This window comes from Humulus lupulus, chromosome 8, assembly GCF_963169125.1.
Source record: "Humulus lupulus chromosome 8, drHumLupu1.1, whole genome shotgun sequence".
Classification (NCBI taxonomy): domain Eukaryota; kingdom Viridiplantae; phylum Streptophyta; class Magnoliopsida; order Rosales; family Cannabaceae; genus Humulus; species Humulus lupulus.
In genome coordinates, this window is record NC_084800.1 from 118,510,023 (window position 1) to 118,582,111 (window position 72,089).

At 40.1% G+C, this 72,089-nt stretch overlaps 2 protein-coding genes across 2 annotated transcripts; one reads left to right on the forward strand and one right to left on the reverse strand.

Moving 5' to 3' along the window:
• Window positions 1-23,798: 23,798 nt before the first annotated feature.
• Window positions 23,799-26,309, forward strand: LOC133795991 (homogentisate phytyltransferase 1, chloroplastic-like; the record flags this gene model as incomplete). Its single annotated transcript, XM_062233474.1, has 9 exons — window positions 23,799-24,098; window positions 24,232-24,314; window positions 24,398-24,473; window positions 24,696-24,779; window positions 24,888-24,977; window positions 25,136-25,232; window positions 25,651-25,751; window positions 25,875-25,946; window positions 26,259-26,309. Coding segments are annotated over 9 exons (954 nt in total), but the record flags the coding sequence as incomplete, so codon positions are not given.
• Window positions 26,310-42,227: 15,918 nt separating this feature from the next.
• On the reverse strand, window positions 42,228-45,189 carry LOC133798375 (wall-associated receptor kinase-like 20). Its single transcript, XM_062236636.1, has 3 exons — window positions 44,354-45,189; window positions 44,210-44,269; window positions 42,228-43,434 (listed from the first exon to the last, which is right to left on the reverse strand). Exons 1-3 carry the CDS (start codon window positions 45,144-45,146, stop codon window positions 42,380-42,382), a joined length of 1,908 nt encoding a protein of 635 aa, XP_062092620.1. The 5' UTR covers window positions 45,147-45,189; the 3' UTR covers window positions 42,228-42,379.
• Between the last annotated feature and the right edge of the window lie 26,900 nt (window positions 45,190-72,089).

Sequence of the window (72,089 nt, forward strand, 5' to 3'; positions counted from 1 at the left end):
AGATTTAAGGGGTGCCTTCAGGGCCGGAGGGTCCAGAGCTGGTCCCCGTTGTAAAAAGGCCCAGGTGGCGAAGAAGACCACCCCTGAGATGGGGGTTACCACAAAGTCCCCTCCTAAGGATAAAGGTGCAAGCACTGCTCGGGAGCAGCCACCAAGAGAGCTACCCCTAGCTCTGGTAACAACTGTCACTTCCCAGCAAGCTCCTCCTCGACACATGCCTTCCTCACATCCTCAAATGATTCAAATAGATGCCCCCATCCAAAGTAAGACTCCCTTCATCTGGATACCGTTTGAGCCACACGATCTGGACAAGATCCCTGAGGCTTTTTGGGGTATCGTGTATGAGATGATGAGTCACATGGTGGGCCATGCATACAAAGTTAGTGCAAGGGATATGAGGGCCATAGAAGAGCGCAACTCAGAAGACGTCCTCAAATCTTCCATGGGGATGAACCTCGCTGTGAGTCCTTTTCCCACTTCTAACCTTTCCTCTTTTTTTTTATTATGTTTTTTTTTTTTACTTGCTTCATTATTCAGAAGTCTGTCTTGGCTCAATACCGTAGCATAGCTCGTGTTAAAGCCAGGAATGAGGAACTCCGAGCTACCTTAACTGCTGCCCAAGAGAATGAGCATTCTGCCAAAGCTTCTCTTATTTCTTCTTAAGAGGGCGAGCATTCTGCGAAGGCTGCCCTGTCCACTTCTTAGGCTCAAGTAGTGGAGACGAGTTGTCGTGCTGATCAACTTCAGGCCAAGAATGACAAACTTAAAAGCAAAGTTGATCAAGGTCGAGGCTAAGGCCAAGCAGGAAGATGCAATCTCCTCGTCGCAACTAGAGAAAATGCTTTACCGTTGCTGTGTTTTTAACCAGGACGGGAACTTCTCTTTCATGCAGCCTGAGCTGTGGGACCCATATCTTGCTAGTTTCAAGTTTTGGTTTTCGCAGGAACCCTCGGAGACTGACAAGGCTTCCGAAGCTACAGAGGGAGATGGTGAGGAGGTCACCTAGGTAGAGCGTGCTGACGGAGCTCAATGACGTTTTTATTATTTTTATTATATTTTATGTTCTTGTGACAATCCCTCGGGATCAAAACAATTGCCTCCGGGCTTAGTTCGAGATTTTTTCTCCTCGAGATGACAATATATTTTTTATTTGAATATACACCTAACTTGTGATCTATTTTTCTTTCCCTTATTATTTTCTCATGTTTATGAATCCTTAGACTCTTGTACATTCGATATCCTAGGGATGAACTTTTAGATCTAGATATATTTTATTAAAATCTTGGTTGTATCCAAGATTTTTTTCGCTTATTTGCATCATACCTGTTAAGAATCAGGCCTTGGACCTAGTTATATTCAGGGTTTTTAATAAACTTAATAGTATTATACCTGTTAGGAATCAGGCCTCAGACCTGGTTATACCCATGGTTTTTAATGAACTTAATAGTATTATACATGTTAGGAATCAGGCCTCGGACCTGGTTATACCCAGGGTTTTTAATGATTTTAGACTTAATTCATGCTAGGTTTATTGAAAACTCGAGCTTTTAAAAAGCCACTAAATAATAAATTTCTCCAAGCTTCTAAGTTTTTAATTTTTATCCGAGTAAGCTTAATTTTCTCAAAAAAATACCCTCGGTTATATGCCCCCCAAGTAACCAGAACGCATAAACATTCCTGGTTGCTTTTACAATGTGAGAACACGAGCTCATTATAATAAAACTAAGAAATGGTTATTTAACAATCCATCAGTTATTTAATTGGAAAGACATTTATAAATAAGCCTTACATTGATGGTAATACTATTGATAATACTTTTTCAAATGGAGAGCATTCCAGGTCCATGGGACTATTTCCCCATTTAGTTGGGCTAGCTTAAAAGTTCCTTTGCGTAAGACCTCTACGATCTGGTACGTTCGTTCCCAGTTCAAGCCTAACACACCATCCTTGGGATCTTTATTCGCCAAAAAGACCCTTCGAAGAACCAGATCGCCTAATCTGAGCCTGCGTCCCTTAACCTTTGAATTGAAATAACGAGTGATCTTTTGTTGATAATGGGCGAGCTATAACTGCGATGCATCTCTTTTTTCTTCGATAAAATCGAGGGATCCTCTAAGAAGCTCGTTGTTATGATCTTGATAAACTGTCCTCTACCTGTGAGTAGTCACCATTGCCTCTATCGGAAGCATGGCCTCGCTTTTGAAGGTTAGGGAAAAGGGAGTATGTCGTGTGGAGGTTCTATGAGAAGTTCAGTAGGCCTAAAGTACTTGTGGGGTTTGCTCGGGAAATAATCCTTTGGCTTCATCCAACCTTTTCTTCAGGCTCGCCTTGAGGGTCTTATTTACAGCCTCAACATGCCCATTGGCTTGTGGGTATGCTACCGATGAGAAACTCTTCATTATGTCGTATCTTTCACAAAAATCCTTGAAGAGATCACTATCGAACTGCGTCGCATTGTTTGATACAATCTTTTTATGGAGTCCAAACCGACATACGAAAGTCTTCACCACGAAATCCAAGACTCTCTTTGAGGTGATGGTTGCCAGAGGTTCGGCCTTTACCCACTTCATGAAGTAATCAATCGCCACTACCGCATATCGAACTCCTCCTTTTCCCATATGTAGGGAACCTATCAAGTCAATTCCCCATGCTGAAAATGGCCAAGGGGATGAAATCATTGTTAGCTCGACTGGCGCAGCTCGGGCAACTATGATGAAACACTGGCATTTTTCGCACTTCTGAACATACGAGATTGAATCTTTCTTTAAAGTGGGCCAGAAATGGCCCTGTCTCAATAGCTTCAGCGCTAGGTTTTGCCCCCCAGAGTGATCTCCACAAAACCCTTCGTGTATTTCTTGTAAGATGGTTTGGCTTCCTTGGGCAGAACACATCGTAGGAGGGGCAACGAATGACCTCACCGATATAGCATTCCATCAACTATTACATACTGTGGAGCTTGATAAAGTAGTTTTCTCGTGCCTTTTCTGTCACCAGGTAACTTTCCAGTCTCGAGATATTCCATTATAGGAGTCATCCATGTCGATCTTATGTCAATCATTCTGATCTCCATCATTTCTCACGTTACACTTGGGCTTTATGAGAATTCCACTAGTACTACATTCAATGTGTCAACCTCTATGGTGGTAGCAAGTCATGCTAAAGCATCGGTGTGAGAGTTTTGCTCGTGGGGGTGTAACGACCCAAATTCAGTGTTAAGGCTTAAGGGCCTGGAGCAGTATGCCTGGAGGGCATGATGGGATTTATGTGTGAATTTAATAAGTTTAATGCATGATTATGATTGATTGCACGTTATATGACTATTTGATTAATTGAGATGCATGACTATGTGAATTAGTATGCATGTAGACCTGATTGTCTTATAATGAGCATGATTGTAATCTAGCCATGTTAGGGCATATCTGTGATAATTGTACTATGTGAATTGTGCCATGCGAGTGTGGTGTTATTATCAGGATGCACGCATCGAGACGGTCCTAGTGAGCCAATTAGTCTAAAAGTCACAACGAGATGTTGTACCCGGCTCGGGAGGAGCCTAGGGGTACTTCGGGAATCTTATAAGTTGAGTTGAGAATGAGTGGTTAGTTATTGGTAATTGGGTAACCTGGGTAACCGTTTGTAACTGCTGTGGGTAACAAGTTTTAAGATAGAAAGTGGTAGAAATGAAATGAAAGTGTAAAGACTTAAGTGCCCTTGAAGGTTTAGCTAAGAAGGATTAGTAGGAAGGGGTAATTTGGTCTTTTGGCAAGGGGATTATGAAATTCTCAGCTGGGATATAGGGGGTACGGTTTGGGCATTTGGGTTCACTTAAGGCTTTGATAGAAATTGAAGAGAAAGAGAAAGAAGAGCTAGGGCAAGCAAAAAGAAGAAGAAGAGAAGGAGAAGTGGGAATCTAGGAGGGGATCAAGGAAACTTTGTGTGGATTCTCCATTTGAGGTAAGGGTTGTATACATATTTAAGTGTGGGTTTTGTTTTGAATTGAGTAATTTAAATGCCTAAGCCAAGCATTGTTAAGTTTTGGGTTAGTTGCTGAAATTTGAGATCAAAGGTGTGGATCTTGGGTGTGTTGATGTTTTGATCTTATTTCTAGTGTCTATAGGTTGTTAGATTGTTCATATGAGGTTTGGAATTGAGTTTTGGGGCTGAGATATGTGTTTGGGTTGGTTTGGAGGTATTTTGGATGAAGGAATAGAAGGAGGAAACCCAGAAATTCTGGGTTCGCGATGGGGCGCCGCGGCCCTGTTCTTGGGCGCCGCGGCGCGAGGCTGTGTCCAGGCGAGGGTGGTTTCTGATTCACTGGGCGGCGCGGCTATAGGGCAGCGCCGCGGCGCTAGGCCACTTTCAGGACACCAAAATTTTCATTTTTGAGCTTTTGCTCCAGGGGTTCGGGGGATGTTTCCAATGACTTATTTTAGGATTTTGGGAGTCCCGAGAGTGCGGGATTGGTCCCGGGAAGTGGTTTTGGGTTTGGTTAGTATTAAAAGTGTTTTATGTGTGTTGTGACTAGGATTTCGGAGAGGCTCGTTCTAGAGGACCGTGCTCGTGACCGTGGTGCATCGGAAGCACGGAATACAGGTAAGAAAACTGTAACACCCGAGAATAGGGCATAGGCCCAGTGTGTGATTGCAGGGCACGGCCCTAGATTGTATTGTGTGCGAATGCGTAATCTTAGATAAATTATTGTATGTTTGAATGGTTATTTCTGAATGTATTATATGTGTGATTGTAATGGAATGAACGGCTAAGGCCGAGAGCGGCGTAGGCCGGGTACGGCAGCGGGGCCGGAAGTAACGCTCAGCACATGGGATGCTATAGCCAGGGTGGGACCCAAGGGATACATGGGTTATCCTACGGTAATGACCGAGACCCCAAGCTTTGGTAAGGCCTCTGGGGCGGCATGGCCGTGCTTGTTTAATTGATGATTTCCTATTTATCAGTGAATTATGCCAGTGATATTATTTGCATATGTTATGTGCTATTTGGGTTTTCTTGCTGGGCTTCGGCTCATGGGTGCTCCGTGTGGCAGGTAAATGCAAGGAGTCAGTCAACCGGCCATGAGTATGGAGAGCATGGGAGCGGCGCGTACATGTTCGGCCTGCCCGACTGCTTTGGTTGGGGGCATTTTGTAAATGGCTGTATTAATCCATTCTTTTGATAGTTAGCCTGGTGTAAAAATCTATTTTTGAGTTGTAAACATTTTGTAAACCTTATTTTGGGATCCCAGATGTTTTATATTTAACGTTTTCAATGAAGTTAAACATTTTAAAAGAATACAGCCTTAAACTCTAGTTTAATCACACTTTTGGTTTTAGAAACCTCTTTGAGTCAATTAAATGCACAATTTCTGTTTTAAACTCACTTAGTAACGGCTCTAAGGTAGTAGGGCGTTACAAGGGGTATCTGTTCAACAAAGCTAAACTTAAATTTAGACAATACCCTCTTTACCTTAGCCAGGTACGCTGCCATCTTGATGCCTCGATCTTGATATTCTCCCAATATCTGATGTAGATGCTCAAAATTCCCTGCTAGTAAAAAAACCCAAAGTACGTGATTAGGTCCCATGTCCCTAGGAGTGTACTGGGAAATCTTGACAAATGAAGCCCCGGCAACTGCGCCACCAGGGCCTCGCGAGGGATGGCCTCGCCTGGCCACAGTCGTGCCACCAGGGCCTCATGAGGGATGGCCTCGCGTGCCTCGTTTAACCACAGTCGTGCCACCAGGGCCTCGTGAGGGACAGCCTCGCCTCGTCTCGACATAGTTGCGGCTAAGAGGTGCGCCTCACACCTAAGAGCTGCCCCGCGCCATGGGACTCGCATCAATGGTGCCTAGGAGCTACCCCGCGCAATGGGCCTTGCATCAACGGCACCTTGCGCCCTGGAGATGCGCATCGAACCTAGGAGGTGCACCTCATGCCTAGGAGTTGGCCAGCGCAATGGGCCTCGCATCAACGGCGCCTCACGCCCAGGAGGTGCGCCTCGTGCCTAGGAGATGTACCACGCCATGGGCCATGCATCAATGGTGCCTCGCGCCTAGGAGTTGCCCCGTGCGAGGGGCCTCACATCTAGGAGCTGCCCCCGAATTCTCCGATGTGGTTTAATGGCGGGATTAGTAGGCCGGGAGGGCCATACTTGTTTAAATATGCCATTAAATGAAAATATGCATGTATATGTGAATTATATTATAATATGATGTTAAATGTATGCATGTGAGTCCACATTTTAATTACAGGGATGTGATGGTAATCTGTCCCGTTGAGGGTATAATTGTATAATTGTATGCATGTCGATGATATGTTGTTGAGACCACATTATAATGTGCGTTTGTTCGAGCTTTTCGGCATGAGACGATCATGGATTATTGATTAGCGGTCTAGTCATAATAGGTTTAAGTGCGGGGCTCGGGATGAGTCTCAGGGAGATTTTAATGATTAGAGCGTTATCGGGAATTAAAGGATAACGGGATATGAATTATTGGTGTTTGGATTATCGAGAATAGTGGGAATTGGAGAGCATTAATTATGATTAACGAGATAGGTGGAGAATACCAATTTTTCCCTTGGGAGCCTTTAGAAACCTTAAATTGACCTAGGGGTATAATGGTCATTTCACCCCTAGGATAGATATAAGCCATTTTAGGCTGTGAATGATGAGAAAAACAGAGTAGGTTCTTGAAGCTTTCCCGTATCTTCTTTCTTCAGTTTTTCTTTGGGATTTTTGAATCATTCTTGAGGATTTAAGCTTGGGAAGTAAGCCTTGGGAGTTTGGGAGTGTGTTTCTCCATTGAAGAGCATCATAAGCTGAGCTTTGGGTAAGTTTCTAACCATTGAAACCCCTGGTTTGCCCTGTTCTAGTTTTGTTTTACAGTTGTGATTTCTAGGTTGAGGTCTTGGTTTTGTTGGGAGTTTTGGCTAGGGTTCTTATGGTTGTGATGTTTGGGGTTTGTTAGGATGGTTTTTGGGTTCATTTGGCACAAAAAATGGGACTTGGAAGCATTGGAAACAGGTTAGAATCGAAGGAGATGAAGAAGGAGGTTTCAGGGGGGGTTCCTAGTCTGGAGGTAGCGCTATAGCGCCCACCTTAGGGCGCTACAACGCTACTCAGGGGGCATTTGGGCGTGTTGGGGGTTCTGAGAATAGCGCTGGGGCACTAGGGGTCAACACTATAGCGCTACTATGTTCCTTCAAAGTCCTGTTTTGAGTATTTTTAAAGGTTTTTGACTTGGGGTTTCAATCCTTAAGGCCCGGGATCGAATCTACTCACCGTGTGGGTATGTTTCGAGGTCCCGAGAGTGATGCTCAGGTTAAGGCCCTATCCATGTTAATTTTCATTAATGGAGGTTATAATTGGTTGTGATTAGGTAACCGCTAAGGAATCAAAGGTCGATCGTTCTCAGGAGTCGTTCTTGTTATTATTTCTCGCTCGAACCAGAGGTAAGAAAACTGCACCCCATATGTGACATGCATTGTTATTCTTGAGGCATGTTGATAGTGTAAATGTGGAAATGGATTGATTATTGAATGCTTAGCAAATCTTGCTCACTTGTGCATGGTACTGACTCATTAGTCATAATTGGCAAAGGTGTCAGTATCAACTGTGAAGCTGTGACTCATTAGTCAAGTTCGGCAGTGGTACTGGGCACTGGTCACATAGAGCTGACTCATTAGTCAGGACGGCTTTAGCATGTTCAACGCAAGCCAGTAAAGATTAGATCTAATCGACATCTGCATTGGATGACTCAAAGAGCATTAATGCCGAAACGACCTCAAGTTCGATGAATATTATAAGCGCTTGTGTGGCTTACCCATCAGTCACTCATCTGGTAAGTTAGAGACTTACCTATCAGTCTCTCATCTGTTTAAGGCTAGTGGCTTACCTAGCACCCACTCTTCTGTTTAAATTAGTGACTTGCTTGTCAGTCACTCAGTATGGTTTTCTAGAACCTCAAGTGATATTCACTCATCTATTTAAGAGCTATAAGCTCTGTGTGATTATAATGATAATCATTTGATAATGTTTATACCCAATACTGTGTTTTCTTGCTGGGCTTCAACTCATGGGTGCTATGTGGTGCAGGTAAAGGGAAAGAAAAGCTCACCCAGCCTTGAGTGGAGAGCTTAGGTGGTGATGTGTACATATGCGGCTGCTTGACCACCACGGCCAAGGAGTTCTCAGAGGAACTAGGGGGTTTACCCTATTTTTGCCGCTTAGGTCGGCGGGTTTGTAATTTTGAAACAGTAATGACCTTTTTGAGTTGTAAATAACTTGTAAATGATCTTGTGGGCCCATGAACAGTTTTATGTATTAAATAAAACATATCCTTTCCTTTTTATTGATTTTCCCCCTTAGCCTGTTAATAACACTTAGAACACGTTTTTAACCAAAGGACTCGGGTAACTGGTCAAATTTCCGGTTCACCATTCACCGTAACGGTTCTGGGGTAACCAGGGCGTTACAACTTGGTATCAGAGCGTGCCAAGGTTAAGGTTCCTGTAGACTGGCTGGGCATGTACACACATCACTGAAGTCAAGCTCAACTCATGGTTGGGTAACTATTTATGTAGTTATATGCATAACTGCTTAAATATAGTATATGTGCTTTACCTGTATGCATTAGACACCTTGTTAAACCTGTGCCCTGAAATATGATATCCTCAGCAACTGTGTGCTAATTAGTACTGAAACTACTGGAACATACTTATAAGTATGGTTGTTTATGAATTATTATGTGATACATGCTGAGTGTTAAATGCTAGAAACATGTATCTGCCTGTATAATTGAATGACTGTGGAATGTGATAATTGTCTGCTTGTTCTTGGACCGTGAGGCGGCAAGAGGTTTATTTATTACTACCTGACTGGCCGTATTGATCAATGTTTCAGCAAGGTATCAGAAATAAGAATGAATCCAGGGCAGATAGATACTTCAGCTGGCCAAAGTGATCAAGGCCAGAATAATAATAATAGTCAGGGTCAAGAAAATGACCAGTCTTAGATTCCACAGCCAGCTCCTGCAAACTGGCAGCAGTTGTTTAATGATTTGTAGGCAACAGTGTTGAAACAGGGAGAGGAGCTTCGTCTCCTGAGACAGCAGCAAGTGCCTACAGTGGTTAGTGTATCATAGGCACCTCCTATGTCGGTGCCAGCAGCAGAGCAGCTGCCTGAGGTTAGAAGTAAATGGGAACCTCTTTATGAAAGGTTCAGGAAGCAACAACCTCCAGTTTTTTAGGGCAGTGTAGATCCTGCCAAGGCAGAGTAATGGATGAGCATGATTACCACTATCCTTGACTTTATGAGGGTAGTTGGTAATGAGAGGGTGGCCTGTGCCACCTATATGTTTCAGGAGGATGCCCGGATTTGGTGGGAGGTGATTACCCAGACCAAGAATGTAAATGCCCTAGGTTGGGAAGAGTTTCAAACTCTGTTTAATGAAAAGTATTACAATGATGCCATCAGGGCAGCTAAAGCTGAGGAATTCATTAGGCTACTTCAGGGAAGTTTGTCAGTCACTGAGTATGCCTTAAAGTTTGATCAGTTGGCAAAGTTTGCCGTGGAGCTGGTGCCCACTGATGGGACCAGGAGAGAGAGATTCTTGCAGGGGCTACAGCCTAGATTAGAGTACTAAGAGGAGTTAGAGTACAGATACAAGGCCCACGCCAGACAAGTAGTGGTCGTACGAGTGAGCTACCTGTTGTGGTCCTCACCAGTCAATCTCTGACACTCGTACTAGGCCATTAGTGGAGGCACGATCAAGTACTAAAGTGGAGGTGCTCCCACAAACTCTGACTATGTACTAGAGCCAACCACCACTCTCCCAACACCACTACACCTAATAACACTTTCCTAAAAGTGTACTTATGTACAATCTGGTCCCGTGGACCACACTATATCAAGGGCCACTAAAGCCTACTATAAAGGGAACCCTTCTTCAACATTGGTGGGGGGGGGGGGGGGAATACAAGTTCTTTTCACCATTTTCTTTCTGCAACTATTCTTTAAGTTTCTTATTAGATCTTTGAAGTTTTTCATTGATAAGCTCCAATTTCTATTTATCTAACTTAACTTCGTTGACGAGTTCTCACCGTCAACATCTGATTTACCACGAGTTGGGAATCACTATAGCATTAGATGGCTTTTGCCTTCATCTCCTTTTCCACCCTTAGCCCTGCCAATAAGGTCTCATACTCTACTTCATTGTAGGATGCTTCAAATTTGAATCTAAGAGTTGTATGGAACCAATGTCCTTCATGCAAGATTAAGATTACCCAGTTCACGATCCATTTTCGTTTAACGATCCATCAACGAAGATTTTCCATAATTCCTACACTGGCTCCCTCATGAGCTCATCCTGAAAACTAGTGCACTCAGCCATAAAATCAGCAAGGTCTTGACTCTTGATTGCAGTTCGTGGCATGTATAATATCTCGAACTGGCTAAGTTCGATGGCCCATTTTAAGAGATGTCTCAATGTTTCAGATTTTTGCAATACCTGCCTTTAAGGTGGGTTGGTTAAGATGTTGATAGAATGGGACTGGAAATATGGCCAAAGCTTTCTGGAAGCCAAAATTAAAAAGAATGTCAGCTTCTCTATTAGTGGGTACTGTGATTTAGCTCCGAGAAGCCTCTTGCTTACATAATATACTGGTTTCTGCATACGGTCTTCTTCTCGAACTACACGGCACTGACTGCATTTTCTGTCATGGCCAAGTAAAGAAACAGAGACTCTCCAGACATCAGTTTGGATAGTACAGGGGATTCAGCTAGATGCGTTCTTAGATCATGGAATGTATGTTCGCATTCTTCGGTCCACACAAAGTTCTTGTTTCCTCTGAGCAAGTTGTAGAATGGCAGACACTTGTCAGTGGATTTTCAAATGAAGCGATTTAAAGCCGCCACCCTTCCAGTTAGGCTTTGAACTTCATTACGCGACCTGGGTGAAGGTATGTCTAACAACGATCTGATTTTTTCAAGATTCACCTCTATACCCCTTGTGTTCACTATGAACCCCAGAAATTTCCCAAATGCCACCCCAAAAGTTCATTTCTGGGGATTGAGTTTCATGTCATATTTCCTCAAGATTTCAAAACATTCTTCCAGGTCGGACACATGGTTATTGGCAGTCTTTGACTTGATGAGCATGTTAGCGACATACACTTCCATGTTTCTCCCGATTATGTTAGCGAACATTTTGTTGACCAAGCATTGCTATGTAGCCCCGACATTTTTTAATCTGAATGGCATAACTTTGTAGCAAAATATATTATGCTCGGTCATGAAAATGGTATGCTCTTGGTCTGCAAGGTTCATATCGATCTGGTTATATCCAAAGTACGTGTCTGTTACACCCAGATTTTGAGATAAGAAGTTATGACCCCGAAAACTGGGCTCGTCAGGTGTGAGCTCGAAACATATACGGTCGTCATATGATTCTACCGTCAAACCTCTTTGAAGTAAACAACAGCCTCGAGGATGTGTGGCCTCGAGTGTGCTCTGAGCTCGCAATGGTTATGGTATGATACATGAATATACCTTTCCATGATTGCTTCAGGCGAGATGGATCGAGCTTGGGAAGTACAAGCTCGGATGTGACAGCATCGTCATCATCTACTTGTTCTGAACATAGCGCGAAGCTAGGTGACGAGGTCTTGGTTGACTCATGGTCTCGGCAAGTCCAATGCCAATTGCTGATCTCAAAGATTTGATGAATCATTTGGGATAATCAGTTATGTGTGAACATGATTATTGTTGTACAATCCCCAAGGGATATCATTTAATCTGTTATCCGTTCCCGATCTTCATGGGACATTTCTGTGTATAAAGGAAATAATTCATTAAATAGCATTATTTTAATTGATTTACATAATATCTTCTCGAAATATGTGGGAATGAATTCTGCAACCTTCTCTATAAATAGAGAAGGAAACACCATTTGTAAGGGATGGATTTCTGATTTCTTGAGAGAAAAATCTGGGCAACTCTTCTCTAAAAAGTTTCCAGAAAACTCCAGAGTCTTAATAACATAGACTCGTGGACTAGGCAGAGCTAACTATTGAACCACGTAAAAATCCTCTAGTTTTTCCTCTTTATTCATTTGCACCAATATTTTATTATTTAATTTCTCTACTATTTAAGTTGATGAAAAACGACGTCAACAGTTTGGTGCTTTCATTGAGGGCCATTAAACAGTACGAGCGTGAGTCTGCTCAGTCAGAGAGCCTCCCAAATCAACACTGGCAGCAAATGATCCCAATGTTCCTGAGGAGGAAATTTTAGATGAAGTTGACTACCCCCGACAGCCTGGAAAGTATCCTATGGTGAATTTGAGCCATGATGAGAGGAGTGGTTCATTCGACTCTCAGGGACCACCAGCCCCTAGGGACGACGAGGACATGTACTACAATCCTGAATGATATGTCCCGATAGTGGAGCTCGAAAATCGTCAATAGTGAAAGCTGTTGGAAGAGGCCAAGAAATGCAATGAAGAGCTAGCCAAACTAGCTGCTGAAACGCAGGCGGCTCAGGCCCCACCTCCGCCAGATGCCCAGGCTCCACCTCCGCGGGACGTTCATGTTCCACCACGAAGGCCTCGAGGACAGCCGTGCAAAAATGTTGTCACCCGAAGAGCGGAGCAGCCTCCGCCACCAGAAGAGCAATCTGCTCCGCTGAGGCCTCAGAGAAGTAACCGAGCTGGAGGTCCTACCAACCCAACTACAGAGGCACCAGCCAGAGTAGGGAATAATCGAGCCCCCTCAGAGGCTCGGACCCAAAATCCTGGTACCGCACAGAACGTTGCAGAACCTGATCAAGCGAACTCAGGACCTTCTAGGCCCTGAAATGGATGGCAGCCACCATCACCAATAAGGCACCCACCATCGCCAATAAGGCATCCCACACCAACTCGAAGGAACACACAACCGACCCATGGTGATAAGGAAAGGCAAGCTGGGCGAAGGCGTGGAAATGGGGAGACTGCTAGGGAGCATAGGGGTCCCCAACCCACGAGAAGCCAAATGTTTTTGTCTCACACTATTGAGATGAGGCAACCAGCAAGAAACCTGTGTCGAAACAACCATGCAATGAGCCATGTCAGTGAAGGCTCAGGTGACACTAGATCGGTTAGTATATATGACCAGGAACATAGAAACATTGGGAATCGAAGAAATCACCCAGATTTATGGGAACATCTGAACCATAATCGGGGAATGATAATCCATCGAATCCAGATTTGAGGGGCATCTCAATGGGTGTAAGAACCCTGCGCCGAGGCACGAAACTGGAGTTGCAATCAATGATAACCAGTTTCCGCTGCTTCAAGTCAGACCCTCTATAGATCCAGTCCAAGAAAGGGTTGAACAATTGGAAAGAGCATTCAGGCTTTTACAAAATGAACGAAGTCGAGAACGGGATGAAGAGTTCGATGAAGAACTCAAGCCCTTCACCCCGCATATTTCTAGCACCCCGTTTCCTCAAGGATTTAGAATTCCACATGTCCCACCATTTGATGGGAATTCATATCCGTACAATCATTTAAGTACGTTCAACACAATCATGCGAGCCAGTAATGTAGGGTACGAGCTCAGATGCATGTTGTTCCCAGCCTCGCTCACTGGACCAGCGAAGAACTAGTTTGAGAAGTATAAGAGACATTTGATTGCTTCTTGGGATCAATTATCAAGAGATTTCAAGAAGCAATTCAAGGCCATGATCGGCATTAGGCCCGAAGTGTCTACCTTGACCAATGTTCGACAGCAGCCGAATGAAGCACTGAAATGTTACCTCACGAGGTTTAATTTGGAAGTCACCCGAGCTCATGACGTCGACAACAGTGGCCATTTAATGGCTGTCCGAGCCGCAGTAATGCCTGGAAGTCCTCTCTGGGAGGATATGCAAAGGAAGCTCGTAAGGTCCTTAACTGAGCTTAATCAACGAGCTCAGAGCTTTGTTAATGTGGAAGAGGGGAGGTCAGCATTGAATATGACCTCTCAGCCCATAACTACAACAACAAACACAAACTATGCCTCGACCTCGACGGATCCTACGACCTCAAAACCCCCTGGGGACAACTCTTCTAAAAGGAAGAATAATGAAGGGAATAATCCTGAAGCAGAAGGGGGAAAGAAGAAGAAAGGGAAAAGATATTTCTCCATATATAAAGTGTATACCGATCTCAATGAGTCTCGGGAAACCAGGTCCCTTTCATCCGGCCTGATCCCATAAGAAACCAAAAGGCGAAAAGAGACTCCAACAAGTACTACAGATTCCATAAAGATATCGTACATACAACCGATGAATGTGGGCAATTAAAATATGAGATCGAAGGCTTGATCTTGAGAGGATATTTCAGGCAATATGTTAGGCATCAAAACCCCAATCAGGCTTCCACCAGCCAGAGGGCAGCAGCAACAGGACCTGCCCAGAATAACTACTCCCGAGCAAGGGAGGACGAACGACCCCCTCCGATTGATGGAGAAGATGTCATAACCATCTTGGGGGGACCACATATTGCAGGATCGGGCAGGAACGCCCAAAAACGATATGTGAATGAGCTGAAAACTAGTGACGGGTCTCCTTACAAACCCGAACCCAGAGTTCCAAAAGAACAAAGGGTTGAATCTCAACCCATAAATTTTACTGAGGATGATGCGTCTCATGTACAATTCCCTCACAACGACCCACTGGTCATCACCCCTCAGCTCACGAATAAGAGGGTACACCGGGTCCTAATTGACAATGGGAGCTCGGTGAATATCCTCTATAAGGCCACTTTAGAAAAGATGGGACTCGTGCTTCACGACCTAAAGGCCTATGCAACAACGTTGTATGGCTTTTCAGGAGAAGGGATTGCCTGTATGGGATTCATCGAACTCCCCGTAACCTTGGGAGACTTCCCAGTCTCGACAACCAAGATGATGGAGTTCATAGTGGTGGATCTTCCATTGGCCTACAATGTACTGCTCGGGAGACCCGCCCTGGTAGGGCTGGGGGCAGTTTCATCCATTAGGCACCTGCCCATCAATTTCCTGACTTCTAGCGGCATCGGGACGTTGAAAGGAGACCAGCTCTCTTGAAGGGAATGTTATAGCATTTTCGTGAGAGGGAAGAAGCAGACAAGTGCACAAACGCTTGTAGTAATTCAGAGTAAAGATCGGGCGATCTTCGAGATAGACGAAGAGATCATTCCAAGAATAGAAGAAAGGGCTTACCTCAAGCCTTTAGAAGAGCTCAAAGAAGTCAAGCTTGAAGAGGTTGACCCCCCAAAAACTGTGAAGGTGGGGAAAAACCTTTCAGAAGAAACAAAGTAGCAGTTAATCTTCTTCCTGAGGAAGAACCAGGATGTCTTCGCATAGTCACATTCATACATGGTGGGGATAAGCCCAGATGTGATAAGCCATGCCCTTAACATTGACAAGAGCTTCCCCCCGAAGCAACAAAAATGAAGACTCCTGGACGATGACAGGAAGAAAGCCCTGAAGGAAGAGGTCGATAGGTTAAAGGTGAATTGATTCATACGAGACGCCTTCTACCCTGATTGGGTTGCCAACCCGGTGCTAGTTCCAAAATCTAACGGAACATGGCGAACTTGTATCGATTACTCTGACCTCAATAAAGCATGTCCTAAGGACTGCTTTCCCCTACCTCGGATCGACCAGCTCATAGATGCCACAGCCAGGCATGGACTTATGTCATTCATGGACGCTTATTCTAGATATAACCAGATTTCCATGTATGCCCTGGAGCAAGAGCATACGAGTTTTGTGATAGATAAAGGAGTGCACTGCTACAATATCATGCCGTTTGGGCTCAAGAATGCTGGAGCCACTTACCAACGGCTCGTAAACATAATGTTCTCCGAGCAGATAGGTAATAACATGGAAGTGTATGTTGATGAAATGTTGGTCAAATCTAAACATAACAATAACCATGTGGACGACCTTGAATAATGCTTCATCATGCTACGAAATTACAACATGAAACTCAATCCCCAGAAATGCTCCTTTGGAGTATCGTCGGGGAAGTTCCTAGGTTTCATTGTGAATGCACGGGGAATAGAGGTTAATCTTGACAAGATCCAGGCGTTGATTGACATGCCCTCACCTCGAAAGCATAAAGATGTCCAGAGTTTGACTGGACGGATTGCGGCATTGAGTGGGTTTATCTCGAAATCTACAGACCACTGCCTTCCATTTTTTAACCTTTTGAGAGGGGGCAAAAAATTCGAGTGGACAGAGGAATGTGAGCTAGCATTTCAGGAGCTCAAAAAGCACCTCGCGGAGCCTCCTATCTTGTCAAAACCTATCATAGGAGAAATTTTGTACCTATATCTCACTACAACCGAGCACGCCATCAGCGTTGTGCTCGTCCGAGAAGACCAGAAGGTACAAAAGCCAGTATACTATGTCAGCAAAAGGTTACTGGGGGTAGAATTGAGATACCCCTTAATGGAGAAATTGGCTCTCAGTTTAATTCACTCATCTCGAAAGCTCCGGCCTTACTTTCAAGCACACTCCATCCATGTGCTGACTGACCAACCACTACGACAAGTCTTGTTGAAGCCAGAAGCCTCGGGCTGATTATTAAAATGGGTTGTTAAGCTCGAGCAATTCGAGATCACTTATCATCCGAGGACAACCATAAGAAGACAGGCCTTGGCTGACTTCATAGTAGAATGTACTGGAATGACTGACGATAGAATTATAACCCCAGCCCGCGAGCTGTGGAAACTTTATGTCGATGGGTCTTCCAACAAAAATGGATCGGGGGCAGGAATCATATTGATCACTCCAACTGGAAGCCGATTTCACTCCGCCTTAAGATTTGACATCTAAGCATCTAACAACAAGGCTGAACATGAAGCTCTACTGGCAGGACTTCGAATAGCCAAGGAACTCAAGGCTAAGGCGATACATTGCTATAGTGACTCTCAGTTGGTGGTCAACCAAATTTTAGGGGAATAACAGGTTCGTATAACAAAAATGGCTGCTTATTTAGAAAAAGCAAAAATAGCACTCGAACATTTCAAGTTCTACACAATAGAGCAAGTTCCCCAAGAACAAAATTAGAATGCAAACGCCCTAGTCAGGCTCGCTACATCCACCGAGGTCGACGAGCTGAATGTTGTGCCAATCGAGCATCTGTTGACACCCAGTATAAGCGAGCCTGAACAGGGAGATGTCTACATGATTAACTCCGAGCCAACTTGGATGACCCCAATAGTTGATTACCTTGAAACCGACATTCTCCCAGCAGAACGGAACAAGGCTCGGAAACTGATGTATCATATTCCTAGATATACAATTGTGGAAGGAAGGCTATATCGGAGAGGATACTCTATGCCACTACTCCGATGTGTAACTCCATCCGAAGCCAAGAAAATCCTAGAAGAGATACATGAAGGATTTTGTGGGGGCCACACTGGGGTGCACAGCCTATCAAAGAAAATTATACGCCAAGGATACTTCTGGCCCACTATCAAAGCAGACTCATTTGATTACGTCAAGAGATGCGATAAGTGTCAACGGTTCGCTGCAATCCCATGAGCCCCACCTTCTGAGCTAACTATGATGACCTCCCCATGGCCATTTGAGGTCTGGGGAATTGACCTCATAGGCTCATTGCCAACTGGCAAAGGTGGCGTTAAGTACACAGTAGTCGCGGTAGATTATTTTACAAAGTGGACCGAGGCCGAACCTCTGGCAACAATTACCTCAAAGAAAGTCTTGGACTTTTTGGTAAAAAATATAATCTGCCGATATGGAATGCCAAGGAAGATAGTATCTGATAATGGTTCTCAGTTCGACAGTGAACTGTTCACCAATTTTTGTGAGAAAATTGGGATAATAAATAGCTTCTCCTCTATGACCCATCCCTAAGAAAATGGCCAAGTCGAAGTTGTGAATAAAACCCTGAAGAGTTCTATGAAGAAGAAATTGGAAGAAGCTAAGGGAAAATGGTCCGAGGAGTTGCCCCAAGTCTTGTGGGCATATCGGACCACAGCTCACACTTCAACAGGACATACCCCTTTTTCTCTGGCATATGGATGCGAGGCTATGCTACCAATCGAGGTCAAAATACCCACTATTCGTATCCATGCTTATAACCAAGCCTCGAACCAATCCCAGCTCAAAGTAAGTCCTGGTCGAAGAAAGACAGGACGAGGCTCAACTAAAAAATGCAGCATATCAACAGCGAGCTACCCGATATTTCAATAAAAAGGTTCAGGACAGAAAGTTCAGATTAGGGGACTTGGTGCTAAGGCGTGTGTTCCTAGCTACGCGAGACCTAGCCGCTGGCGTGCTCGAGCCTAATTGGGAAGGGCCTTATCAAATCGAATCAGTTATCTGACCTGGCGTCTACAAATTGGCAAGATTAAACGGGGAATTGGTACGACAAGCAGGGAATGTCGAACATCTACGACCTTACTATCAATAGTGTAGGAATTATGCTTCCTGTAACCATGATAGTTTACCTTTACAAAATTTATGTTAATAGATTGTTCAATCCAGAATGAAGTTCATTTTTTATTTCAAATTTTGTATCAATATTTATTTTTTGAAAAATCTCTTAATTGAATAACCTATAAGGGGGCATCAGTGGTATGTATACCCTAAGTTTGAAAAAATAAATAACTCAAAAATAGCATACATGAAAACAAGCGAACGTCTGGACCATTAACCAGATTATATACAAAGTTTTTGGATATAACCAGATACGCGAGCTAAAATTTGGATATAACCAAATTATATACAAATAAAGTGTTTGGATATAACCAGATACGTGAACTAAAATTTGGATATAACCAAATTATAAACGAAGTGTTTGGATATAACCAAATGCACGAGCTAAGATAATTTGGACATTAAAAGTAAAGTGTTTGGATATAACCAAATGTGCGAGCTAAGATAATAGATTATAAAGTGTTTGGATACGATCAAATGCACGAGCTAAGATAATTTGGATATAACCAAAATATTAAAAAGTGTCTGGATACGACTAGATACGCGAACCAATATAACTAGATCGAAAATAAGTGTATGGATTACAAACCAAACACAACCTAAATAGGTTTGGAACAAACCAGCTAAAATTTATCGACGGGAAAATGGGATATAAATAAACCCACTTTAGTTTAAGTCAAGATCGAGGCTGGAATATCTTGCAAAAAGATAGTTTCGACCTCATAACTTTGGGGAGCTACCCGAGGACGAGGAAAAGTAACTAGAGAAGCGGAATATAACTAAACTACCCACCTTACACACCATATAAGTACTTTCGAGTGCATGGTAAAAGTAAGTCCCGACCTTGACAAATAACGAGATCGGACACGGATATATCGATCAAACTATGCGATAATGCATAGAAACTCGAGCTGAAATCCACCATGTGTTTGTATGAATAATCAGACATGAAGGCAAACTTTTAATATAAATTACTTAAAATATTTCAATTTAAGAGATGTAAAGCAAAAATATTAAAGTAAAGTCAAATATGGTATTATAAATATCATAAGAAAATAGCTCTTTTACGAGCTATAAATTGTCCAAGCCCCAAGGGCATAAAAAGCAAAAGATAAAAACTATTACAAAAGTCTCAAAGGGATGCAGCCCAGGATCAAGATTTAGGAGGAAGGAGCGCCCTCCTTAGCCTTCTCAGCCCCCTCCTTACCCTTCTCAGCCCCCTCCTTACCCTTCTCTGCATCCTCCCGAGCAGCCTCCTCCTCATAAAGTCGAGCTTGCCATTTGGCCACAAGCTCTTCCTCAAAAGAGCCTAGGAAGTTGGTGTCGAGATTGGCGTTGCAGGCCCAGATCCTGTACATGGCCAGGTCAACCGCTCGATCCTTCCTCTCCTTGAACTCTTTGAGAAGACGAGCCTTTTCGCCCTCCATTATCTCGAAGGTGGCTTTTTTCTCCTCCTCAAGCTTGGCATTGATCGTCTCGAACTCCCCGAGCTTGGCATTCAGCTTCTCAAGCTCCTCAACCCTGGCCTTCATCTACTCGAACTCAACCTCCAGCTCTGATTTTGCGGCCTTGAACTCATCAGCAAGCTTGGGTTGAAGATTCTTCGACTCCTGGGCATAGGACATGCTCGAGTGGACCTCATTATTTCACTACAACAATTTTTAGTATATATTACATTAAAATATAACATATATTTAAAAGTGCTATTGATAGATGATTAAAAAAAAACACGGAACAAATATTTTGGCGCCATATGAAATATGCCCAGGCGCCAAATGAAAAAATTGGGTCTAATTTCTCTCAGCCATAATTTAATCCCTAAACCTAAGATACCCAAACAATTTCTCTCAGCCTCCATTGCCGCCTCTCTGCCTCTCTTTCTTGCACTCTGTATTCTCCTCCATTCACACTCTCTCACACACTTATCCACTCTCACTCTCATCTCATCTCATCTATCTCTACCTCACGACGTCGGTACGAGCTTCCGGAGCACACAACGGCTGTATCACAGGCTGCACATCACGCCGACTATCTGAAGTTCTTCAACTTACCACGACTCGTATTCTCCTCTGCTTACGTATTTTTAAGGTACGATACCATTACTTTCTTTTTCATCATATTTTACTGTATTTTAGTAATGTATTATTAATACAGCAGCTGATATTGATTGCTCTCCGGGCAAGAGAACAACTGAGAAAGTTCCTGTTTGCAACTTCCATGAGGTACTTTCATTTGATTTGCTGGGTTTTCGTTTCTTCTGGATTTGGCTCTGTTGTATTGCTAAAAATGAAAGCTTTGGGACTTTATTTATATTTGGGGGAGATTGAAATTTTGAAACTGTTTGCTCGGATAGTTATTTCAGAGTGTTTACTACATAATTTGATGTTGGGTATTGGGTTATTAGGATTGGTAACTCTGTTTCTTTCATTGTTAGTTTGGTTGTGATTTAGTTGAGAAGATTATATTTCAAACAATTTGGTCCCGAGTTCTGATGGTGGGAGTTTTGTCTTTTCTTGACTGAATTTGCTTCAGGCATATCTGATATTACTATAGCCATATCTGTTTCAAGCATTCCTTTTCAAGGTTCTGTTAGGTCTCTCTCTCAGTCCCTTTTCAACGGTATTTCTTTTAGGAGAATAAAAGATTGATTGAATTTCTTAACTTGAAATTGCTTTTGGTAGAATGTCATTATCTTCCTTGTGGCTGCTGTATTTGATAATACAGATTGTTGGCTGATGTGAATTTTACTGTATTTAGTAATGTATTTGAGCTTGTTATGGGAAAAGGAAAGACAAGCAAATAAATGATAGTTCGAACCAAAAAGCAGTAAAAATTAATAAGGATCATATTTGAGAAACAGGGGAAGGCATAAAATTGAAACTACTCATTCATAGATTTGCATAATTACAACAGTTACTACTCTTGAGCCAAACCACTTTGTCTAAATATATAAACTTTCATCTCAGATTGATTTCTCTTAATCAGCTCAAAGATGCATACATCTCTTGGCTGAAGAGAGTTCCCTTTTGCAAATGCAGCCCACCCAGCAGAAAATTTATAATCTGAATTATAAGCCAATAACTTCACATACCAATATTTCTCACCAACCCAAAGCATCATAGTTTGTGTCTTTTCCTCAAAATAATGCACTCCAAAAGTACATGGAATATGTTGCACAAAAAAGCATTGATATTTAACTTTCATTTCAAGTACTCAAAAACAATTTTGATACAAATTAGTATGCATTTATCAATGAAATATATAACAGTAGAAGCAACGTTTGGACAAACCAGTACACATCCCAGCACGTGATTTGATCGCAAAATCACTTGGAAGTAAGGATTTTTCTAGAAGAATTGGCTGGCTGCTTCAGAAGCTCTGTTAAGTCCAGAAGATGAAGGCCTCTTACAAGTACCTTGATTACCAGTATTTGCTTCAGATATCAGCTTCATAAAGCTGTCTGCATTTAATTTATAAACAAAATGTAAGCTGACTTTGCTTAAGAATGTTGAACATTATTCTTGAATCATAGTCTCATAGCATACCTGAAGGTTCAACTTTAATTTTCTCTTGTTCTATCTTTGCAATCAGGTTCTATGGAATCATGTTGGCTTTATCATAATTAAAAGAAGATTCAACTTTCACACAAGGATTTCTCTTTCGCTTGGATGGTGTAGTTGTTCTTCTCTTATTTGCAACTGAAAACAACACTTGTAAGTAAGTCAATACTATAACCATAACTATTGCATTCAATTATATTAGTTAAGAGCATTTCTCACCTTGCTTGTTACATGCATCATCAGCTATCTTAACAATGGAAACTTTAAATGAAATTTCATTGCCATTGTTAGTAAGTTCAAATGTGCAAACATCACCCGCTCGCAGACTATTGTCCAGTGCGAATGCTTTCCAGCCATGGCTTAACAATTCAGCTCTGGGTAACACATTTCTTTGCCTCACCCTTAATTGGACAAACCAAGATCTACCATTCGAAACCCAAAGCCTTACCTCACATTCTTTCTTACTAATGTACTTCTCCACAAACTTGTATGGCAAGCACTGACCAAATGAAAAACAAGAACACAGAAAATATTAAACAAATCTGATCATCAAGGAAGACAGAAAATATATGCTATGGAAATAGATGCCAAGTTTATGAGTAAAAAGAAACTGATAATTTAACATGTATAAACTGGAAAACTTACAAAATTACAATGGCCAGTTGTATACACTGCACGCATAGTGACTGTGAAGGATGGCCTTTTAGTTTGAGAACAACTTGCTCTTTCAAGAGCTTGCTCCTTCATGGTGCTACAAGATTCTACTTTACTTGATCGGCTTTCTTTTGTCATGACATTAAGTTCTACAGCCTCATAAAGAAAAGTTATTTAGGGAATGATATCAGGACAACAATAATATTATTATAGAATAAGTAGAGCTCATGTTTACCTGGTACCATAGGGGAATTTGCTACTCCATTTTCACAAAAAATAACGACTTCAAACAACATTATCCCCGTACTCTTTCTCAAAACAAAGGCACAAACATCACCTAATTTCAAATTATTGTCTTCAGCAAATGCCTTCCAACCACCCTTAAATCTGGTTTTTGGAGACCTGCCATGCGATCTGAAATAGTATTTCACAGACCAGGTCCTTCCATCCTGAACCTTAAGGATCACATCTTGATGCTTACTAGTACTGAGGAGGTAATGTTTTGCAAAGACAGATGGTATAATCTTGGCAAAAGATTAAAAAGAATAAAGTCAATATGAAAAAAAAAATTTATGTGAGTATATTTCAATTGAACTTGTAGGAAGCATATAATTAATTACCATATTAAGCTTAGTTCCAACAAACGATGGTCGCATGCAAATCATGAAAAAGGGATCTTTAGATTTAAAACCTTTAGCTCTCTTAAGGGCTTCAGCCATTTCTTTTGCATTCAACTTCTGCTTCCTTAAAAAATATTCAGGTTCCATTCACCTTGGTAGGGGAGAATCTCCACATACTTTATCAGAAAAATCCCACTTCATGACTGAAAACACATTCAACAGATTTCACAAATCATACAAAATATGTTAATAATTACCATTGAAAATTTATTTGTCATGCATTATTTGGTTCCTGACTTAGAACAACCAAAACTATATTCTTCATAAAAAGGTCAAGACTTTTAGATTGATTGTTGTTTGTTGAACAGTTCTTTCTCGTTATTGATTTTTGTTTGAAATATAAGTATAGGAAAGTAGTTAATTTGTTAGTTTCCCCTTATTTCCATATCTGATTGATTGTTAGTTTGTTGACTTTTTTTTTTTGAAGTAATATAAAAACTTGCTGATTTCAACTCTAAAAAAAAATCTAAATTAATTTTATTTCCATTTTTATGCTCTTTTTTTTTTTTTTGCGGAAATGTGAGAGAAAAACATTGCTGTGCTGGGTTACAACCCAGTTCATTGAAGCATTGCATTGAAACATCTATATCCTACCAGAGACCAAATAAAAGATTCCTGGTTAATGCTGCTGATGGACAACCTCTTGAATCGGAGCCAAAAAATGTTTTGAACTCCATTAAAGATTCCTTGGATGCTTTCTATAGGTTTTCTCGGCCACATACAGTCATAGGCACGGTAGGTTATTTAAATTTAGCGGGCCAGTCCCAGAATAGTCATTATATTAATCTCATTCATTTAAACTTCAATTTATTGATAATATTGTTTCCTATCAATTTTTGGAGACTCATCCTATTTTTTCTGGAAGCAGGCATTGAGCATAGTCTCAGTTTCCCTACTTGCAGTCGAGAAGCTTACAGACTTTTCACCATTATTTTTTTCTGGGATGTTGGAGGTGAAGCTTAAAATACTTTGAACTGCTTTTTTTTAATTCACACCATGAATTTCGTTCTTATGAATTTGATCTTTTCAATTCGGGCTGTTGCAGTTGCCCTCCTAATGAACATTTACATTGTTGGTTTGAATCAGTTGTATGATATTGATATATACAAGGTAGCTCTTAGCTCTTACTGTCTTACATTCTCTTAATTTTGAATGAAGAAAATGCATATATTTTATTCTTACATTTAAGCATAAGGTCACTACACCAGTTCCTAGTTCTTTGCCTTAATATTTTTTTTTTCTTCTAGAGAGACTATCTACAATTCTACATGGTTACATGGGATACATCAAGGATTGTCTAACTCTAGATATCTATGGCATATTTCATCACAGGTTAACAAGCCATATCTTCCGTTGGCATCAGGGGAATATTCAATTCAAACTGGTGTCATGATTGTCGCATCCTTTTCTGTTCTGGTATGGGAATTAGCTTTCTGTATTAATGTATTGTGCAAAATATTGTAAACTTATTATTGTGTATTTGCAGCCTATAATATTTTGACCACCTATCACTTTATTTTTCAGAGTTTTGGCCTTGGATGGATTGTTGGGTCATGGCCATTATTTTGGGCCCTATTCATCAGTTTTGCATTGGGAACTGCTTATTCAATCAATGTGAGTTTGTCTAATCTCAGAATTTTTCATATACAATGCCTTATCAGCGAATATTTTGAAATATATACTTAGTTTTATGTCACCTAATGACAAAAGGTTAAGGTGGAAACTTTACAGAATCTGTTTCTCACTTGGTAGCTTAACACCTTTCATGTCAGGTGCCCCTTTTGAGATGGAAGAGATTTGCTATAGTTGCAGCAATGTGCATTCTCGCAGTTCGAGCAGTGATTGTTCAACTAGCTTTTTTTCTTCACATGTAGGTTATGTTATATCTATTCCTCTTGTTGCAAGCCAAGTTGAACTTTGGATGTCTCTTTCTACTCATACTATGCATGATCCAAACATTCTTATTTCTTGTGCCCAAAGCTGATTGTCTTTTAATAAAAATAATTTTTCATTATGACATTTATTGTATGGATATAAACTAAAAATAACTAAATCATGCATGACATAGATATTAAGAATGTAAATGAAAAGGAACATGTATCATATAAATAGAAAGGGAAGGAATAATGTTTATTTGGGTATCTGTTTTACCAAATAGTTGCATATTTTAGCCATTTGTTATTATGATCATGTAAATTATAATAGTAATGCGTTTCAAATTTCAATAATTTTTTTTTTTAAATTGAAAAGATTTCAATGATTCCAAATACTGAAATATGCATTGATTTTCAAACCCATGTCTTTAAAAGGCCAGCTGCCTTCTCAAGGCCTCTCATCTTTGCAACTGCATTTATAAGCTTCTTCTCAGTTGTTATAGCATTATTTAAGGTATCAACTTTTGTTTTTTTTCCATGGAACTATGTTGTGTGCTTTCCCTTTCTGCTTGGTTGGGCACACCAAACTCAGACATAGTTGAAATATTTTTTTTTTCTATTGTTGAATAATGTGTAGGATATACCTGATATTGATGGAGACAGGATTTATGGCATCCGATCTTTTATAGTGCACTTGGGTCAAAAGCGGGTTAGTATTAAATGTTTAGCCATGAAAAGAATCTGGACTTGAGGTTGGATCTGTGCACCAAAAGAATTGTAACTACTTTTACGGTAAGTTTTCTTTGTTTAATTACAGATGCACCTATATCTATAGAATTTATAACATTTAAATTCTTTTCTTTCTTTGTTTAAGATATATTTATTGTTAAATCTTAATTGTGTATATCCTAAAACTAAAAAGTAAACAAAGGAACAAAATAGATCTAAACTTGTATAGAAATATCTGGTTTATCACTTCATAATGATGCTGATTTTGGCTAAATTCTTCATGCTATTACAGGATGATGACTTGGAAAGCCTCAAATTTTTGATAAATTCTGCTAGATGTTAGGCACCCAATAAAAGGTAAAAAAAATGAATAAATGAAGTTGTGGGTAGTGTAAAAGAATTTCTTGAAGGTGAGTTATATTTTGTGGTTAAAGAGTGTTAGTGGTCTCTTGAATACACCATTAATCTGTTCGTGGGCCTTTGTATTGCTGATGCACACTAGTATGTTGAATAACTAGAATGAATCTTTATTGATACCAAAACCAGATTACAAGGGGTTCCAAGACTTATTGACCTTGGATTATATTTCTTATGAGAATAGTTTCATTCTTGTTAGCATGAAGTTTTATATTTGCTGCTTATCTTTCTCTGTTTATTTTTCAGAGAGTTTGAACAAGTTCCCTCGAAGGACTAGTACACCATATGGGGTTCACAGTCAAGCACAACAAGCTGAAGAACAGCTACAACATCAGCAACAATAGCATCATCCAAACTATAGTTTGAAGTAAAAAATGTTCAAGATTATAAAACTTTATTATGTAAAGCTTTCAAATTTAAGTTAGAACTAAGATCTCATGAAGTAGACACATTCATGGTTTGAATTAGTTATTGTTTAATGTAATACTTATGGTTTATCAATCTATTGAGAATTACATTTTATGATTAATTTTGATTTTGTTTATCAAAATACAATAATGAAAATCTTTTAATTAAAAAAAACCATATAAGTATACTTATCAAAAAATAATTTAAAATATATTATCCACACTAAAGTAACAATTTTATTACTATATGTTATGATTTAAAAACATATTATAAGCGTAAAAAATCGTTATGGTTTATATAATATAACAAACTAAAAATGGTATCAAAATAATCAAATGTAACAGTTGAAAAGTGTTGTGAAAAAAGTATAAGATTAAATTTCAAATTTATAACCAAAAACTCTATTTAAATGTTATTATTTGAATATTATAGCAACTAAAAATGTGTTATTGAATAGTTTAAGATAACACCGAACATAACATTCAAATACTGTTATAGAAAAGACTGGACTTTTAATAACAGGGGCTTGTTAGCATTTTCAGAAGTGTTATCAATAGTTTCGGTTAGCAGTTTTTAAGTGTTATGAATACTGTTTTTTCTTGTAGTGTTTAGCTTGTAATTTAGCTAAGCAAATGCATTAAGAGACTAACACACAAACAAATCAAGTTAGAACATACACTAAGCACAACTACAAAAAATAATAAGGCGAGAGAGGTTCTCGCAGTGGGGATCTCGACACTCTTGTCATAACGGGTGTTGCAATCCCGAGCATTGACCAAAAACTGTCACTGGGGTGCCTCAAAGCTACTGATGCTCTGGCCTACCCGAGACAGGACGTCCGAGCCAAGTGTGGCTCCATGGGTCCCGGCAGCATTGTCAACGACATACTCATCAACATGAGTAGAAATCGACAACAGGCACCCTTTGGAGGTCGCTGGTTTCTTTGGAGGTGGGTCGAGCATTGGGAGGATCTTGATGGCAGGAGGCAAGGGGGGAGCACCTGTGGTTGAGGCGTCGACATGGGAAGTAGGATCCGCAGCTGGGCTCACAACAGTGATAGCTGGGGGAGGAGTCTTCTCGGTCCTCTTAGGGACCTTAGCAGGCCGATCAGACTTTTGCGAGGCTCTCGGGTGCTTAATCTTCTTGGCCCCCTCATCACTGGAAAGCACATTCTCGAGATCAGAGTCCATGGTACCTGAACAATCAAATCACAATAGAAAATGATCTCAAGATGCCGAAATTTGCATAATGACAATTTAAGGAATAAAGGGACAAGTGACGAGGAACCTAACTGGAACTCTCCCCCGAGCTCGTGCTCGGTGACCATGTAATTCCCCCATCTTTGGAAGAGGCGGGGGGAGTCCCTTCCCTATATGTGGAAGTCAACCTCGAAAGGTCCCTATAATCGTTTGTCCCATATTGGATGGCTATTCCATCCCAAACTTCATTCAAACTATACATTGTGTCATACTTCCCTAGCCAACTATCAAACCTATGGACCATATCGTCTACCCAAGACCATACATAAAAATTGTTCCTATCATCTGGGCATAAGATCAGGGTGTCGAGTTTATGCCTAAGAAGTGAAGGAGACCATAAATCCAAGCTAAGGATAACCATACCTCTGTCACTCGAGCTCGAAGCCTCGTCATTGGCCTCATTCCCCAAGCATGGACTGCTAGGACGGCGAGCTGGGGATCGTGCCTTAGAGCTTCGCCTCGAAGGAAGGCTACCAGTTGGAAGAGGCACAAACTCCCACTTGGTGTACTTCTTGTAGGCTCTATCGTCTGTGGACTGATCCTTCTCTAGGAGACCACAAGCTCGAAGATTATCTTCATGAAGAAGATAAGACAGGGAGCGCCTACCATAAGGGAGTTGAAAAAAAGTTTCCTTGTGCTCCTTCATCTAGTCTGTGGGAGTAGGATGGTGATAGTTGGCTGAAGAATTGAATGTATTAGGAGTGGTTCGAGCTTAAACAAAAATTCGAGCATGAGAAGAAAAGGATCGTATACTTACAAATTCACCTTAATGAATAATATCTGGAGGGAGCCAGGTTGTCCGTCCAAAAGAACGCCAGCTTGAAGTTGGGGGGATGGTTCGGCAGGTCCTCAAAAATCTTCTTCTCCCTTGGATAGCTCGAGAGGTAGTATAAGCCATCTCCTCCCTGAGTTCGGGAGGGGTTGCTTTTCAAGCAAAAGAGATACAAAATCTCTTTTGGTGAAGGTCCTTCCCACTTTAGCTCATGGTAAAGCAGCCTCAGGGCTGTCAAGACCCTGTATGAGTTGGTCTGGAGTTGGAAGGGCACGAGCCCAACAAAATCCAGAAAGTCCTTAAAAAAGGACTTCAAGGGCAATAAGGCCCCTGCCCTCATATGCTCTTGGCTCCAAGCCACGAGCTTCAACTTATTGTCAGGATTGCCATCTCCTGGGGGCACGGCAGCTACGCTCTTTGGAAGTGGGAGCTCGACATCTTAGCGAGCCTGATAGTCCTAGGCCATGGCAAGCAAAGATGTTAGTTATCTGTCCCAACGAAGAAACTGAGCTCCAATAGTGCTCGGCCTCAAAAAATTCTCCCTTCAAGGTGGGAATGTCGGTTGTCTGCGAGGTGGATGGGGGATTTGATGATTCTTCCATCAATGAAAATTTGAGATCGCCCGGTTTAAATGCGACCGTCACTTTAAGAGTACGGTCAAGAGGGATTGGTCTAGGCTCAGGGTCCAGGTCTGGATAGATCGCGACCCTAAGTTTTTTCCTCTTTTTCTCTTCGACCTCGTCGATTTGGCGTCAAAAGTGAACTCGGGTGTCCTCTTGCTCACACTTCAATTCGTGCTCCCGAATCAGCTGCTAGTTCTGAGTAAAAGGTGACTATGGGCTCAGAGTTTTTAGTGAATAAGGAATCGTGAATTTTGACCCCCACCGCTTTTCAAAATTCTACGGCATCTAGCAAGAAAGGAAAAGGGTGAGGGCCATACGAACAAGAGATTAAGAATAAAAATCAAGACGATCTAAGTTCGAATGATCAAGACTATGAGACAAGCTCGATCAAAAGAATGAGATTAGGCTCGGAGCATGTATTCCACGTAAAGGGGGAAAGGTGGATTTATTTATGAGAATCCTGGATTTTCAGGGAAAAGTTGGCAGTTACTCAAAAAGTGATATTTTTGGGAAACGTGCAAATTGTAAACCCTAATCCTATACCCCGTTTCTTGGTCTATACGATATGATATTCGAAATAAAGAAAACCAAGTAAAAACCATATATGTATCATTTGTGCAAAATCTGGGTTTTGAAATCTGTAACATCAGATGAGCCTAAAACTACACGACATTGACTAAAGCATTCTGGTACTAAAACCGATGTCCAAATGCTACTACAACAATAAACATGCATGGAAAAACAGAATGTAAATGAACATAGAACATATACTTACACAGTGTGGCTGGTGGGTACAAAGAAATCGATGACTGAAGGAGAGGTTGCAAAAACGATCCCACGGAGTCGAACAGGCCAACGGTGCTTTGTTTCCTCGGCTTGGAGAACATACAAAAGCAGAACAAGTTCTAAGTTCTGGTTTTTTGTTCTTCCCTTTTTCTTTGAAAACTTGAAAGGGTAAAATTGAAATAATGAAGACGATGGCATATTTATAGGCCACAACAGAATTTCAAACGATAAATTAAATCTGGACCATTGGACGAGATTGGCATCTGATCGAACGAACGGGTATTGGCGTGGCAATGGCAGCAAAAAGGTGGCAGATGAGGAGACATGGGCATGGTGTAAACATACTCAGGTACTCTGATCTTCCAATACCCGCCTAACGCGTGTCCACACTCGAGTGAAATTGATGGTGCAGTTTCCAAGAAGGGCAGTTCAAAAGTTTCCTTCTCATGGGATTCGAACTGATACTTTTGAGGGGGCAAAATGTTACACCCAGATTTCAAGATAAGAAGTTATGACCCCGAAAACTGAGCTCGTTAGGTGTGATCTCGAAACATATACGGTCATCATATGATTCTACCGTTAGACCTCTTTGAAGTAAACAACGACCTCAAGGATGTGTGGCCTCGAGTGTGCTCTGAGCTCGCAATGGTTATGGTATGAAACATGAATATACCTTTCCATGATTGCTTCAGGCGAGATGGATCAAGCTTGGGAAGTACAAGCTCGGATGTGACAGCATCGTCAGCATCTACTTGTTCCGAACATAGCGCGAAGCTAGGTGACGAGCTCGTGGTTGACTCATGGTCTCGACAAGTCCAATGCCAATTGTTGATCTCGAAGATTTGATGAATCATTTGGGATAATCAGTTACGTGTGAACATGACTATTTTAGTACAATCCCAATATTTAAGTGATATCATTTAATATGTTATCTGTTCCCAATCTTCATGGGATGTTTCCGTGTATAAAGGAAATAATGCATTAAATAGCATTATTTTAATTGATTTATAGAATATCTTCCCAAAATATGTGGGAATGAATTCTGCAACCTTCTCTATAAATAGAGAAGGAAACACCATTTGTAAGGGATGGATTTCTAATTTCTTGAGAGAAAACTTTGGGCAACTCTTCTCTGAAAAGTTTCCAGAAAACCCCTAAGTCTTAATAACATAGACTCGTGGACTAGGCAGAGTTAACTTCTGAACCACATAAAAGTCCTCTAGTTTTTCCTCTTTATTCATTTGCACCAATATTTTATTATTTAATTTCTCTACTATTTAAGTTGAATAAAAAAATGCGTCAATAGCGTACATGAAAGACATGAGCTCATGACCTGCAGTGGCGTCAACCAACTGGTCAATCCTTGGTAGTGGGAAACAGTCCTTGGGACAAGCCTTGTTTAGGTCGGATAAGTCGATACAGGTTCTCCATTTCCCATTTGGCTTCGGGACCAGCACAGGATTGGCAACCCAGATTGGGTATTTTGCTTCCCTGATAAACCCGCATTTTAGTAACTGGGCTACTTCTTCCTCTAGCGCTTCAGCTCGTAATGTTCCCAAAAGCCTTTATTTTTGGGATTTTGCAGGCACGTTCTTGTCTAAGTTTAATGTGTGCATTATTATACTCGGACTAATTCCCACCATATCCTCGTGCGACCAGGCGAAAACATCCAAGTTCTTTTGTAAAAAATCGACCAGCTCCTTCTTTCTTTTGTCTTCAAGATTTTTTCCCATTTTACAACTCTTGAAGCTTCTTTGGGGTCGATGTTTACTTCCTCAAGCTCTTCTATGGATTTGAGCTCTAACCTATCTTCGCCTATCCGCGGATCAATGTCGTCACGTTGGGCGACCTCACTAGCTTCTTCTTGAGGTCCTTCCATACCACGAGTGACTTCTACTTCCTGGGACTCCTCACCTCCCTCACTTATGACCATCTCTTGCTCCCCGAGTTGTGACTTTCCCTTTATAGAAATGCTATAGCATTCTCTGGCAGCAAGTTGATCCCCTCTGAGTATGCATATCCCCGAAGCTAAGGAGAATTTCATTGCCAGGTGTCAGATCGATGTTATGTCTTCGAATGCCATCAGCGCGGGTCGACCAAAAGTTTCATTGTATACGACTGGACAATCGATTACAACGAACTCGAGTATTTTGGAGACAGTTCGCAACTCTTCTCCCAATGTCACCACTAGTCCAATTGCCCTATGGTTGTTGTTCCTTCGCTTGAAAACCCGTACGTCATTGAGGTCACCTTCAAATCGGATATGGACAGTCCCATTTTTTCCAGGGTGGACCTGAAAAGTAAATTTACGAAGCTTTCGTTATCCACCAGTATTCTCCGAACCCTTTGGTTGGTGAGTTGCACGGTTACCACCAGCGGATCATTTGTGGGAATTGGACATGGCTAGCATCCTCTTCCATGAAAATGATTTATTGTTTTTCCAATCACTATTGTTTTAATAACCGCTGCTCTGGGACGAACTTCACTCCGTTATGAGCCTTCAACTCATTGATGTACCTCTTTTGGGCCCCGCTGCTCATGCCTGCCAAATGAGGTCCTCTGGCAATAGTGGTTATATCTCCTCCTACTATTGGAGGAGGATCAACCTGATTCGCCTGAGCTCCAGATTGGCCTATCGGAGCCTCTGGGACTGACTGAGAGTTCTGCCCGGCAGGCTGATTGGGAACTACCCGATTTTGGGTGTAATGGGCCAATGGTCCAGCTCTAATGAGAGTCTCAATTTCATCCTTCAGCTTCTGACAATCATCAGTGTTATGACCGATGTCATTGCGGAATCGACAAAATTTTGAAGGATCTCTCTTCACCCTCTGGTTTATTAAAGGTTCTGGCTTCTTCCATGGGAGGCGATTAGAACTAGCCAGAAAGATACGCTCTCGGGTATCTGTTAGGTCGGTATAGGTAGTATAAATAGGCTTGAACTTCTCCATGGACTTATTTTTCTTCGTCCTGCTCTGGTCGCCCTCACCATTCCCCTTCCTTTTGTTATTCCCCCTTGGTTATTCTGAGTAACGGCTTGAGACGTAGTTGGAACATCCATTACTGCTCCAACGAGTTGGGTAGGGGTCTGACTAGTTCCTACGATAGAAGATCGTGCCTCTTCCAGGTTTATCCATTCCTGAGATCAGGCCAAAAATTCATCTACGCTTTTAACTCCTTTTCTTTGGAGTTCTTGCCACAGGTCGCCCCCGATGAGGATTCCCGTTCTCATTGCCATGAGCTTGGAACTATCATCAGCGTCCCTAGCTTGTGCAACAACATTGGAAAATCTGCTCAGGTATGCTTTCAATGTCTTTCCAGGTTGTTGCTTTACGTTGGCCAATGAATCGGCTTCAACTCGAGCGGACTGCGAAGCTCGGAATACTCTTTTAAACTCAGAAGAGAATTTCTTCCACGAGCTTTTCGAATGCCTCTATTTAAACCACTGCCTGGCAGGTCCGACCAGAGTTACAGGGAACAAGATACACCTTAGATCGAGCCCGACATTATGGGTCATTATCATAGTTTTAAACATTCCAAGGTGGTCAGACGCATCTTATAACGACCTAAATTTGCTAATAAGGCTTGGAGCCTTGATTAGTGTGCCTGGAGGGCAATAATTGTTATACTGCATTAATTTATGTGAATTTAATGAATATGTGGTTAGAATGCATGTTTAGGTGAAATAAATATGCATGTGAACCCCGTTTGTATGATTGGGGTAAATTGGTAATTTTAGCCCGATGAGGGCATAAATGTGATAATTGTATTATGTGATTTGTACCACGTGAGTGTGGTGATATTATTGTGATGCACGTGCCGAGACGGTCCTAGAGAGCTAGTTAACTTAAAAGTCACAACGGGATTTTATACCCAGCTCGGGAGGAGCCTAGGGGTACTTTGGGAATTTTATGGTTAAGTAGAGAATTAGCGGTTAATGGTTATTGGTGATTGAGTGACCTGAGTAACCATTAGTTACTACTGAGAGTAACAAGTTTAGGTGAAAGAAATGGTAGAATTGCAATATGGGAGAAAGGACTAGAGTGCCCTTGAGATTTAGTTAGCAAAGGGTTTTGATGAAGGGGTAAAATGGTCATTTGGCAGGGGGATTAGATAAGTTTCAGCTGGGGTTAAAGGGGTACACGTTTGGCACTAAGTCATAATATAGCTCTTGATAGAAATTGAAGAAAAAGCTAGAAGAGAAGGAGAGGAAGAAAGGAGCTGAAGTTGGGCAATTTAGGAGGAGAATCAAGAGGCTTGGGGCAACTAAAATCAAGTATAGGTCAAGATTTTTTCAGAGGTAAGAGTTCACCCCCTGTTTTGCTTAAGTTTCAAGTTTGATTTTTAGAGATTAAGCATTAAATTGAAAGAGAATTGTGGCTGGTTTTGTATGGGAATTTAGCTTGGTAATCAAGAGGTTTTGGCTTGAAGCTGGATTTGGAGAGGGCTCAAGGTTGAATTCTTGATTGAGGTAAGAGTTTTAAACATCCTTGGGATTTCATATCTATTGTGGTTTAAGATTTTTGAGGCATGGTTTAGGTTTTTCAAGCTTGGGTTTGTGTTTTTGGCCTATGGGTTTAAGTTTCTGAAGTTTGAATTCAAATGGTGGATTTTTGGGTGTGATTGTGTAATTGAGCTGGGTTATGATGTTTATAGGTTGTTGAATGGTCTATTTGGGGTTTTGAATTGGTTTTGGGGCTTAGGTGTGAGTTTGGGATGATTTGGAGGGGTATTGGCTCGGGGAAATGCAGAGGAAAAACCCAGATTTATGGGTTCACGAAGGTACGCCGCGGCCCTATTCTTGGGCACCGCAGCGCGAGGCTGTTTCCAGTCAGGGGAACTTTCTAACTTCTCTGGGCGCCGCGGCCCTTGTGGGTAGCGCCGCGGCGCTAGGCTATTTTCAGGATGGGAAATTTTGCAATTTTGGGCATTTGTTCCAGGGGCTCGGGGGATGTTTCTGATGCATTGTTTTAGGAATTTGGAGGTCCCGAGAGTACGGGATTGGTCCCGGAAAGTGGTTTTGGAATTGGTTAGTATTAAAGAATGTTTTATATGTGTTGTGACTAGGGTTTCGGAGAGGCTCGTGCTAGAGGACCGTGCTCGTGACTTTGGTGCACTGTGAAGCTCGGGATACAGGTAAGAAAACTGTAGCACCCGTAGGACAGGGCATGGACCCATAGTGTTAATGCAGGGCACGGCCCTAAATTGTATTACATTTTATGGTATAGTTTTGATTGAATTGTTATATGTTTGAATGTTATTTGAATTGTACTATATGTGATTATAGTAGAGAGAACGGCAAAGGTGCCGAGAACGGCAAATGAGCTGAGAACGGCAAGGGAGCTGAGAACGGCAAGGGAGCCGAGAACGGCAAATGAGCTGAGAACGGCAAGGGAGCCGAGAACGGCAAAGGTGCCGAGAACAGAAAATGAGCCGAGAACGGCAAGGGAGTCGAGAACGGCAGCGGGGCCGGAAGTAATACTTAGCACGTGGAATGTTTGTTTAGTCTAATGGACTACTTGGTTATCTATGGATTATCTGATAGGCTGATTATATAATATGCATATGATATGTGTTGTTTGAGTTTTCTTGCTGGGCTTCGGCTCACGGGTGCTCTGTGTTGCAGGTAAGGGCAAAGATAAAGTCAACCAGCCATGAGTATGGAGAGCATGAAGCAGCGCGTACATGTTTGGCCTGCCCGACTGCTTTGGTTGGGGGCATTTTTAAAAATGGTTGTATTAACCTGTAATTTTGATAGTCAATCAGCTGTAAACTTATTTTAACTTGTAAATATTTTGCAAACCTTATTTTGGGATCCCAAATGATAGATACTTGAAGTTTTCAACGAAGTAAAGCATTTTCAAAAGATTACAGCCTTAACATTTGCTTAGTCACACTTTTGTTTTAAAAACCTCGGTTAGCAAGTTAATTTCACAATTCTTCGTAAAACTCACTTAGTAACGGCTCTAAGGTAGTAGGGCGTTACACATCTCCATCTCCATCAAACTTCAATATGTGCGGCATCCTAAATCCTGTTGGATATGTTGCCGATGCAATGTTTGGAGCAAAAGGTTCGAGCTCCTCATCTGAGTCGCAATCGTCTTTTTCCTTCCTAGATAAGAGTCTTTTCATTTGCTCTTCCATTAGAGCCAGTCTTTCAAGGGTTTGGTCCCTAGTTCCTAGGTTAGCTAGAGGTTGTTCAACAACTCCCATCCTATTATACACGTTTTACGGGTTACTGTCCCTCCAAGTTTAAGCTTGGTTCTGTGGGACATTCCCATTGTCACATACAATGGACGGACCTCCCTCATGCCGAGTATAGCTAATGTCCTCATCCCGAGCTGGATATCTTCTCGGTGAGTTCAAATGATCGCACAGGTTGGGATATGGATCATATTGAGGACTTTGTGCTGAACTCAAGTAATTTCTCAGGTCACTCTCAGATTTGCCTCCACGCTGGTTCTCCATCCAATAACTTCTATTTGTTAAACTTACAGCTCGTGTTGAGATCGAGGTCCTGGGTTCTCAACACGCGTTCGTGGGGCGGAAGTATTTGCGGACGGGGGAGGATTTCTCCTACTATTCCCATGAGCTGGAACATCTTGATGAGGACGAGGTGGTGATGGATGTCTTATAGGTGACGGAGGATGCCTTATGGGCGAGGCTATCCTCATTCCATCAGGACGGACTAAATTATCCCACCTTGGTTCTACTCCAACGTCCCTAGTTCTCTATGTTTGGGGCTCTAATCGTGGCACAGAGGGATTTGTTGGAGCATTGTGTCTTCAAGATCTTGTCCCAGCCCCTCCCCGCGGATTGTTATGGGTATTTCTGGGAATCTGTGAAGAAGGCACAGAGCTTGGGGTCGCAGTCCTGACCGACCGACTGACATGCTGATGACCCCTGTGATGATCAGTGGGCCAAGCATTCTGGTGGTTTCGCCCTGAAGGCATAGAACTCGGAGTGGCGATTCTGACAGATCAACTCGGTTTAGATCGATTATTCTTGTGGGACTTATGAGACCCACTTTGCCTCTTTCCGACATTAACGTCGGATGCAAGAAGGGGTAATTGAGCCAAGACCTCCTCAATTTTCCTATTTTTCCTAGCGAGATGGCTCTTTATCTGGGCATTTTCCATCTCGACGGCAGTCAGATATCCTAGATTAGGATTTAGCGGTAGTGACGATGAACTCCTAGCATCGTCCTGACATTGTTGAACATCTGAGCCCCTTTCATTGGGAACATCTGTATGATGGGCCTTCTGTTGGGGTTTTATGCCCTAATTAAAACCCAAATTCTTTGTAATCTCATTTTATTATCAATAAAAGAATAGAAATCATTTTTTGACTTGGTCAATCACTTTGCTCACATGTTTTATTTTCATGATTATTTGTTTAATATAAAATTCTATTAAATCCTGAGCATCTAGTTAATCTTATTTATAGTGACGCAATCACAGTGGAATATAAATATGATTATATGTTCAAAATGAGTTAATCCTAAGATTAGTCAGTGCATAGGATTTACACTGACTTGCCAATCTACGATATGATCTACTTACACATTACAGTGTTATGTTCTTTCCAGAACATTAGCAAAGTAGATAAGATCGGATGTATTTGTTACATCAAACAGAACCGATATTGACAGTTGATAAGATAAGTAAACATACCGTTATTATCTATTATAGTCATATCATATAGTTGACCATAGGTCAATCCAATCTCAATTCTGAGTGGTTAGTATTCTAACTGGTTGTATTATTTGAGTTCTTTGACTTGTTTGTTACCAGCTTATCCTACGGACTAGCCCATACTTACATCTTGGGAACTCGGTAGTATAATTAAGTAGGAGTGTTAATCATAGATATGAACATCTATAGCTTCTGATGAAGAAGTGAAATGATGGTTTCCTTTTAGTTTGGTTCAAGGTGTTAAATGATAGAGATCTCATTTCAGTAATTAAATTAGTTTACTGAAATATCATTTACAAGGAACTAAGTGTTTTAAGGATAAAATACAATGAGGGGTAAAAATGTATTTTGGTCCTATCTCATTGTAGACCGTCTATAGAGGATTGAGTGATAGTTATGGTTGTAACAATGGATAATTAATAGCGTATCTATATTTGTTATAGAGCGTTCTATGAATTCAAGAGTGCAATTCCGAGTCTATAGTGGAGTCACGAGGAATTAATAAGTTAATAAATTTATTTGTTAGAATGATAACTTATTGGAGCTTGATTTCATAGGCCCATGGTCTCCATTGTACCTTGGATAAAATCATCTAGATAGTCTCAATTAATTGATTTAATTATCAAAGTTGACCAGGTCAATTTTGGATAGTTTCACAGAGTTATGTAATTTTGAGAAGAAAAGAGAAATTAGGGTAGATTTATTAATTAAGATAAATTGGTATCTAAATTAATAAATAAGTTTAAATCAAGGTTCAAATTATAAATAATTAAATTGATAAAGGATTTAAATAATTATTTAATTAATTAAATCAATCAATAGAAAATAATACAGGCATTGATTTTAAGTCTAATGGACTTATAATCAAATGGGAAATTTCACGGGCCTAAAGCCCATGATAATTTCGACCTAGGGCTTCAAATTGGCTATTATTTTATTAATTTTTTAATTAAATTAAATGACCTAATTGAGTCTATAAAAGGAGTGCTTAGAGAGAAGTCAAAACATAAGTTTGATAAGTCACAAGTCAGATTTTCTTATAGTTTTAGATTCTGTCTAAACACAAGTCCTTTTTCTAAGCCTCTTGATTAATTTCTCTTCTTCTCTCTGTATCTATCTCATGTGTTGAGAATCGCTCACACTATTCTAGGTGATTCTAAGGTTACATTGGAAGACTGTGAAGAAAATAGAAGATCGGTTTAGTTTCTTGATAATACTCTGCGATAGAAAGGATTCAAGAGTTAGAGAAACTGAAGGAAGGACTCTTTAATTCCGCTGCATATACTGTAGGTATTCTATTCATTGTTTCACTTTGAATTCTTTAGAAACATGTTTTAGGCTACCTTGTATTAATTTTTTAATATTAGATATACATGAAAATAAATAAAGATCTTGTATAAGTTTCCCAACACCTTCTGCCCACCAGGCTGTTCAGTCTCATTATCATGCATTGAGCAAGTGAACACCATGATGAAAGTCGACTGGAACTTGTGACGCACTAATTTACTCTCAATGAAAGCACCAAATTGTTGACGCGGTTTTTTGCCAACAGTGTATTAAGAAATTAAATGGGTAGCTTAGTGCTAGAGTATAAACCGTAATGAACTAATAAACATTCACTCAAAAGCATAGAACTTTTACGTGGTTCCGTGGTTAAAATCCACCTAGTCCACAAGTCAATATTATTACTATTCTCTCTCTATTTCTGTAGAATTTCGGTAATACAAAAAGTTTCCCCCCTTCCTGTCCAATCTTCCTAGTATTTATAGGAGAATTCCATGGATAGGTTTGGGTCACTGTGTAAATAAACCGCGTAATTAAATAAAGTATATGATTAATATAGATTGTTCCCATTTTCATTGGGATATGATTTGATAACATAATAAATATACTCTCGCTATCTCGGATAATAAATGGCAAATATATGATACAGCTTGGCCATTAATGAGCGTATAAAGAACCCCCAAATCTCCTAGGATCCTTTAGTATGTGTTATGTCTAGGTTCTCACGAGTTGAATATCTCACCCGAGCTCGTGTTTAACAACTACTTGACTCCGAGCTCGTAGTAACTTCAGAGCGCCCAAAGTTGGATCTGACCATTATGAGTCTCGAACTTGATTGTTACCTTAAGTGTAGGTCAGACGATAACCTATACACCATGTACGAACTAGATTGGATCTCGAGCTTCTCATATCATAAATAACCAGATATTCCACTTGGCTATTTTTCCACATATTTATCTGACAGCTGTACCCGAGCTGAGTAGTTGAACTCGTGCTAATTTTAGGGTACAACATATTTCTTTAAATATTTTTATTAATTAATAGAAAATAATAAATTTGGAGAGAGTAAGAAAGACAATTGAATAAATATTTTTTAAAAAAATAAATTTAAAGGAGCTCTACAATATCTATAAATATATAGAAGGAAACTATAAATTGAATAATTTCCTTCTCTATATTTATAGATATTTAGAGCTCCTTTAAACAATTTTTTTTTAAAATTATTCAATTTTCTTTCCTTCTCTCTCCAAATTTATTAGTTTTTAATTTTTATTTATTTTTTCTATTATTTTAATTAATAAAAATATTTAAAGATATAATATTTAAATGATGTAAAGAAAAAAAAATAGAGAATCTGATACATTGTAAAAAAAATTATTTTGTCTTAATTTTGTATTTAAAAATATAATATGGGATTATATAATCATAGAACCACAACTTTTCTAGGGTAGTCAATAGCCCTTTCAAAATATAAGGAATAAATTTTTTTGTATGTTAATTATAGAGTATTTGATTTTCTTGAAAAAAAATTAATTATGAGGAAATTGGTAGCGAAATCCTCATTTTTTTCAAAATTGAAGCATTTAAGTCCCTGGTTTTTTTCTTTTTTAGCAGCAATAGTCCTTAACATTCATGTTTAGTCTCCATTTTAATGAACATATAATGGTTCAGGGAAAATGTGCATCAATTATGTAAAATTATGGACTTTTGTGAGCAAAAAAATGATAAGAGACTTAAATGCTACATTTGTAAAAGAATAGGGACTTTAGCCACTAATTACCCTTGTTTATTTATTTAAAATTTATATGACAATTAAAAAATATAATAAAAGTAAATTGATATATTTTTTAAATAAAACTAAGCAAACTTTGATTGCACGTTACTTTCACCAAGTATATATATATCCTTAATATAATTATTGTTAGAGAATAATATATGCAATGGGAATATTAAAACCAATTTTACTACTTAATAACAAAAATACACTTGGACTATAAGATTGATAAAAGCAAAGTTACAATTCTATGTTTGAAATACAAATAAATAAAGATAAAGTAGATTTTGACTAAAAAATATATATAAAGTAGAGATGAAGAATTACAACGCAAAGCAATAACAATACAAAGTAAATATAAGAATGTTGAAGTAGTTTTTCGTGAACTGAGAATTAAAAAATTAAAAAGAGAGAACTAGACTTGATCAAAAATGTAAATAATAAACACATGATTTTTTACGTGGTTCAGTGGTAAATCTACATAGTCTACGAGTCAATGTTATTGCAGTATTTTTCTCAAGAGAATTGTTTAAGACAATTTCGCTTTGTCATTTTTCTGTTTATTCCATCTTTATTTATAGGGGAGAAAATGACATATTTGGGTAACTTATAAAAATGAGTAACTACCCATTATTATATTGATTACATTAATTGCATGATTGATTGCATTTACTATGCAAAACCACAATAATCTTTATATGGATATAAATCCTGAATCTTAAGAAATTATAAAGTTTTGGATTACCATTTGATTTTCAAATTCCTCCAACCTCTTTGGCTCTTACCAATAGTAAATTCAGTATTTATGGAATCAAAAGAAAAGTTTGGAAGTTACTTAAGTTATTTGATTCTTTCAAAATGCTTCAAACAACTCAAAAAATAGAATTATTGTTACACGTCCCTTGGTACTAAGCGATATGCTGCCTATCGTGTCGCCTGATGTGTAACTTTCTTAATATTAGCACCTGCTACGCGTCAATTCACAATGGGTGACGCAACACAAATGCCTAATGTTTTTGCTCAACTTTTTTACACATAAAAAATGCAACAATAAAAAAAGTCCAAATCTTTCCTATGCAATTTTGCAACATTCAAATACTTATTGGCAGTCAAAATGACATCTCCATCGGATATAAGACATTATAGCTCATGAAAATCAAATTCAATATTTGTTTCTCAAAGTTACACACTTAATATGGTGATTTGATGGGAGTTATGAATCTGTAACCAGAATTTGTACACCGAACTTATGTTATAAACTTGACAAAATTGATTTGTCACACATTATTTTATTTTTCACATTTATTTAATCAACATTATATTATTTTATAACAATTATACACACAAAAACATCCTTAAACAAAAACAATACATGCATATACTAATTTATTAGTATATATTATACATCTACAACCTTAGCCGTTGCAATACTCATAATATAATCAATCTCCTCGGCAACTTCTTTCATGGAAGGCCTGTTTTGTCTACGTTCCTCCAAACACCCCACGGCCAAAAACCCTAAGGCCTTCATAGTATCTCTCTCTAAATCTGTCGTCCCTTCTTTCAGAACTGGATCAACCACCTCCATCAACCTCTCCTCTGCCACCATTCTCTGAACATAAACAGCCAAGTTCACATCGTCTGACTCTCTCGTGAAATCTATAGCCTTCTGAGAAGTCAAAAGCTCCAATAAAACCACACCAAAACTATAAACATCGCTCTTGTCGGTCAACTGATAGTTTCTATAGTATTCCGGATCAAGGTAACCAAGAGTGCCTTGCGCACAAGTCGAGACATGGCTCATATCGGTATGAGCCAGTCGAGACAACCCAAAATCCGAAACCTTGGCGCTCTTCTTCTGGTCTAGTAAAATGTTACTTGACTTCACATCTCGGTGGTATATGGGTGGCACCGCCGAGAAGTGGAGGTAGGAGAGACCCTCCGCCGTGTCACGGGCCACACGTAGACGGTCTGTCCACGTTAAACTATGTCGTTTTTCTCGGAGGTGGTCGAGAAGAGTGCCGTTTTCGATGTACTCGTAGACCATGATTGGCTGCTCGAGCTCGACGCAGCAACCCAGGAGGCGGACGAGGTTGCGGTGGTTGACCTGGCAGAGGATTCGGACCTCGTTGAGGATTTGGTCGGTGCCTTTGGTGTTGCCGAGTTTGGCGCATTTAATGGCGACGGTGGTGCCATCGAGGAGGAAGCCTTTGTAGACGTCGCCGTAGCCACCGGAGCCAAGGAGGCGGTCTTTGGAGAAGTTGTTTGTTGCTCTTTTGATTTCTCTGCCCGTGAAAACTTTGGCGGCTCTTCCTCCGGCGCCGTTGGCGTTTAATATCTCTTCACGCTCTTTGGTTAGGCGGTCCTGAGCTTCTTTGATGCGTCTATGGCGTTTGTAGAGGATGGTAACTATGGTAGCTACAATGAGAGCTCCGCCGATGCCGGAGGTCAAACCTACATATATTCATAACATTATTACTAATCAAGAATTGAGTCAAAGTCGTAATATGTCTCAAATTAATTTAATTACATTGATCTCACCAGTATAAATTAGGGTAGACTTGATAAGACTTTAATCTATAAAGATTAAAAAAAAGATAAACTAATGTTTTCAAATGTGCAAACTCTCCAATTTCCGTACAAGGAAAGGTAAACACAAATTAAAACACTACCAAAATAGCTGTCGCTGTCTGCCATAAATAAAAAAATATTCAGAGATGCATTCTTAAATTATAAGTTTTGATCTTTGACTCTCGAGAAAATTTGACAAAATAGTAAATATCTTCTCAACTTCTAACTTCATAACTAATCAGGTAGTAATTAATTTTTCAAAACTCAATTATTGTAGTCAATGAGATGCATAATTAAGCAGGCCCATGTGATAGATACAAAACCAAACCAGTCCCTGTGCCAATCCACATAAAATAAAATACCTAAAATAAAAGGCATCCGTGTTGTCATTCAACATTAAAAGACTAAGTTAATGCTGTCTCTTTCATCAATCTGGTATACCAAATTTCTCCCCATTTATCTATCTATATATGTATAATATTATATATATTTACTATCGCCTAACTAAAAAAAATGTTATATGAAAAGCTTAACACTCAAAAATAATATTATCGGCGCTAATAATTTAATAAAAATATATATATATATAAAAAAAAGACTTCCAGAAGAAAGTGTAAATTAAAATAAAATCAAGAGATAGAGAGGAGTGGCGGCTCACCCGCAATAAGTGCAGTCCGCTTTGAATTGCTGCAACCGTCAGGATCTTGACACGTAACATCTGTCAAAAGAAAATTAAAGTCAAACATTGAAAAATTCCAAAAGTCAAACAAAACTATTGAAAATAGTACTAAAAACAACTCACTTTCCGCACATAATCCCTTAATAGGGTCCCATACGAGCCCACCGTTACAAAAGCATCTCTTGACACTACCATCCGAGGGATCGGGCCCACAAGTGGACTTCCCTCCATCGTCCGCACAATCGGACTGGCCCCCACAAACGGGCTCCCTCGGCGAAACCCACTGGATCTCCAACCCTGGCTGGGGCCACCGGCCCACCGGCAAGGTCGGGTCTAAGTTCACGAAGCTCGTGTACGCGCTGCACCCGGACTCCCGGACTCGGATCATGTACGAGTTCGACGAACCCCCGGCTCTGAACGTGCAGCACATGAGAGACTTGTCCCTGCTACATATGGTAGAGGCGCGGTCCGAGGAGGAGTTTAGGTAGGTGTGGCAGAGACTGGCGGAGGAGCAGTTGAGCGGGGAGCGGAGGAGGGAGTCGGAGCAGTTGAGGTACATGATGGTGTTGCTGCTGGTGACGTTGAAGGGGAGAGAGGAGTTGAGCTGGACACCCTGGGTGGAGATATCGGATGTGACGCAGGTGGAGGGTAGCAGCTGTGAGGGCGCAATGACGAGGCGTTGGTCTGAGGCGGCGATGGATGTGATTGGATAGGAGTTGTTGAGGGTGTCGAAGATGAGTGTGCCTGCGTCGCAGCGGATCTTGTAGGACTGATCCCCACATGTTGTGGATGTGCTGAGGGGGAACGGCACCGTTTGGTTACCGCAGTCGGGGCACTGCTTTAAGGGAGTTGCTAAGTCGATGAGGGTTAGAAGAAGTAGTGCCACCGTGAAGAGGAGGAGCTTAGGCGTTGCCATCTTCGAAGATAAGTAGAGCTCTTGTAGAAAGAAGTTGAAAAGTTTTGGTTTAGTTGGAGTTTTAAATATCATTTGTATTTGACTTTGTGCGTTGATAGTTGGCAGATTCCTTATTTATTAATTATTTAATTTATAATTTTATATTAACTTTTTGTCAGATAGGTTAAAAAATCTTCAAAAATCTAGATTTAAGGAAATTCTTATGCTTTATGAAGATGCTTCAGGCCAACTTGTTAATTTAAATGTGTTTTAGTTCTCGTATGAGTACTCAGGATCGTGATGGTTTGGCTTATATACTGGAGGTCCCTTTGGTTCCTTGTCACGATAAGTATTTGGGCTTGCCTTGTTTTGCCGGTAAAAGCAAAAGTGCTCTCTTCCAGTCTATTAAGGATAAAGTTTGGAATAAACTGTTTGGTTGGAAATCCAAACTTTTTTCTGCAGGGGGTCGTGAGGTGTTGTTGAAATCTGTTGTCCAAGCTATCCCCACTTATGCTATGAGCCTCTTTAGGCTCCCTGTTGGTATTGTTAATGAAATCCACAAGTTATGCGCTCGGTTTTGGTGGGGTGGGGACCCGGATAGGAGGAAAATGCATTGGTGTACGTGGTCCCGTCTTTGCTGGCACAAATCTGATGGGGGTATGGGATTTCGTGATATGTTCCTCTTTAATCAGTCTCTCCTTGCTAAACAAGCTGCTCGGCTCTATAATTTTCCGGAGTCGTTAGCTGCTAGAGTTTTGAAAGGATTTTATTACCCTACTACTACGGTGGTAGATGTGGAACCCTCTAAAAAAGCGTCTTTCTTATGGATGAGCGTGCTTTGGGGGAGGGACTTATGGAAAAATGGAGCGAGGTGGCTTGTGGGTCAGGGCGATACCATTAGTATCACGAAGGATGTGTGGATTCCTAAGGATCATGTTGGTTGTGCTTATTCTTTTCGTGGGGGGCCAGAGTTTACTCGGGTGTGTGATCTGAAGGACGATATGGGAAGGTGGAATGCTTCTCTCATTAAGGAATTGTTTGAGCCAATGGAAGCTAAAGCGGTGCTTTCCATCCCCACTTCTTCCTTTGAGAGACCAGATCGTCTTATTTGGCATTTTACGGAGTCAGGATACTATACTGTCAAAAGTGGGTATTGGAGTGAAGTGAAACGGTTGGGTATAGGCCAAGCTTCATCTTCTTCAGGTCAATCTCCTTGGTGGAAATTTATGTGGGCTCTTTCTCTACCCCCTAAGGTAAAAAATTTTGTCTGGAAAGCGGCATTGAACTTCCTACCTACCCATGCTAATTTGATGAGACACGGTCTCTCTTCTCCACCCGTGTGTCCTATTTGTTGTCAAAATAATGAAACCACTCTTCATGCTCTTTGGACATGCCCTTCCCTTAAGAATATTCGGGGTGAATGGCTTGTAAAAGGCTTGGAACCGCTGGGAAGTGCCTCCTCTTTCTATGAAGTTCTTATTGGGTGTATGGAGATTCTTGAGAAAAAAGAGGTGGAGGAATTTTTGGTGTTGTGTTGGAGAATTTGGTATCGTCGTAACCAATTTGTTCATGATAATAAGCTTCTTGATGACGGTATGGTGGGTCCTTGGTCTCTAAATTTTCTGTGGCGTTATCAAGAGGCTCAAATCCAAACCCGAACTGAGGAAGGTGGTGGCGGGTTCTCTACGCATCCTACTGTTGCGCAAGTGGTTCCCTTGGCTGATGGAGAGATGAGTGTTCATGTAGATGCTGGTTTAGATGGTGATAAAGGGATGGTGGGTATGGGGGCGGTGGTGGTTGATAGCTTGGGGTTTGTTTGTTGCTCTGCGGCAACTCCATTGACGGCATCTTTAGCGCCTCATGTCGCTGAAGCAGCTGCTGCCCTTCAAGGGATGCTTCTCTGTATTCGCCTTGGCTTCCTTCGTATTCGAATTAGTACAGATTGTCTTCGTGTTTGCCAAAGCATTGCCCGTAAGGAGGCTAATAATTCAGAATATGGCATTGTTCTCCAAGACATTTATCAAGCATGGAGCAAGTTCTCGTCTATTTCCATTGGACATTGTAATAGAGCTAGTAATTCCACAGCTCATTCCTTAGCAAAACTTGCATTATCTCTTGATTCTCCTAGAGTTTGGTGGCCTGGCTTGCCTTCATGTCTGTGGCCTTAAAACTATTTATGTTTTATGTTTTTGCTTCATCTTGGCTGGTTGCCCATTAAAATTCTATGAATTTCACTCAAAAAAAAAAATGTGGAATTTTGGTATATTATGGTATCCGTGAACTGATTTTTGAAATCTTACAAAATCTCTGTGTAATACTATTATTAACGAACTATTTTACAAAGACTATGTGTTCTAAATTTTTAAACGAGAATATAACTTTATGGTTGAAATTAATTGTACATGTGTAGATATAATTTTTGAGTGACATGTGAGTATTTTAGCATTATTTTCATTATCAATTGCCTTCAATTATTACGAGATTTTTTTGCTTATTATACAGTAATATAGTTAGTTTGTTTCCCCCTATAGTTAGTTTGTTTTATTTTTCTTTCTTTAGGTCCAAAAATATCATTTACATTTGTACTTTTAAAATTATTTCATTTATACATGTTGTAGTTTAAAAGCTACTTTTACCATTTTTTCGTCTAATTCCAAACATATATATTCTTAGAGTATATATATTCAATGAAAATATGGAAGAAAAAAAACAATATAACTCTACGCAAAAATACAATTGACAAAATATTTGATTAAAGTAATGTTACAAGTTTAATTGTTAAAAATATAAGTAAATAGATTTGAGAAGTAGTAGGAGAAAAGAAGATTACAAACCCAAAGCATGTATAATACAAATATATAAACTAAGAAAGAAATAAAACAAAAAGAACAAAAGAATAAAGTAGGAACAATAGAAAGAACACAAACCACTACAAGAAAAAAATGGTTTTTACTTCGGTTTTTATGCTGGATTCATTTTGGTTTTTGTTTAAATTCGTAACCGCAGTAGTTCGGCGCAAAGTAAAAAGTATATAAAAACCGAAGTGAAATATAGGCTTTCTACTTCGGTTATTATGTAAAAACTGAAGTAGAAAATGAAGATTCTACTTCGATTTTTACATAATAACCGAAGTAGAAAGTTGTGTACACTTCGTTGCTGGGCACTTTCTACTTCGGTTATTATGTAAAAACCGAAGTAGAATCATCACTTTCTACTTCGGCTTTTACATAATAACCGAAGCAGAAAGCTTCATCCCTATTTTTTTTGGAATAATTATTTATGATTATTTTAAAATGGCCAAATTCTTAATTTATATATATATATTTTTTTTTTGCAATGATTTTTTTTAAATGGTCTAATTATATGAATTTATAGTTATATATATTTTTGCAATTAGAATTAGTTATGAATTTTGTTTGAATAAAAATATGCTAACTTTCATTAATTAGAAATGTCATACATAAGCATAAACACAAAGTACTTAAGTAAGACAGCTAGCCTTAACATTATTACATTTACATAAAACTAAGCTTATAACTAAACGAACTCATAAACAAAATAGGCTTACTAATAAAAGTATGTCATCAATCGACCTAACCATTCGTGTTGGATTGGCAAGAGGTCTGCAATCTCACAATATTCTTTCTTCCCATCAAACTGTAAAATTAATAAATATCAATTAATTAATAACAACATTGATTATTTTATAGGTTATCAATAAAATAAGTTATAAAAAATAAACTTACTTTTATTTTTAGGGTTTATATTGCATTTGATGCTGGTACAAGATCTCTAATGTACTTCAACACATAAAAACCATATTCATGACTTTGTGGTTGTTTTGGACATGCAACATTGAATATCCTTGTAGGATTGTCGAGTAATTCATTGGAAGAAGCCTTATAATATGCACTATATAAAAAGAAAAATTACAAAATCAATACATAGATGAATTACCTATTAAAATCAAGATAAACAAACACAATAGTCAAGCATAGATGAATCCATCATTATTAGGTTCTAGTCTTTTAAAAAAATTCGACAGAGTTTCCTCTGTTTCTGTAGCATACTGTAATTTCATAATTACATATAAAATCAATACAAACAAACACAATAATCAAGCATAGATGAATCCATCATTATTAGGTTCTAGTCTTATAAAATTTTTTAAAAATTCAGCAGAGTATCCGCTGTTTCTATAACATACCACAATTTCATAATTACCTATGCAAGCAACACAAACAAACACAATAATCAAGCATAAATGAATCCATCCTCATATCACCACATCACGCAAATTTCCAAGAGCCTACTTCACTAATTTTCAAACATAACTTTCACTAATTCCAATATGCATAATTTAATTAACCTTATCTTTATAAATAAATCTTGTAGTAATATAAATAAAATTAAAAAATTACTAACCTTCAATATTACTCTTCAATTCACCCGAAATGAACAACAAAGTCACCACTCAATCGACGACCCTACTAAAACATTACTTACATAATTAGTAACAACATAATTAATTATCAAACCACTAAATAAAAAAAGTAAATCAAACTAGTTATAGAAACTAATTAACAACACTTTGATCATCTTCAAGCTATTTATTTTTTCAAATATTTAAAAAGAAAATTCACCTTGTCACAATTTCTAAAATTTACAAATATACATATATATATATATATATTTATAAGTAAACAAATTTTTATCATACTATATAAAATAATAAATTAAACAAATAATTAGAAAAGTTCACAAAATATTACTAAATCTAATTATAAAATTCAGAATAATATAAAAAAATAACTCAAACAAAGTTTGTAGGATCAAACATATTCATTGATGATTGAAATAGCTTCTATCACAATTTTAAAACTCAAACACCTATACACATTCAACACAAAATATGAGAACAAAAAAAATTTGGAAAAAACATAGAAAAATAAAATATTATCATCAAAACAAGGATATAGTAATCCATACCTGTTTTGAAGCTCAAAAACACCTTACAATGACAAAAATTCGATCAAAATCCGGTAAGAAACACTAAGAACCCATGAGAAATAATATCCATGGCCAAATGTATTTTTTTCCTCTAAAAAACCAAAATAGAAGGATTTCTAGGCTATATTTCAGTTTATAATGAAGGAAAGTTGTAAGAAATGATGAAAAAAAAAAGGTTTGAAAACCAAACCCTCGTCATTACTACGACCAGAAATGGCGTTTTTGGCTTTTGGGTTTCTGCTTCAGAGAGGGAGATGAGGGAAATGAGGTCAAAGTGAAGGGGAAAATGGTTTTAAAACTCTTTTACTTCGTTTTATATATAAAAACTGAAATGGAAAGTGGACTATCTACTTCGGTTTTTATATATAAACCGAAGTAAAAGGGTCTCAAAGTAACTAAGGGTCCTGTTTGGTACGTGCACTTTTCCACTTTGGTTCTTTCACAAAAACCGAAGTGGAAACCCCCCCCCCCCCCCCCCTTCGGTGTACCAACCAAACACAACCCTCTTCTTATTGCTCTATTTACTTCATTTTTTTTATGAAAGTGAAGTAGTAGCCATTATTTTTAAGCGCCATTCCCACAAGCAAAGTAAAAGCCCATTTAGAAGCTTTTACTTTAGTTTTTAATTATTGTTTGTATAAAAAAACGAAGTAGAAGCCTATATTTCTTGCAGCGTCCCAAATTTGCTAATAAGGCTTAAGGCCTTGATTAGCGTGCCTGGAGGGCAATAATTGATTTGTTACGTTAATATGTGAATTTGATGAGTATTGATTAGAAATGCATGTTTAGGTGAATTAAATATGCATGTGGGCCCCATTTGGTTGTTAGGGGCATATTTGTAATTTCAACCCGTTGAGGGCATAAATACTATATTTATGAATATTGTGATTGACACCATGAGTGAGTGGTGATATATCTGTGACGCACGATCCGAGACATTCTAGGGAGCAATTTAGCTAGAAAGTCAAAAACGGGGTTGAATACCCAGTTCGGGAGAAGCCTAGGGGTATTTTGGGTATATAATATGAGTTTGGGATTTATGGAGTAACGGGTAGTAATTTAGTAATGATTTGAGTATGCCGGGATTAACGGGGATTTGTAGATGTACTCGAGGACTTAGCGGGATATGTCAAATGACTAAATTACCCTTGGTGGTATTTGAGGACATAGACTAACTTAAGGGGGGGCAATTAAGTCATTTTGACAAGAGGATATACACAATTTGGGAGCTAGGACTCTAGAAGGACTTAGACAAAACAGAGGAAAGGAAGAAAAGAATCAATTTCACTCAGCTCTCTCTCCCATTCGGTTCTCTCTCTCTCTCTCCATGGTGTTTGATTTTTGAAGGATCTTAAGCCAGAAATTCTTGAGTTCAGAGGTTTAGTTAGGATCAAGGTAAGTTTTTAATTCAATTCTTTATTGAATTTTTCTGGGAAGTGTTGTGGTTGGGAGATGAATTGTGTTTTGATTTGTGGGCATTAGAATGAAGTTTCGGCAAGGTTAAGCTTAGGAATTTGTGGATTTGAGCTTGGAACTGGATTTGAAAGCATCTCAGGGTCGAATTCCTACTTGAGGTAAGAATTTCATTGATTTCTGAAGTGAATATTCTGGTGTGGTTTAAGTTTGTGGAGTTTTAAACCACTAGGTGATTTTGAGTTTGGATGAGTGTTTGAGTTTGTTGCTGGTGTTTTTGAGTTGCTATATAGTTTGTTTTAAGTTTTAGGTCGAATTGGAACTTGGGTGTACTTCAGTATTGATTTGGATAAGTTTAGGCTCGAGAAAAATGGTAGGAAAAACCCAATTTTTTGGGTTCGCGTATGAGTGTCGCGGCCCTGTTCTTCTGTACTGCGGCGCTGGGTTGAATCAGGACAGGGGAGCCCTGCTGGGATTTTGGGTTTTTAGGGCTTTGGCTTAGGGGGCTCGGGGGACGCTTTTGCCACCTCATGTGGGGAAACGGGAGGTCCCGAGAGCAAGGGATTGGTTCCGGGGTACAATTATAAATTGGTTAGTAACGAACGCGTTACTTGTGTGTTGTGACTAGGTTTTCAGCGAGGCTCGGGTTAGAGGACTGTGCTTCGGATTTCGGTGATTATGAAGCTTGGGACACAGGTAAGAGAACTGTTTGTACCCATAGAGATATGTAGTGTGTTGTACTTTATCTTTTGTTTATGTTTATTATGTCATATTTGTGATTATGACTGATCGGCAAAAGCAGGGAGAGGCAAGGTCCGGGAGCGACAAAAGCTAGGAGTGGCAAAATCCGGGAGAGATAAGAGCCGAGAACGGCAAGGGGCCGGGAATGGTGTTGAGCACGTGGAGTGCAAAGCCAAGAGCGGAAAGGGGCCGGGAACGACGTTGAGCACGTGGAATGAAAGCCGTTAGGGCGAGACCCTCCTAGGATGCTGGAGTCATCCTCTCGGTGCAGACCACAAACCCAGGGCCTGGTAAAGCGCCTAGGAAGGCATGGCCGCTATGTGTTTAGCCTGTTGGCTGCTTTATTATATGTTGTTGTAATATTGAGTTGTCGTGTGAATATATTGTTGTATTATTAGGTTGTCGTGTTATAGTGCTAATGTGCTATTGCAATGCTGTACTATTAGGTTTTTGTGCCATTGTGCTTTTTAGCTGGTCTAAATGATGTGTTGTTGAGCATGCTAGTAGGATCTGGTATCTGTTTGTTACTCTGATTGAATATGAGTTGTGAGATATATTTTATTGCATATTGTGCTTGAAGTTCTCTTGCTGGGCCTCGGCTCACAGGTGCTATGTGGTGCAGGTAAGAGAAGGAAGCTGGATCTTACAACCATGAGTTGGAGGGCATGGAGCGGTGTGTGCATGCCTGGGCTACCTGGCCACCACGACTGGGATTATTTTAAGGAACACGTGGTAAATGTTCGATTTTGTCGCTTAGGTCGACTGTACTGTACTTCGGATTGTAAATGTATTTCAAAACAGTGTTTTGGGATCCCAATGTAATATTTTTACGAATTTCAATAAAGGATCAACTTTTTATACTTAATGTTTATTAAATGAATCTTTATTTTCATCCAAACACACTTTTTAAATCTTAAACCTCATTTAGCGAGCTAGTGGCACATTTATAAATCACTTGGTAACGACTCTAAGGAAGTAAGGCATTACATTTCTAGTAGTGAACTCTCACACAACCAAAGTGTAGAGTAGTGGGGATCACCAACTTGAACAAGGTTCAAGACCTTATTTGTCCAAAATTTTATTTCCCCTATTCTTTAAGCACTAAGGGATCTCACAAGGAAATAACTATCTGGAATTATCAAGTCTCTTTGGTATATTTTCCAGCCAATTGCTTAGTGGATAGAAAATAATGTGTCTTACAAGTGAGCATTATGCTACTATTTATAGAGTTTTGACATACCTTTTGAATTTCAAATTCCAAAAACCTCATGGCTGTTACCAATGTTTAATTGGATGTTCATGGAATTAAAATGAGTATTTGGGAGTTACTTGGGATGTTAAAACTTTTTAAATTGGAGAAAAGACAAAATTAGATTTGGTTGTCAACACCCCAGGCCATGGCTAGGGACATTAGCAGTCGCGACCTGAGATGTCAGCGGTCGCAGTCGCTGGCCTTTTCAGCCTCCAATTGTTCAGTTTTTCCAAAAAAAAAACGTCGCAATCACTTCCAACATGATTTTATAACCTCTATACACCTAATGAGAGTTCAAAACATGTCTTCAATAGCCATATCACATAATGACTATGAAATTCAAACACAAATGTGCAGCTCTCAATATACACATTTTTTAGGAGTTACAAATTTGTAACTCCAAATATGACACTTGGACAAACACATAAGTCCAATTTTGTAACTCTCAATATTATGTTATAAGGTGTGACAAATCACATTTTGTCACATTATTTAATCTAACATTATATTATATAAAATAATATAACATTCCCCCGCATAGATTAAATAATTACTTTTTGTAACGCTTATTTAATCAATCAAACATTATATTAAAATATAATATTCCCCCACTTGATTAAATAATTACTCCCTCTATAGGAACCATTGCATTAGTGCATAAAGTAAAATTTCTTTCAACTTGAATTTTACCTTAGTCTAATTATCACAAATTTTGTTGAAATTTTGGTTGTCGAAGCATTGAACCACTATTCCTTGATAACAAACCGGTGATAACACACACATGTTTGCTATGTTCACTTGAGACCTCAATGTCTCGCTTTGCGCCGTTAATGGCCATGTGTTCATTCCATTCATAGACTTTTCTTGAGAATGACTACCAATTCTCATGAGGGGTGACACAACTCCTAGGTCTATATAGGTAGAACTCTTACAACATTTTGTTACCCTAAAATACTTGTCTTTTCATGAGTGAGTTCTATTAAACTCTTTCAGTTTTAACCCTCATTTGGTAACACTCTAGTACACATATCTCAGATGGGACACAATTTGAGTACTACTAATATTTACTTGATTGACTTGTTATCACCTATTGAACCTAATACTAGTTTGGTTACTAGTATTAAGATATGTTACCATCAACCGTGAATCTCTTTAGGGAGTCTAAGCCTCATCCCTTGAGATGTAGAAATGATCTCATTTCTTTTCTCATGTATACATACTTAATCGTTCTCTCATTATTTTTATTCAAACCTTGTTGTTGGCTATTGTAATGCCCTGAAATCCCTTACGCGGTTTAATGGCTAGATTAGTAGGCCGGGAGGGCCATAACTGTTTAATTATGCCATTAAATGAATATATGCATGTTTATGTGAATTATATTATAATATGATGTTATATGCATGCATGCGGGTCCACATTTGAATATTATGATGTTTTGATAATTTGGCTCGTTAAGGGCATATTTGTGAATTTGGGTGCATATTGTGATTCGTGAATGAGATTCCATTATTATGGAGATATATTCGAGCTATTCGGCATGAGACGGTCTTATATTATGGATTAGTGGTTTTGTCATAACGGGGGTCTTTTATTGGGATATTGAATAATGAGAATGTTATTTGATGATAAATTGGGAGTTATTGAATCAGGATGAAATTCTAGAAGTTTTGACTATAATGTCCCCGGGGGTGTTTTTGGGACCCCGAGCACTAGGTTTTATTCGAGGTTACTTAAGCTTGAAGTAGCTTGTCAAATAGAACGTACGTTAGAAAACCTCTCGTTCTTTCCCGTTAGTTCGTTTTACCGTTCGAAGCGTTTTCGAAGAAATCTCGAGTTCTAGGAGTCGGAATCAAGCGAGGATCGAGGCATAGCGATCCTAGGAAATATTAGAAGCTTCTTAACCGAAGGATTTGACAAGAAACAACCCAATCAAAGGTAATCTAAGTTTTGAGTTTTTAGAGTTTCTAAGCTTAGAATTGGATTTTGTGAATCGTTGAGTTTTTGGTTCGTTTGAGCCTTAGGATTTGATGGTTTTGGATCATTGGGAAGCTTGGGAACTTTGATTTGATGATTTGGAAGTGTTTAAGTATGTTTTTGGAGAGTTTAGGATGAAGGGAAACGTGTTTGGGGATGGCTCTGGGTTGGGGGCCGCGGCCCTGTTCTTGGGCGTCGCGGCCCTAGCTCGAAGAAGCAGGTGGAGAAATTTTGCCTTTGCTGGGCGCGACCCTTGCTCTTGGAGTGGATGGGGGCCGCGGCCCAAGGTGTTAGGGCCACAACCCTTGAGCAGGGTTGAGCCCGTTTGAGTATTTTGGCCCCTGGAACATGGTTTTAGGCCTCAGGATCGTTCCTACTACCCGGATTAGTGGGGATTGATGTCTCGGAGGCTAGATCTTGGTTTGGGAACCTTTGATGTTCATTTTATTGATGGTGTCCCATATTTGGTTATGACTAGGTGACCGCTAAAGGGCTAAAAGTCAGATCGTTCTCAAGGGTCGTTCTTTTATTCATTCTCGCTCGAATCAGAGGTAAGAAAACTGCACCCCATATGTGACATGCATGGTTATTCTTGAGGCATGTTGAATGTGTAAATGTGGACATGAATTGATTATTGAATTCTTAGAAAATCTTGCTCACTTGTGCATGGTACTGACTAATTAGTCAGATTTGGCAAAGGTGTCAGTATCAACTGTGAAGCTGGGACTTATCAGTCAAGTTTGGCAATGGTACTGGGCACTGGTCACACAGTGCTGACTTATAAGTCAGGACGGCCTTAGCGTGTTCAACGCAATCCAATAAAGATTAGATCTAATCGACATTTGCATTAAATGACTCAGAAGAGCGTTAATGCCGGACCGACCTCAAGTTCGATGAAAACTAAAAGCACTTGTGTGACTTACCCATCAGTCACTCATCTGTTAAGTTAAAGACTTATCCATTAGTCTCTCATCTGTTTAAGCTAGTGACTTACCCAGCAGTCACTCATCTGTTTAAGTTAGTGACTTACCCAGTAGTCACTCATCTATTTAAATTAGTGACTTGCTTGTCAGTCACTCATTATGGTTTACCAAAACCTCACTTGATATTCACTCATTTGTTTAAGAGCTATAAGCTCTATGTGATTATAATGATAATCAGTTGTCAATATCTACCTGCATTATTGTGTTTTCTTGCTGGGCCTTGGCTCATGGGTGCTATATGGTGCAGGTAAAGGGAAAGAAAAGCTCATCCAGCCTTGAGTGGAGAGCTTAGGTGGTAATGTGTACATATGCAGCCACTTGACCACCACGGCCAAGGAGTTCTCAGTGGAACTAGGGGTTTACCCTATTTTTGCCGCTTAGGTCAGCGGGGTTTGTAAATTTGAAACAGTAATGACTAGTTTGAGTTGTAAATAACTTGGAAATGTTTTTATGGGCCCATGAACAGTTTTATGTATTTGATAAAATATATCATTTCCTTTTTATTGGTTTTCCACCTTAGCCTGCAAATAACACTTAGATGCACATTTTTAACCAAAGGACTCGGGTAGCGAGTCAAATTTCCGGTTCACCGATCACCGTAACTGTTCTGGGGTAACCAGGGCGTTACAACTATAGTTTGATTAAAATAGTTACACCTTTAAAATAGTGAGTTTGATCATAGTCAACACCCCCATTATTTTATTCTTCAATATCCAAGAAAAATATTTTGTTGAATATTAATTCTAGAAACTTCTTTGTTTCTAAAACTCCCCTTATGTTTTAAATTGATTCCTTCTTGAATCAAATATCTCACAAACAATAACTTTAGACATCAAGCATGTCTATATTTATTCATTCTATACATATATAGATAAAGTAATTTAGAATGTTGAATTCTAAATCACCTATTTGATAGGATGACCAAATTACTCAATAATTATGAACAAAATAAATTTATTAACTTTGGCGCATCACCCCCACATTTATCACATAAAATGAAAATATCACTTTTAAATAGAAATTTCTTTATTTCTATTAAGTCATATATCTTCCAAGATAGATCTAGACTTATAACTCCCAAAGTTCATCACGAGTCATTTAAGGCACATGATTAAATCTCAATAAATCAAGATAAATAAAACATTAATTTTTGTTTATTTTAATTTATTTACTTGCTAAAGCAAGACACACTTGTTTGAAAGTGACATTCACTTGGTTGCTTTCTTTTATATATTTCACAAAATGAAATTTGTGAGCACAAATGTAATGTGAGAATCTCTCAAACAAATAATTACATTATAGAATAATAGGTCTATAGTCTTACCTGTTATTTTATTTTAACAAGTTCATTTTGAAACTTTGTTAATATCTCACACAAATTTCTCATATCGCAATAATAATTCTCATAGCAAAATAAAGAATTATCATAGAATAAAATTTTAATTTTATTGATAGCTCTCAAGAGTACAAGCTTTATTATAGGTCATTACATAAAGCAACTGTTGACTGCGTTTTTAGCCAACGACGTGAGCACGTCAATAACGACAAGCCTTCAAGAGAAATCAAAACGACAACAGACGGTATAAACAAGAAAAGTAAATAACACAGAATTTTTATAGTGGTTCAGCCCCGATTGTCGGTAATAGCCTAATCCACTTAGAGTTGTGATTTATAAATCTATACTCAAGATCAGATGGACTATGCCAACTGAGTTTCTTCAGTATAAATTGTGAAAATACAAGAATTCTCTCTAATTTCAGCACTTTCTCTCTCTAGAATAGACAGACCCAATTTTATCTCTCTAGAAAGAATAAGCCGAAGGGACCTCCTTCTCATCCCATCAGCTCTCTATTTATAGAGATAGGATCCTCAACTGATATCCCCTTATAATAGGGATATTTTATTATATTTATTACATTTATATTACAAATAAACATTCAAAATTCAAAATGTAACAAATTCCCCATTTGTGGGAAGAATGAGAGATTCCCGCGCATGTTGTTGAAGTTGTGTCTGACTTAGTCTCCTCTAGCTAGTTGGTCCACCTCCTACTCACTACCCATGCAAGTGCTGGTTAAACATGCATGGTGGTAGGATATGCATGGTGGTAGGACATGCTTTGGGTGGGTTGAACGAGCATGGTTCTCCTCGAACATGTACTCTCCTCTAGCATGCCATGTTCCTCCTTGAACCAATCTCCTTGGCTTCTCCTCGGACCAAGGTGGTCCGAGGCAACTTCCTTGGCACCTCACCTTGAACGACATTGAGGCAACCTCACCTTGGACAACATTGAGGCAACCTCACCTTGGACAACATTGAGGGAACCTCACCTTGGACAACATTGAGGGAACCCCACCTTGGACAACATTGAGGGAACCCCACCTTGGACAACATTGAGGCAACCTCCTTTAGCATCTCCCAAACATGTCCGATCGAACATTGTATAGACTTTCCTTATGAAAGTCTAAGTCTCCATTCTCTTGCATGAGACTCCTCCTCCTTAGCTATTTACCTTGGACACGTTCGAGCCAACACTTAGAAAACCTTGGGAGGCTTGCCTCCTACACACCCTTGGGGTCTCCTAGGACCACACCCTCCTTGGGGTCTCCTAGGACCACCCTCTTAGCCCTCCTAGGAGGCACTCTCCTAGATGCATTCTCCTTAGCCTCCTAGGATGCATTCTCCAATTTTTGGGTATAACATTTGCCCCCCAACTATGTCCGATCGGAGCTTTCATGATATGGTCCGATCGGAGCTTCCATGGCTTTTCCTCGATCTAAAATCTAAGCCAATGACTTGGCTTCTCTTCGGACACGGTCCGATCGAAGCTTGTGTGGCCTCTCCTTGGCCAAAATCTAAGTCCAATCTCTTGGCATCTTCAACCATGCCCGATCGGATGAACACTTTTCTTGGCATCTCCAACCACGTCCGATCGGAAGAACACTCTTCTTGGCATCTCAGATTATGTCCGATTGGACATTGCATACCCTTGGCCAAAAACTAAGTTCATCTTTTGGGTATGCATGGGACTTCTCCTTGGACTTGGTCCGAGCCAACCATCTTGGAACGGATGCACGGTCTCCTCGGACTGAGCTTTCATGACATTGTCCGATCGGACACATGCATTAGGCTCCTTGGATATGCTCGGCCTGCACCATGCAAAACATGGTCTCCTTGGATGTGATCCGATCGAATGCAGGCACTCTCCTCGGGTATGGGTCCAAGGCAATCACTTTGGCTCTATTCAGACATGTCCCAGCTACATATTTTTGGAAGCCCAAACTAAGGTCCGATCGGACACCTCTTGGCTCCTCCAATCATGTCCGATCGGATGCATATACTCTTAGACACAAGGCAGGCAGGCATGCACTCTTGAGTTTATCTTTTGGGCATGCATGGGACCTCTCCTTGGACTTGGTCCGAGCCAATCTTTTTGGAAGCTCACCAAGTTAAGGTCCGATCGGACCCTTGGCACACATGCATGGCCTTCTCCTCGAACATAATCCGATCGAAGCTTTCATGACCTTTCCTTGAACCAAGGCCCAAGCCAATGACTTGGCTTCTCCTCGGACATGGCCCGAGCCAAACATTTGGCTCCTCCATCAAGGTCCGATCGGGTACCTTGTCTCCTCTTGGTCGAATGTAGCACCTTAGGCACACTTCTTGTCCGATCGGACACTTCTTTTCTTATGGTGCCAAAGACCTAGGTCCGACTGGATACTTCTTGTTTCCTCTTGGTCGGATGTAGCACCTTAGGCACCAATATTTCTAGCCTAGATCCTTGGACGTAGGTGAGATGCTCCTTGGATCAACATGCATCCGATCGGCCATCTCAAAGTATGCTTGGACACCCAATTTTTCAAACACTTTAAGCACCTGTATTGATCGTGAGCATGGACAAACAGGCATAAGCCGTGTTAACATGAATGCAATGCAATGCTATGCAATGCAATGCATGGAACAGTAGCCAGCCTTCCAAGCATTCCTTCTCCGATCGGACATAGGCAGCATCACCATTTGGACGCTTCTCCTTGGAACTAAACACATCACCTCAGACGAATGCCCCCCACTCCGATCGGATATAATGTAGCTTCCAACCACTCAAGCGTGTTTCTCCTCCTCAGATGCAGTACCTTAGGCACCAATATTTCTGGGCCTAGATCCTTGGACGTAGGCGAGATGCTCCTTGGATCAACATGCATCCGATCGGCCACCTCAAGGTATGCTTGGACACCACATTTTTATGCATTTGCTTGGGCACTCTTAGGTACTTTTAGGAAAAACCATCAAAGCACCTTGTTCGACCCTCCCAAATTTATTTTGAGAGATTGATTTCTCTCAATCAATCTTAGTGAAAACTTGACTTCTCCTCCCAAGGAAAAATTTTCACCATGTAGCATCTATTTTGCATGCATTTGTTTGATTCACTCCAGGGAATGTTGATCGATGATACATGCTTAGCCGACCAGGGAAGTTGTATCTGCTCTCCTGAGCAAGAAAACTTTGCACCTGGTGAGCTAAACTTGTAGCTGTTGGCATTTAGACTTTACTTCTCCTTGTTAACTTAAAACATTCTAAGTCTCCTCTAGACTTAAAAAGTTATAAGTTTTTTGTGAAGAGTAAAGTCACTCTGGTGTATGCCTTAGAGTTTCGCGTGAGTACTTAGTTTTCTAACTTAGAAATTCTAGACATTTCATAAGTCCATGCTAAGTATACTTTCTCACACTCTTGTTGCTCTAACATTTTATGAGCATGATGTTTATGGTCACACGAATATCTGCTCCTAACTTGAAATTTTAAAAATTCCAAGTTACTTAAGCTTTGCCAAGCAAGTTAGCTTAATGGCCTTTTTGGACTTCGAAAATTTACAAGTCAGCCTAAAAACAGATATATTACCTCGTGCTCTTATTGCCTGTGTTAAGTTATATACCAGCATACCCCATGTGCCCCCCAGGTGGTTGGAGGTTGAAAGACCCTTAGTCACTTGCTACATGACTGAATCTGTTCGAGCAGTTAACTACTCGTGAAACACACAGGATATATGGAAAATACTCAAGCAGTTGAACACTGCTTGAACACATCGACCAGTTGAACACTGCTCGGATAACTAACACACATGCATATTTGTAGCAAGAATCGACCACGCTGCGCGTAGTCTCTTTTATTACTCGTACATTAAAAATGACAAAACATGTCTAGCAACGAGTCTTAAACAACCAAAATTGTTCAAAATAAAATAATTGGTTAGCAAATAACCAGTTCATACACCAAACTTAAATAACAAGTCTAAAAAACTCGAAGCCAAGCTACCACTCTGAAAGCGGTATTTAAAAATAATATCTCCTTCGACGCTCTATGTGCACGCCACCCCAGTGATTCCTGCTCCTAGCACTCCTCCTTAGCATACTCCTCCTCTTGCTTCGTTGCTCTCCTCAGCTAAGGGTGGACCTCCACATATAATGTCTACGGTGAAGTCCACGGGTCCAGGCTGCAAGGGTGGAGATTTTTGTCGCTTGAATCCGGAGTTGCTTCTACCTCCTTCTCCTTGGGGTGTCTCTGCTCGGTACTTCTTCAACTTGCCCGACCGGAGAAGAAATTCTATCTCGTCCTTGAGGTGGTTGCATTCATTTGTGTCGTGACCATAATCTTCATGGAAGCGACAATACTTGTTCATGTCTCTCTTCCTCATCTCTCTCCTGATGGGTGGAGGCTTCTTGTAAGGAACCTCCTCTTGACTAGCAAGATATATCTCTGCTCTACTGGTTGAGAGAGTGGTGTAGTTGGTGAATTGAGGCTCATACTTGGTTGGCTTCTCACTTGAATCCATCTTTGCCTTCTTTTCTTCATGGTGGTCAGACCCATTACTTCTACGTCTCTTTCCACCATCACTAGGAGAGTCAGTTGGTCTGCTTGGGTTGTTTATGCCATTCTCCCCTTTCTCTATCGCATCATCCAAATTCATATATTTTTCCGCCCGGTCAAGAAATTGTTGAAGTGTTGAGATTGGATGGCGATGGATGCTATCCCATAGAGGACTTCGATAAATTATCCCAGCAGATATGGCAACCATCTTCCCTTCGTCTCCTACAGCAGTTGCTCTATTGGCTTCTCTCATGAACCTCTGTATATAGCTCTTTAGAGACTCATCTTTTCTTTGTTTGATATCTGCCAAGTCGTTGGCATAAACTGGTGGAGTCCGGGCAGTGCTAAATTGTCTACAAAACTCCTTCCTGAATGACTCCCAAGAGGTAATGGAGTTTGGTTTAAACCTCCAATACCACTCTTGGGCAGTGTCCGTCAAGGTGGTGGGGAAGACTCTACACCGATAGTCATCACTCACCCCGAGTAGTTCCATCTGGTCCTCAAACTTCCCAACATGTCTTATTGGGTCCGCCTTTTCGGTATAAATTGGCAGTATCGGTGCTTTGTACTTTGCTGGTGGTTGGGCTGCTCTTATTCGAGCAGAGAACGGGCTGCCACTCCGGTAGTCTATCGGATCTATCTCGGAAGGTCGCTTCGACAAACCTTGCACTGCAGCTGCTAGCATGTCAAGCTGGGCTTGGATAGCTGGTGCAACTGATGAGGTTCCAAGGTTTTGACCGCCTGGTCGGGCATTACCATCTGGCACGCCACCGTCAAGTATTTCTAATTGACTGGTAGGACGGTCCAGATTTTGCCCTTCGACCGGGACGGTCCTCCTCTTGTTGGTGATAACGTCCCTCAGATCCTTCTGAGAAGCATGCTCTCCTACCCGATCAAACACCGTACTCTTCGATTTCCCAGTGGGCTTACTACGTGGGACTTCATCTCTCCTGCTACGCCGCTGGTCGGGGTGCAATGGAGGCTTCTTGGCACGCTCTGGGCAGTGTTCTCCTCCTTGTGGGTTGTGGCCCTCCTTTTCCTTGGATTGGCTGGTTGGATGACTATCAGCCTCATCCCCACCATGCCCATCTTTGAACTGAGAGGTCCTCTTCTCTCTAGGAGATTTATTTTGCTCCTGCCCAGGTGGAGTCTTTTTACTGCCCGATCGGTGACTTCTGGAGGGGGTTCTAGAGTGCTCCCCTTGGGTTGAGGTAGTGTGCGATCGAACTCCATCTCCCTCACTAGGTGGGTTATTACCACCCCTCCTTGGTCTATCATTACTCCTACCACCAGCTTCTGTGGTCCTTGCTCCTGGAGTGGTTGCCCCTCGTGCTGTAGCTTGGGCATTGGCCTGGGCCAACTTGGTAGCAGCCTCCAAAGCAAGCGCTGCTTCACGATGTTTCTGGTTGACCTCCTCCTGTTGTTGTCTGAGCTCCTCACTTCTGGCCTCCATATCGCGTTTTTGCTGCTCTAAGGCAGCTCTCTGCCTAGCCATCTCTTCAGCAAACGCCTCTTGCCTAGCGTGGAATCGTGCCATCTCCTCTTGGAAGGCCCCCATGGTCTCCTGGAGCTCTTCTACTTCTGGAGTCACTTCCTCGAGCACGACTCTAGGCTCATTCTCAAGGTCTTGTGGGCAAGGACCTTCAGATCTAGCAGGTTCTTTAGAGGAGTTTGTCCTCTTGGAAGCAGCAGTGGTGTTCTTAGGCGCCATCTTTCTTCAGGGACCGTCTGTTCTTCTCTTCAGGCTCTCAATGAAAGCACCAAAATGTTGACTGCGTTTTTAGCCAACGACGTGAGCACGTCAATAACGACAAGCCTTCAAGAGAAATCAAAACGACAACAGACGGTATAAACAAGAAAAGTAAATAACACAGAATTTTTATAGTGGTTCAGCCCCGATTGTCGGTAATAGCCTAATCCACTTAGAGTTGTGATTTATAAATCTATACTCAAGATCAGATGGACTATGCCAACTGAGTTTCTTCAGTATAAATTGTGAAAATACAAGAATTCTCTCTAATTTCAGCACTTTCTCTCTCTAGAATAGACAGACCCAATTTTATCTCTCTAGAAAGAATAAGCCGAAGGGACCTCCTTCTCATCCCATCAGCTCTCTATTTATAGAGATAGGATCCTCAACTGATATCCCCTTATAATAGGGATATTTTATTATATTTATTACATTTATATTACAAATAAACATTCAAAATTCAAAATGTAACAAATTCCCCATTTGTGGGAAGAATGAGAGATTCCCGCGCATGTTGTTGAAGTTGTGTCTGACTTAGTCTCCTCTAGCTAGTTGGTCCACCTCCTACTCACTACCCATGCAAGTGCTGGTTAAACATGCATGGTGGTAGGATATGCATGGTGGTAGGATATGCATGGTGGTAGGACATGCTTTGGGTGGGTTGAACGTGCATGGTTCTCCTCGAACATGTACTCTCCTCTAGCATGCCATGTTCCTCCTTGAACCAATCTCCTTGGCTTCTCCTCGGACCAAGGTGGTCCGAGGCAACTTCCTTGGCACCTCACCTTGAACGACATTGAGGCAACCTCACCTTGGACAACATTGAGGCAACCTCACCTTGGACAACATTGAGGGAACCTCACCTTGGACAACATTGAGGGAACCCCACCTTGGACAACATTGAGGGAACCCCACCTTGGACAACATTGAGGCAACCTCCTTTAGCATCTCCCAAACATGTCCGATCGAACATTGTATAGACTTTCCTTATGAAAGTCTAAGTCTCCATTCTCTTGCATGAGACTCCTCCTCCTTAGCTATTTACCTTGGACACGTTCGAGCCAACACTTAGAAAACCTTGGGAGGCTTGCCTCCTACACACCCTTGGGGTCTCCTAGGACCACACCCTCCTTGGGGTCTCCTAGGACCACCCTCTTAGCCCTCCTAGGAGGCACTCTCCTAGATGCATTCTCCTTAGCCTCCTAGGATGCATTCTCCAATTTTTGGGTATAACAGCAACCATTTCCAAACAAGACACACAAACATGGTAATCATGCTAGGATATCTTCTTCCTTTTGATTATCATTTACATAATTCTCATGTGAGCCCTTTCGGTACCTACACACTCTCGCATAGTGCCCAGATTTTCCACAAACAAAACAATGACCTCTCACGTCTTTTGATTGTCCATGATCTTTGTTTGGTCCTAAAGGGTTCACACTATCCTTTTTGTTGTTGTTGTTGCCATTGGGATGCTTGTGTGAGACTGCATTTTCCTTAGAAGTCTCATCTTTAGACTCATTCACACTCTTGTCTCTTATTCTTGATTCATCTTCAATTCTAATATGTTTTTGGATCTCTTCCAAAGTGTAACCCTCATTCTTATGAAAGATTCTTTTCCTATAGCTCCTCAAAGTTGGTGGTAATTTTGCCACTATTGCACCAACTTGAAAAGTCTCGGGAAGCTCAATATTAAGAACTTTCAATTTGTTCTCTATCACTTGCAACTCGTTGATTTGAGGTAAAAGAGATTTTCCATCAATGAAAGAAAATTCAAAATATTGAGAAATTAAGAACTTTCTTGTACCTTCTTCCTTAGCCTTGTACTTACTCTCCAAGGCATCCCAAATCTCCTTCGCAGATTTGGTATTAGTATAGAGGTCATAGAGCCTATCGGATAGGGCATTAAGGATATGATCCCTACATAGAAGATTTTCCTCTTCTCTCTTCCTTATTTTCTCCACCACCTCGGGAGTGTCTTTGTCGAATGGCTCGGCTAGAGGTGTCAAGGATGACTCAAGAATGTAGGTTATCTTGAGTGTGGTCAAGAAGAATTTCACCTTGTCTTGCCACCTAGTGAAATTGGATCCATCTAACCTCACTAAGTCTTAGTTCATGATCTTAATGGTTTCTCCTTCCAAAACACTGAAAATTGGAAATGCTTGTCTGCACCCTTGGTCGCAGCCTGAGACATGCCTGAACATGGCTACTGGCTGCTAACTCCCCAAACGCAGCCTGGTACACTTGTGGCCCTAGCTACCAAGTTGTTTTAGCCTTTCCAATTTTGCATTTTCTAAAACGTCTCAAACTTTTTCCCACATGATTTTGCAACCTCCATACATCTAATGGGAGTTAAAATCACATCTCCAACAACCATATCGCATTATGACTTTGTGAAATTCAATCTCAAATGTGTAATCCTTAATCAACACATTATTGGATAATATTTGGAAGTTACAAATTTGTAACTGTTTTGTAACTCAAAATATGTTAAACTTGGACAAATACATAAGTCCAATTTCGTAACTCTCAATATTATGTTACAAGGTGTGACAAATCATATTTTATCACATTATTTAATCTAACATTATATTATATAAAATAATATAGCATTCACCCACTTAGATTAAATAATCACTTTTTGTAACACTTCTTTAATCAATCAAACATTATATTAAAATATAATATTCCCCCACTTGATTATTAATTACTCTCTATAGGAACCATTGCATTAGTGCATAAAGTAAAATGTCTTTCGACTTGAATTTTACCTTTGTGTAATTATCACAAAGTTTGTTAAAATTTTGGTTGCCGAAGCATTGGACCAATATTCCTTGATAACAAATCAGTGATAACACACGCATGTTTGATATGTTCACTTGTGTTATCCCTGTTTTCCACCCATAACACATGACATGACCCAACGGGTCCGTGGGCCCTCTTAAGAGGTCCGAGCCCATCCTGAGCCCAATGAACGGGGAAGAAGGAGACCTTGATAGCCCAAACACTATCGAGCTCAACAACATTCAATGGGCGCTAGCATAATGAAGGAACCGGGACTGAGATGTAGGCCCAACTCATCTCCCTGGCCACAACCAACCTACATCTTCCGAGATGCTAATTAACGTGGCAGACTAACTATTCATTGGAGACGGACCTTATTAAGAATCCAGGGGAGATCTCCACCACAACGATGTCCACCTTGGCAAATGAACCCGGGTCCTGGTGAATGAACCAAGACTCTGGTAAATGAACCGAGACATTAGTAAACGAACCCAGACCAGATGTCCAGACAGGGCAAGCCTAGCTTTCCCCGATGCTGACTTGTCCCCACGAAATTTGGCAGGTGAATGCACGGAACGTACACTATGTAGGAAATACTTATTGTAGGATATTTATTTATTTTCATGCAATTTACATATTATCAAGCAAACATGAAAATTCATAGAATGTGCTCCTATGAAATTGATACAAATATAGAGTAAAGTAAAAAATTACATTACGCAGCGAAACTGGAACAACTCATTCCTTCAATATCTCTAACCCTTCATTTCTTTCTGTAGCAGAGTATTATCAAGAGATTGAACCAGATCAGCAACATAGTCTTCCTCACCAAGCCTTTGATCAACCTAGAACTAGTGTGGGCTGGTTCTCAACACATGAGATAGAGATCTAGAAGAGAAGAAGAGATAGTGGCTAAGAAACGATTAGATTGTCTAGGTTTTCACTTACCCAATGAATCAATTGAGATTGACTTATAAAAACCCTAGATATCATATTCCTTATATAGGCAACTTAATGGGCTTTATTTAAATTTAAATTAATTAAAATAATAAACCAAAAGATGAAAGTCTTGGGCTCCCACAAATGGACTTTGGCCCAATCTCTTTGTTTTGAATTTAAATCCCAATTGGGCCTAAATTCAAAACTTTTTATTTATTTATAATTAATTAATTAAATCCTTATTCAAATTAACTTATTATAATTTGAAACTTGATTTAATATTATTTATTTATATTGACACCAATTTATCAATATTAATAATTCTACTCAATGATTCTCTTTTATTCTCTAAATCTCATATCTCTCTAAATTTTCTAAAATTGACCTAGTCAACTTTAAAAATCCTAATTGATAATTAAATCAATTAATTGAGACATTCTAGATGATTTACTTAAAGGTGATGCGAAGACCATGGATCCATGAAATCAAGCTCCAATAAGTTACTGCAAATTTATTTGTGAATAATTTCACTACCATATTAATTCCTCGTGAGTCCATCATAGACTCGGAATTGAACTCTTGAATTCATCATTCGTATTTTTCAAACCATAAATATGTCATCCATTGTTATAACCATTACAGTCAGTTAATCCTCTATCGATGACTTACTAACGAGCTAGGTGCAAATTACCGTTTTACCTGTAGTATCTGAGGTTACCTTTCTCTTAAACCTCTTTATTTTTGTGAATGTAGGTTGTCTTACTTTTATAGAATAGATTTAGCTTAAGTTGTGGTGATAGAATAAGGTTTAATTTTTTTTACTAGTTATGATTATTATAGTAAAGTATAGATTTATGATATTAGTAGCCTTGTTTGTGGAAAAGGGGGGGATTGCATAAGAATAAATTAATTATGATATTATTAAAAAGTGTTATGGATCGAGCCTACATAAAGCCCAAAAGCCCAATAAGATTTTGGGCTTAGTAAATTAGAAATCAACCTAGGGAATTAGAGCTTGTTATTTTATGGTTAGTCAAGATATTTGTGGATTAGGTTGTTATTTAGATAATTAAATAGATTTTTCGTAACTTTAGGGTACTGTAACTTCCTACTAATTTTTGACCCATTTATATTATGAATTTAGAAAAATAATATTTCTAAAAAGTTGTAGATAATTGAATTAGGTTTCTAACGATATAAATATGGTCTAAATCGGAATCCTACAACTCTAGTTATATTGATTTTACTACAGGTGAGTTTAGAGTTACGAGATTTAGGTAGTTAGAGGTTGAGATATTTTTCATAGGTAGTTTGATGTTAGATTATTCCTAAATTATTTAATAAAAATATTAATAAGATAATTTAGAGATATTTTCTACAGAAGTTAGGATTCTATTTAAATTTAAATTTGGATTATAGTTAGAATGAAATTAAATATTTTTAAATAAAAGAAAGATCTTGAAACTCTAAAACCTTCCAGAACCATTAAGAGCATGACACTTGTCATAATCATGTTTTTTTAAGGATTTAAGTTTTTTTTAATAGGATAGTTTCACTCCTCAAACTCTATAAATAGGACCTAGTGCTCAGTCATTTTCTTCATTCCTCAAGCATTCGATCAGAGCCTCTAAGGTGCTAGTATTATTATAGAGAGATACACTAGGGTTTGGGATAAAAGCTTTATCATTCTAAGTTTTTTTAAACACTTGGAAAGTGAGAAATAGTGTGATTTTGGTATTAAGGTTTAGATCAATCCATAAGATCAATCAAGGTATTCCTATTCCTAAGTTCAGTTATTTATAATCATTTAGTTTTCTTTAGTTTCTTTTATTCAGATCCTAACTCTTGTTTATGATTCTTGATTAGGTATTTAAGTTCTTGTAACTTAAGGTTGGTAAGTTTCTTCTTGGATGATTTAGTGTTTTTTTCATCTCTTTTTCTTTAGATTCTCACATTTTCTACTATTGGTTTATAGGAGTATTCTATTCTCGTTCTTGTTCCCATATATCCCGGCTTTTGGTAAGGAAAATAGGATAGATTTTATGTGTTTATGTTATAATTTGTTATGGTATGTGTTTACCGAGTTTTTCGAAAACTATAATAATAAAAGATAAGAGAGATTACAGAGAAAGGGTTTAGAAGTTGTAAGCAATATTTTTACGTGGTTAGGGCATTAATGAGCCTTAGTCCACGAGTCAGTTATATTAGAGCTTAGAGAGCTTTCTACAATGGAGTTTTCTATAAGTTTCAGCAGAATAATTGTATACATGCACCCTAAAGTCCTTTCCCCAGTGCTCTGTTACATGTATTTATAGGTTCACAGGTGCACTGGGCGTGGGCCGGGCTGACCCGGGCCCAATAAAGGTATAAATACTGCTGGCTTCTCTACCGGAAGCCCAATACAGAAGAATTAAAACACAATAGAAAAACGCTAACTCGAGCCCATTGGGCCAGCCCAAACCATATCTATCATCCGACAAATTGGAGCTTTCGGTCTGGGCATCTCGAGTTACGAGATAGATTCAGGGGACAAGATTGGTCAGAGCAGTGGTGGCATAGGTCTGAACCAGCAGCGTACAATCTCGAGGTGGCCTTTTTCGCAGGTGAAACGTGGGTACAATTCCCACGCTTCATGGGGCGGAGTCAGGGTCACGGATGCTTTTCCCTGCCAACCTTGGGGATCCGACCCAGGTTCGTTTACCTATGTCCCTCTCCGTTTACTGCGAGCCCGGACCATCCACCAAGAGCCCGGATCATTTACCAGGCTTCGGGACCATTCGCACCAATCCCGACTGTTACTCCCAGCCAGTTATACCGTCTCCCGAATGACCATCCCGGACAATACTCCCCCAGACACCTTCCAGGCCTAACCCAGAATTGGGCTGTCGATATCCATCATACTCCTTGCCATGGGCCTGGACTGGCCCAACCTTAATTGGCCAGCTAGTGGGCTTGGATCGCGATCCTAGGCCCACGGCATAAAACGGGGATAACATTTACCCCCCAATCCTTCATCTGGGCCTGCGCGGTGAAGGCTTGCCTTGGACCCGGATACTCCCGGCTATCTCCCTGGTTCCTTCTTAGAATAGTTGGTCCGGAGCAAGGGGCCTCGTGTGTCAGGCGACTGCGGAGCCCAGACCGTTTACCAAGGTCCGAGTTCGTTTACCGATGTCCTGGTTCGCGACGAGGGGCACACATGTCATCTAGCAACTGCTGCACCGATGGCACTTGACCTTGAAAAGTCATCAACCACCTCAAGGGTCGCTAGGCCTAGGCTATTGCGTCGACTCAGATTTCGAAGCGTCCCATCCGCATGGGGGCTTTTCATTAATGCTTCTGCACTGAGGTGGACCGTAGGATGGGGCGACTTTGAAGTGTTTCCTTTTCTGGGACTTTGGATCAAGAGGGAGCAAATCCAACACTCAAGTGGATTCATTAAAGCCTCTAGAAAATCTTGGACCGTCTGATGGGGGATCGATCCTATCCGCTGGATCAGAGATCAGCATTTGGATCTTTATAAATACCTCTCAGGCATTCATTTGAAACCTTTACACTCTCGAGCCAGTCTAAGAACCCAAAGAATTTGTTTATGTCCGAGCTTGCCAACGAGATCTTCCACCGTCTGCTCATTCTGCACCGTCGCCTTTTTCCAACGGTTCCGACATCTGCACCCTTGCCCGAGCCTACGTCGTTAGCCTGTCCTCTCGACGAGTTTCTGAACCATCTTCATCAGTTCAAGACTGAGATTATGCCGTTCTTATCGCCGGACACCCACCATTTTCGCGACCAGCAACTCATAGTAAGTTCCTCTGCCTTTTTCCTATATAGATATACAAACGTAGATGTCCTGTCATTTTGCTTATCTGCTTAGGCTATTAGAACTTTTCTGTGCTTAGAATTAGTTCTAGGGAAAGATTGCCTGATTCGGGCCGCTCTGGGCCCTTCCGAGTCCGGAGGCTTCCCGGACAAGTAGTGATGGATCGACTTAGGAGTAGCCTACTTTTCGTTCTTGATCAGGGCCTTGTGGTTCCCTGGTGAACCCGGGCCTGATCTGGAGGGGACTCCAAGCAGTTCGTAGGAGACCCCCCATACCTTAACTAACTTTCTTGGGTTTTGGTATTGACTGCTTGGTTTGTTTTTGCTTTGCTCCCAGATCATAAGCCATGACATCGGGCGTCACCCTTCATTCAGAGGAGGAAGTCAACGAGGCCCCTATCCTTATTCCTGGGTCCGGGACCCCTAGAGGCAACAGATGG

Bases quoted from the DNA above. Each gene is read 5' to 3' on its own strand.
- LOC133798375 (XM_062236636.1), bottom strand. From the start codon at position 45,146: ATGGCAACGCCTAAGCTCCTCCTCTTCACGGTGGCACTACTTCTTCTA. The intron at 44,270-44,353 runs GTGAGTTGTTTT...TTCTTTTGACAG, and splicing joins TAAGGGATTATGTGCGGAAA to ATGTTACGTGTCAAGATCCT. The intron at 43,435-44,209 runs GTGAGCCGCCAC...GAATATATGTAG, and splicing joins GCGGACTGCACTTATTGCGG to GTTTGACCTCCGGCATCGGC.